Source organism: Helianthus annuus, chromosome 14 (genome assembly GCF_002127325.2).
Source record: "Helianthus annuus cultivar XRQ/B chromosome 14, HanXRQr2.0-SUNRISE, whole genome shotgun sequence".
Lineage (NCBI taxonomy): Eukaryota > Viridiplantae > Streptophyta > Magnoliopsida > Asterales > Asteraceae > Helianthus > Helianthus annuus.
Genome location: NC_035446.2, coordinates 84631003 through 84703091, shown reverse-complemented (window position 1 = coordinate 84703091; position 72089 = coordinate 84631003). Strand labels below are relative to the sequence as shown.

The window sequence follows — 72089 nt, the reverse complement described above, 5'->3', positions numbered from 1 at the left end:
ACAACCAATTTAAATTTCAATATTCGCCACGCATACTTTACCATAAACTTCACACTTATAATACACAGGTTCACTTACGAAACAATTTGTTTGGCCAAACAATCGCGGCTTTATTCCTTTAACTTTATCATCATCCCCGAAAATATTAGATCCGCTGATTCGCTTTTTTTCTTCATAGTTTAGCATTGACGCAAAGCCATTTATTACTCCATCATTAATCCACTTACTTGGTTGTAAATCCAACATTTGAAAATGGTACAACCCAACGCCACTTTCAGTTTCGAATACCAATTTTCTGCAAAAGATGAGAATATAATCAACAATATGTTCAGTTAAACGTATCTCCCGCAAATAACAAGCATACGAGTACACCTGTGTACCAAACCACATAAACATGACTACACAGGTGTACTCATGCAGTACGCGCTCACAGAAATCACAACATACACAGGGTACACATGTGTACTTCTTGTGAGTGTTTTCTAGTACACATCTGTAAACCGTAGTTCCCGACATGTTCTTCAACATAAATTGATTGTTAGTATATTTTGTGGAATATACCCTTATACACGTGTGTACATTGAATACTCATGCAGTTTTCGAAAACGAAAATCATCCTTACGCATTCATCCTCGCAACCTCGTTCAGTTCCGTTTCAACCTCATTTTTTCCCCTTTCTTTTTCCCTGTCTTTTTCTTTGGTTGGGCGACCCTAACATACAACAAAACCTTTATTAAAAATAACATAATATGTGAAAATTTTAACAATTATTCCAGATTAAAAGTATACATACTCGGTGTCGTTCGCGCAACTTGACAAATATCTCCATAAGACCTTTTCGTTTTTGTCCAACCAGGTGTTGATATTCACGGATCTGTGCAAGAACGGAGACTGCCCATATTTCGATATCTTTTTCTTCCGCTTTCCCTTCCCTTCAGCCTGCTTGACTTCCGCCTGCTTTTGTATAATTGGAATTTTATCAGTCACAGCATTTTGCGGACACGGGTTGTCCTGCATGATACCAAGACTGAACGATGGAATGTCATTCAGCTTCTGCGTATCATACGCACCTTCCATAACGTCCTCCAAAACATCCACTGATTTCATTACAATCTGCGTGAACGTTGATGCTATATGTGGCCTCCCAAGACCATCTACCTCATCATTCATGTCTACATCATTGCTTTTTACATTCGCACCTAAACAATTAGATTAAACTTAGCTTATAACATTGACTTAAACAACGTACACATAATAATTAACATAATAATAATATTAATTACCACTTTTTACACCGGTCGGACTAACAAAGCCGTCCGATTCGCCTTTCTCACCAACTGCAGATCTGTTGAATATGCTTTTGTATCGTGCAAGAATATCAATGACAGCATCACTTTTTGGATAATCAGTAATAAACTGGTTTATCGCAACCTCCATTTTACCTTTAACATCTTCTGCATCATCACACATTGCAAGAATGCTTGAAATATATCCCTTCACATTTAAACAAAATATTAAGACTGTACGATAACAAGTGTACACTAATGTACTTTCTCGAGTAAAAAATATTCACCCACGTCTAACTCATACCTCAACTGAACATGTATCGAAGGATCCATGTCCCTTTTCAACTTCATCCTTCGATAAATCAACCGCTTCTTCTTCGACATGTACATCACCATCTACATGGAACTCTTGGAGTTCTCTAAGTTCACCCAAACCAAACCCACCGTTCTTTATCTCCTGCTCTTTACGCATACTCATCCTATCTTTGATCAAAAAATGTAGAGGAGACTCTTTGTGTGTATCTTCAAAACCCGGACAAGTTGTGGCCTCAAGATATAACAACTATATTTAAAGCATTGAAAAGAAACAAAGTTAGTTAAGTACATATGTGTATACTACAATAAAAATACACATGTGTACATTATCAAAATATAGAACATACCACCAAATAAGTGAGCGGTCCCCTAAAATAATCGTCTGGGTCGCATCTGTCCCAGTCATCCTTACAAGACTTAACAGCATCCATCATAAGTTGACACCAGTCATGATCTTTGAATTCCTTCTCCGGAGAAAACCAATCTAAAATGTTATACATCACGCTCCCGTTTTTTGTACTAACGATCATAGTAGATAACATCAACATAACAAAGTCTATATTGAACATAGTCCTATCCTCATAAGGATCTACTCTGATCTTATCTACTATGTTCTTAAAACTAATCGGAAGCTTGGAAAACCTACCATACCATTTTTTTCAAAGGATGACCAGGTTCATCCTTCTTTTTCTTAGCAACCCTTGTGTCACCAAGTGGTAAACCTAATATTTTCCTCACTGATTCTTTCTCTACGCTTATATACCTATCCCCAATTTTTATTTTCATACTCTCAGTGTCTAACATATCTACCACATAATGACCAAGGTTTGCATTTACTTCGCTGAGATTGAATCCCAAAAACTATCCAAAACCCATTTCCATGACGACTTCACGTTGCCATTTATTCATAACACGAACAGCTTCAAAAAGCTTATTAGGTGATGTCCTAGTTCGTATACTTGGTAGATCGTCCTCTGCCTTCACTTTTTTTTCAGCTTTCTGGGCGATTTTTTGTTTTTCCTCTTTTTCAGGTTGAACATCACACTAACTACGTTATCCTTGTCATCATCTTCTTCAACTATTTTCAACAAAATTTAAAAAAAAATTACAATCTGCCTGATACAATACCATACAAAATACAAAAAAAAATTTAAAAGAATGTTACCTTTGTTTTCTTCATCCTTTTCATCTTTATCATCCGAAGACGACCCAAACGACATTCCAATATCACCTTTCTTTCGCGAAGCTAAATAATAAGATAACAAAAATTCTTATACAACATACAGTACACATGTGTACATTCACAATCAACATCATACCTAAACTTTCCTTTCCTAATACAACACCAGTCGGTTTACTATTTAAACTTGCCGGTTGTGTACTCTGACTTTCTTTTATAACAACTGTAGACAATCATAACAAACTCATTTAAATGCAATCACACTAGCACTATAGATTCTGTTACTTTAAATTGAAATACAATTAATTTACCTTCTGGTACATCAGCAAACGGAACACTAACGGGTTTCATTTTTTGTCTTTTCCCTTTTTTCATTGACAACCTTTTCGCTCTCTGCCACCCATTTAAACTTTTCAATCTCTGCTGACTATCGCCGGTTGAACCTACATTAACCGCTACATCGATTTTGCATTACAATTTCTTCAAATATTATCATGCTATTTTGTAACTAAAGTTTTATATTTTTGTTACTTGCCTTTTCCGTTAATCACCCCCGCTTCGCACGGTTGTTCCCTCTTTTTCCCCGGCTTCCTTTCACATATACCATGGACAGTTTTTCCATGATCAACACCTACGGACACCATTACAAAAACAAGCCATACAAAACCTTAATTTAAAACTATAAAATTATAAAACACATTTTTTCACACTTACCATCATCTTTCTTAACCCGTACGTCCAAATCCTTTGCATCATCCATCGGTTTCGCACAGTCCCTTGTTTCTTTTAACATTTTTGGAACTTTTTTCAAAAACAATAAATTTAATCACTTATACAAAACATACAAAACACAGCATAAAATCAATTTAGATAAAACATTTATATTAAATTATAGACTATTAACTTTAAAACATTTTCACCTATATTGTCCATTTCTTCATCCTCCGAACATTCAAAGGGGTAATCTATTGTGTTACTAAATCTACTTGCCAAAATACAAGCTATCCTCTCGCTTTTTCCACCTACAAAATTAAGTTACATACGTTCCTATTAAATTTATTACCACCTATATTCAATCAATTTATTCTTGAGATCTTTCAAAAAATTAAAACTTACGTCTTCTCATTGTTACGTTTCGAACCTATAATGTAAACACAAATGAAATTACTCATAAGTAAAACTTTATTCGTTGCAGTAACATTACGATATTGTACACAAATGTGATATCATTATTCAAGCAAAAAATAACACTTACTAAGGAAGCCACCCACATAATAGGCAGTGGAGGGTAGGGTTCCAACGTGAACAACCTCCCAAGAGTGAACTGCGTGAACAGATATGGACCCTTGATTTCCTTTTTAGTTGTTAAGGGTAGGATTGTAATTATATAAAAAATTAGATTTAAATAATTATTTTAATAATTGAATTAAGTTACATCTTTCCTAATTTAAATTCATTATCCACATTATGTTTATTTATTAATAAGATAATTATCTAAACAAACAACAAATCATCATATTTCAATTTTAATTTTTATTTCAGATTTAACCACCAAATTCAAATTTTGATTTTTAAGATCCACGTAATCTTCATATTTCAACGGTATACACATGTGTACTTGGATATAAATATAACAGTACACATGTGTACTCAGCATCGTACATATGTGTACAGTAATTCACAGGTGTACATCAACATTCAAAACAAAAAAAAATTCTGAGATATCACAAAAACAGACGATATACACATGTGTACATCGCATTAAAAAGAGGGCAAAATCAGAATACACATGTGTACATCGCATTTAAACAAATAATTATTTTAATAATTGAATTAAGTTATATCTTTCCTAATCCTTGATTTGATTTGTGAGAGATTTATGCAATCAATTTAATAGGATAATTGATTACTTGATTTGTGAGAGATTTATGCAATCAATTTAAGATTGAAATTACACATATACCCTTTTTGTATTTAATTAAATGAAAAAAATTAACCAAATAATTACCATCATGCCACTCACTTTAATCTCAAGATCATAAAAATCAAGGACCCATATCAGTTCACGCAGTTCACTCTTGTGATTTTGTTCACGTTTGAACCTATATATATATATATATATATATATATATATATATATATATATATATATAGGAAAATTGGTTTCTAATAAACCAACCTTTGTCCCGTTGGTAAATAATAATCTTACCTACGTAATTGGTATACAATAATCCTACCTATCAACATGTTGATACTCAATGAACTTTCGTTAATTTTTTTTAACTGAAGTTAGTTTTTAAGTTTTATTTTTTACACAAACAGTCCCTGTAGTTGTAATTTACTAGTTTTAACTATTAAAACTAGTAAATTACACCCCCTTGAGGTTTTTTTTTTGTTTTATAAAATAGTTAAAACTAGTAGATTACAACTACAGGGACTTTTTGTGTAATAAATAAAACTTAAAAATTAACTTCAGTTAAAAAAATTAACGGAAGTTCATTGAGTACCAACATGTTGATAGGTAGGATTATTGTATACCAATTACGTAGGTAAGATTATTATTTACCAACGGGACAAAGGTTGGTTTATTAAAAACCAATTTTCCTATATATATATATATATAGGATTAAGTTCATTTGTGAACCTTTTTATATTTGTGAACAAAACGAACTCATCCTGGCCATTGATCTTCTTTTAAAGTTATATGGGTATGATGGTCATTAGACATATAAAGACTATTTTTTATTTAAATTTATTACACATAATCACATTCAGTTAATAGATAAATCTCTAACCACCCTACTTTCTTGATCAAAAACCAAATTCGATTTTTTGATTAATCGTTCCAAAAAAAAATTCCTTGTTGCTCCATAATCAATACAATATACTAATTTGTCTTAATTATATGAACAAATATATTTGTCTGTTACTTTATGTTAAAAGGCAACATTAGCACATTATAGACATACAAATTAACGGTATATGTATTTTATATGCAAACACTGTGTACACAAGTGTAAATGCACATACATGATATCGATTTTTTAATGACAACAACTGAAATTAACATCATCCAATTAAAATATTATCATATAACTCATTCAAAACGACATCCACCAACATAATCAAAATAAACCATAACTACTAGTTTCACCAAAACAAGTAAAATAAACCATAACCAGTATTGAAACACCAGACCAAACACTACACAAAATAAACCACTAGCAACTTCACATCTATTTCTTTTTATTGATACCGGCAAACTGATTAGCTTCATTCGTAATTCGTTCGTGAGGTATGTTCGCATGCGATATTATCAGTTTCACAACAAACTTCTACCTAAGTTGTGCTATTTTGTTTTTCTCTTTTGAGATTTCAGTTGGAAACCCAGCGTCCCAACGCCCTTCAACGATCCCTATCCATGTTTCCATGTGACGCATCACATATACACCGCAGTCTTCATAGTTTCCTATAGTCGCCCAACTAATCTTTAAACGAACAGGCTGGACATCTTCAATCTCATAGCAACGGGGATGACCAACATGCTTTTACAACATTTTCTACACACAAATAATATGACGTATTATTTGTAAAAGTACACTTATGTACATGACATCTATATAAGGACTTTTATGAATCATATCACGATAAGCACTTACCACTTTCATTGGAGTTGACTTCAAGAAAAAAATCGTTACCGTAAAAAACTTGTATCGGACTCTCACAAGGATGCATATTATCTATGACCGTGGAGTCCAATTTTTTTAAATTAAATCAAACTAAATAAAAGTGCGAGCATATTATCTACTCCCATCCATTTCCATATGTCGTATGGCGAACACACCACAGTCAACACCGTTGTTAGTGGTCGCCCAATCACTATCCAACATCTATGAATTTGCCCCTTCAAACTCCACTCTTTCGAATTGCTGAACTTCCCTAAAAATACAATAACAAAAACAAAACACTAAGCATTAGATTTCAGACAGTTTTCACCGATAACCCAGTTCTAAAACAGATGTGTATCCGACATACGATTGTCTTTATACATATATGTATAATGACATCTTTTCCACTATAAAACAACACACAAAACTAGTAGCACATAACCAATCTCTTACAACACAAGGTGTTTATACACATATGAACAACAAAACATAATACATATGTGTATAATCGAATAAACCTAAAAAAACAGAGTATACATATGTGTATAATCGAGCAAACCCATAATACTGAGTATACATATGTGTATAATCGAATAAACCCAAAAAAAATAGAGTATACATATGTGTATAATCGAATAAACCCAAAAAACAAAGTATACTGTATAATCGAATAAACCCAAAAACAGAGTATACATGTGTGTATAAGCCCTAGCATAAACTCATCGTCTTCGTATAATCTGTATAATCTGAACAAATCAACTGCTAAACGAACAATTTATTTCTATATATTATTCTTGAATAATCGAGTGAACCCTAACATATACACATCCCCTTCACAAAATCAGAACAAATTAACCACAAACCCACAAATTAAATGAAAATCCAGCAACTAAAATGAACTTTATTGACCCAAAAAAACATATTTTGATGAACAATTAACTAAAACCCTAGCTTTTACAAGAACAAATGGGTAAGAACACTATAATCTACACATGCAGATAGAAAACAAGAGGAAAAACATACCAACACTAAGCTTAATACCTTCAATTAGTCGCTGGAATTTTGAATCGCCGTTTGATATGTAATCACTGTGAAATACGGTATAGGGAAGACGTAATCGTCATCACTTGAAGGGGGCTGTGAAAGAAATTGGTGTAGAGAGAGAACAAGATTAGGTTTTTATTTTGATTTGTGATTTGATATCCTAGTAACTGATATTTGCAATGGAAATTACTAATTAGCCCTCATATCATTTAATTAAAAACCAAGTAACATAAAAGAATTACAAAAATGCCATTAATACAAAATCTCATCATCTTGCATAATCAATGGACAAGATTTGTTCATTTTTGTTCACAAATACACCATTGTTCACTCATGAACCTTACCCTATATATATATATATATATATATATATATATATATATATATATATATATATATATAGGGAGAGGCTCATGCGAGAACAACCCTTATTATGAGAACCGCGAGAACCAATGTGAACACAACCTAAAATAGCTACATAAACCTAAAAAAAACTAACCCCCACCCCCCCCCCAAAAAAAAAAAAACCTAAACCCCCCCCCCCCACCCTCCTCTCCAAAAAAAAACCTAACCCCCCCCCCAAGCTAAATGCTAAAAACTAAAACTTCCAAAAAACCTAAAAAAAAACCTAACTCCCACCCTCCCCCCCCCCCAAAAAAAAAAAAAAAAAAAACCTAAACCCCCCTCCCCCACCCCCCAAAAATCTAACCCCCCCCCACCCAAATTAAAATGCTAAAAACTAAACCCCTAAAAACCGAAAAAAATCTAAAAAAATAAAAAAAATCTAAAATTTTTTTTAATATTTTTTATGCTCAAATCGCTACTTTTAGTGGCAAAAAAAAAAAAATTTAAATTTTAATTTTTTTTTTTTGCTTCGAAAAGTAACGATTTTTATATAAAAAATATTAAAAAAAATCTTTTTGTGTGATTTTTAGCTATTTTTAGACATTTTTGGTTGTGTTCACATTGGTTCTCGCAATAAGAGGTGGTTCTCGCATGATCTTTTCCATATATATATATATATATATAGTGGAAGGTTCAAATGAGAAGAATTTTTTTGTAAGAAGAAAAAAGAAGAAGTTTCAACCAATAAGAATGTTTCATTTTACTTCATTTAATATTTGTATTTAATTTTAATATAAGGGTATATTGGTAAACTTACATAAATCATTAATTTGTATTTTTTCACTTTAATAACTAGCTAAATTAAATTTGTAACTCCTTTTCAAAATATATACGTTTTCCAAATTAAAAAAAAAAACAACTTAATTTAAAGTGTAGAATAAATTACTAGTTGTGTAGGATAAATTACGAGTTGTGTAGGATATATTTCGAGGTGTGTAGGATAAATTTCGATTGTGTAGTATAAAATTCTATAATGTGTAGAGTATATGTAGGAAAATTTTGATATGTGTAGGTTTTGTAGATTACATGTAGGATAATTAATGATTAGTTGACTAATTAATTAAAGAGAGAAAAATTAATGATATGAGTTATAAATCAAATAGCATTTTACTAATATGTCGTTACTTTTTTTTCTTCTCACATTAAATTTCTTCTCAAATAAACCTTCCCATATATATATATATATATATATATATATATATATATATATATATATATATATATGTATAGGGGATGGTTCAAATGAAAACCACTTTTATTGTGAAAACTCGAAAACTAACTAAAAAAGCCTAAAAAACCTAAAAAACATACAAAAAAAATTTTATTTTTTTTTACAATTTTTTTTAGAAAAATCGCTACTTTTTATATATGGAAATAAAATTCAAAAAAAAAAATTTTTTTTGGTTTTACTGCACATGTGCACTAATACGGAAAGCCTAAACCACTTAACCCACCCCCCACCGACACCCCCCAAAAACCTAAACCCCCCACCCCCCCCCCCCAAAAAAAAACCTAAATTCACCCTCCCACCAAAAGCCTAACCCCCCCCCCCCCAAAAAAAAAAAAAAACCTAAACCCCCCACCCCCCACCCTCACAAAAACCTAAAACTAAACCCTAAACATAAACCCGAAAAAAACCTAACCCCCCCCCCCCACCCCCCAAAAACCTAAACCCCCCTCCCCCCCACACCCAAAAACCTAATCCTAATCCTAAACCTCCAAAAAAACTAACCCTAAAAGCTAAACTAGAATCAAAAAGCTAATTTTAAGCATGTAATGCACATTGTAGTACATGTTATATTGCACATGTGCACTACTATAATAATAGTATTGAAAACAAGACGACACCATAAATCTTTTTTTATGTCATAAAAAATATGCTCGAATATACTTGAATGAAAGATAAGAAATTTTGTGATCTTATGGTGCCATTTTTGTTTTAAAATGATAACGTATGGAGAAATGGGAAATGTTTGAAAAGTTATATATTTTTTGTTCCAATTTTACCCCTCCTTCATTAAAAGTCTTCCCCCCCCCCCCCTCCTTTTTAGTGGGTTTTAGTTAGTTTTCTAGTTTTCACAATAACTAGTGGTTTTCATTTGAACCTTCCCCTATATGTATATATATATATATATATATGCAAAATCTTATATTTCGCCCTTAGATTATAAAGTAGAATTTCCAGAACCATCGAGAGCTTCAACTTCTCAAATGAAAGTTAATAGAGTAGAAAATTTAAATATTAACAACGATAATTTAGTCTCAGGTGTTTACCACCAAGTAAGAGAGGATGATACAGTCTCTCAAATGAGTTTTAATTTATAAATGAATAGCAAATCCTTTGATTTTAGTCCAGGATCTGCTGCTAGGAAGCAGATATGCGAAAAATATAGAAATGAGAAATGGGAACCTTTTAAAAATTGGTTTATGGAATCTTTTCATAGAGAAGAAAGATTTCGAATTGGGAAGGAATTTTATAAGGATCTTGATAATATCCAACAAATTATAGAATTCCCTGTCTGGTTCATTAATAAATATTCACATAAATATATTTCTGTAATAGAAAAAAATTACAAATTAGCCACAGGAACTATTGTAATATCAGTATTTCCTCCTACACAAGATTTTGAACTAAAAAGAGAAAATGAAGAAATTTACTTTTCTGCTTTTAAAAAATTAATAAGCAATGATTCTCTTCAAGCAACTATTCTTCATATAAATCAAATAATAAAACAAAACAATTATACAAACTTGTGCCTCACAAATATTTCAGATCTCCTCCATGAAACAAATAACAAACTTGAGAAATATATAGAAAATCAAAATTATGAAAAAGGAGAAACAAGTAATACAAAAGAAGACAACTTTATAAAGGTTCAGCCAACTATTCAACCGCCTCCAGAAATAGAAGATTATAAGGTAAAACCTTTAGATCAACTAATAGAGACTATCAGAGAAAAACTTTCTAAAACAGAATTAAATGCTTTAGAAGAAGAAGAAGAATTTAGTGATGATATTAATTCTATTAAAAGGTTAGACAACAGAGGTAAATCTGGATCATATAATACAAAATTTGTAGATAAACCAAGGCAAAGAATGTTTTACTATCCTAGGCCAACCCCTCAAGATGTACTCCATGAGGAGCAAGAATATGAGATCACTAACTCCTATAATGGAAAATCCATTTATGAATGAAATCTAGACGGATACACCGATAGACAAATATATATGATGACACATCGAATGATGATGTATGCAACGATAGCAAAAAATAACCAAAACACTGATAGTACCGTTTGTAAAATGATAACTGCAGGATTTACAGGTCAATTAAAAGGATGGTGGGATAATTATATAAAACCAGAAAATCAAGCTCAAATTTATAGTCATATTAAAAAGGAAAATGAAAGAGATATCTCTGATGCTGTCTACACTTTAATAGTCACAATTATAGAGCATTTTACTGGAAGATGGTCAGATAATTCTGAAACAATAAGAACATTATTAAATGGTCTAAGATGTAATACTTTAACATCATTTAGATGGTATAAGGATGTTTTCTTAAGCAGAGTTTATGAGCTCCCAGAAAATAATAGTTCTCATTGGAAATCAAAATTTATTGATGGTCTTCCTCTTCTATTCGCGGAAAGAGTTAGAAAATCTCTTAGAGGAGATAATGTTCAGATTTTATATGACAATTATACCTATGGCAGACTTATAGGAGTCTGTGTACAAGAAGGATTAGCTCTATGCAATGAATTAAAACTAAACCACCAAATTAAAAAAACATAATTTAACAGAAAAAAGACAATTAGGACAATTTTGTGAACAATTTGGTATGGAATGTACTAAAGAAACAAAAGGAAGAGAAAATTATATATATCATAAGAAATCTTCTAGGGATAAATATTTCCAGAAAAGAAGAGAAAAACGTTATAAGAGAAAGCAGACCAAAAAAGAAAATTGGACACCAACATGTTATATATGTAAAAAGAAAGGCCATATGGCAAATAAATGCTACCAAAGAAGGAATATAAAAAAGAAAATTAATAATCTAAATATTGAAGAAGAAACTAAAAACGAATTATATAAAATCTTTGAATCAGAAGAATCTACCGATTATGATTCCGATCCAACTTCAAATTCTGAGGATTGTGAAAATTGTTGTAAAGAAGAAAACCCAGATGACATGATTTATAGAATCATATCTCAATTTCAAGATAATGAGATTAATACAAAAGAAAGTAGTGAGATTAATGTCTTGAATAGCAAGACTCTGGAAGATGTTCTTAAAAGAATAAAAAATCCGGAAGAAAAAATCAAAATCCTTGATATGATATACCAAGAAAATAAAAAAGAAGAAAATAATATTGAAGAACCAGAAGGTCCTTATTCGATGAAATATGTTCATAACATGTTAAATAATAAAAAAGAAAAATCCTCTTCAACCCCTGAGGATTTGAAAGTTGAGATTATAAAATTAAAAGGAGAAATGATAAATTTAAAAAAACAAAATTTCGATTTTGAGAAAAGAATATTAAATCTGGAAAAACATGCTGAGATATCAAATATAGGAGAAACCTTGTCAAAACCTTCTACATGGGCACAATTATTTAAAAAGGATGATAATAAAGAAGGAAGGGAAACTAATACAAATGAGGAATATTTGCAAGCTATGGAGACTATTATTTCTCAAAAATGGTTAGTAAAAATAACATTGCTAATCAAAAACAGTTTCCAAAAGGATTTTATTGCTCTTATAGACTCGGGAGCAGATTTAAATTGCTTAAGAGAGGGACTTATCCCTACAAAATATTTCAAAAAAACTACTCAAGTCTTAAAGGCAGCCAATAAAAAGGATATGGGAGTAAAGTATAAACTTCCCAATGTAAAAATTTGTAATAACGGAGAATGTGTTCCCACTTCATTTGTTCTTGTTAAAAACATTTCAAATGAAGCTATTTTAGGAACCCCTTTTTTAAACAAGATATTTCCTTTAAAAAAAGTTGACCACAAAGGGTTTTCAGCAACTTATAAGAGGAAAAACCTTCATTTTGAGTTTATAACTCAACCAATTGAAAAAATGATAAATGAAATCTTAATACAGGCAAAGATAAACCAAATAAATTTTCTTAAAGAAGAAATCAGTATTCATACAATAGAAGATAATTTAAAAAATCCAAAACTCATATAAAAAATTGAATTAATAAAGAACCAATTTAATAATGAAATATGTAATGATCATCCAAATGCTTTTTGGAATAGAAAACAACATATAGCCTCTCTTCCTTATGAAAAAGATTTTCAGGAGAGTAATGTTCCAACTAAGGCGAGACCTTGTCAAATGAATTCTGAATATTTAGAATTATGCAAGAAGGAAATAGCCTCTCTTCAACAAAAGGGATTAATAAATCCTTCAAAGTCACCTTGGTCATGTACTACTTTTTATGTAAACAAACATTCGAAACAAGAAAGAGGTGTTCCAAGACTAGTTATAAACTATAAACCTTTAAACAAAGTTTTAAAGTGGATAAGATATCCAATTCCAAATAAGAAAGACTTACTGGATAGGTTATATGACGCTCTAATATTTTCAAAATTTGATTTAAAATCAGGATATTGGCAAATTCAAATAGATCAAAAGGATAGATATAAGACAGCCTTTAATATTCCTTTCGGACAATATGAATCGAATGTTATGCCTTTCGGTCTCAAAAATGCCCCTTCAGAATTTCAAAAGATTATGAATGATATATTCATACATTTCTCAAACTTTATAATAGTTTATATAGATGATATTCTAGTATTTTCAAAAGACATTGAAACCCATTTTAAACATTTAAATATATTTAAAGATATTATTATAAGAAATGGGTTGGTTATCTCTAGTCCCAAAATGATGTTATTTCAAACAAATGTCAGATTTTTAGGGCATATTATAGAAAAAGGAAAGATAATTCCTATTAATAGAAGTATCGAATTTGCTAATAGGTTTCCAGACAAAATTATAGATAAAAACCAGCTTCAAAGATTCCTAGGGAGTTTAAATTATATAGCTCCTTATTATGAAAACTTGGCTAGAGACTCGTCTATATTATATGATAGATTAAAAAAGAGTCCTAAACCTTGGAATGAAAATCATACCAAGGCAGTTATTAAAATAAAACAAAAGGTCTCTAATCTTCCTTGTTTGTCCATTGCAAATCCAAATTGGGAAAAGATAGTTGAAACAGATGCCTCAGACATAGGATACGGAGGCATATTGAAACAGATTTCTCCTCATAATAAACAAGAATATCTTGTAAGATTTCATTCAGGAAAATGGATAGAAAGGCAAAAGAACTACGCTACTATAGCGAAAGAGATACTAGCTATTTTAAAATGCGTGTTAAAATTTCAAGATGATTTATATAATCAAAAATTTCTAATAAAAACAGATTGCCAAGCAGCTAAGTTTATGTTCAATAAGGACTTCAAACATGATGTATCTAAGCAAATGTTTGCTAGATGGCAATCCCAATTAGCCCCATTTGATTTTGAAATATCATATAAAAAAGGGAGTGATAATAGTCTTCCTGATTTTCTTTCCAGGGAATATCTAGATGAAAATTAAAGGCCCTCTGAAAATCTCAATTCATAAATTATGGGATGACATGAATATTCAGGATTTAATTATAAGAGATCAAATGATCAGAATCAATAACATCAGACATGATTTTACTCAACATCCTCTTCATAAAGAAATGAGTATCAGGTCTTATTATAAAACAATTTATGAAGCACAGGGCAGAATAAAAGCCTTGTATGATAAGGAAATTATACTTTCCTGCGGATAACTTTTATGATTTTGTTTTTCAGCTATGATTCCAAGGGGAAGAGGAAAATCCTCCTCTTATGGAAGAAGCCAGACTCCTTATAGGGGGAGAGGTCACAATTCTGCTAGTAATAACAGGCAGGATATAGTTTTAGCCCAAATAGGAAACAGAAGACTCATAGCTTCAAATATCGCTTCTAGCTCAAATGAGGTCATAAGCAGCACAGATACAGGAGATATCCAAATTAATCAAAATGATCCCTTATATGAAAAGATCATGGACCTTATAAAGGCCCAAAAGGAGAAAGAGATCACAAAAACTCCTACCTATGCTACAACAGTACAAGACAATGATGAAGATGACTCTTGGTTCATAACTGAGAGGCAAAAGAAAATAATAATTCTAAACCAAGAAGACATAAAACTTCTTGATGACCCTTGGGTCCTCATGCAAAAATATTTAGACCCCGCATCCTATGATGCAACTTCTTATAAAACTCGTCAGTATTTTGAAAATATTTTCCAATTAACGGAAACAGCTGAAATTAGACATTTTTATCCTAGTGATAGGGAAAAACATATGTATAATTTCAGCAAAATCTTTATAAAGGGTATCATACCTCCACAAAAATGGGGGCTAAGTACTCTAAAAGAGAGGGAATTTATATATCCAGAAACAAATAATTGACAAACTTATAAATATAATTACTGGGATTATATCCAGAGTTTTGAAAAATGTCTGTTTTACGAAAACTCAAAGAAGAAACATTCATGGTTTATAAAGGTTAGTGATAATGTGTTCAAACAAGGAATACCTTGCTGGTTTCAAAAATGGTTCCTATTATATGGACCAACAGTTCAAATTTTGCCTGAACCATTCAAAAGTTTATATACAGAATGGGTTCGTGTATCTCCAGATCTTATAGAAGCAAATTATAACAACACTTGGTTTGAAGGTATAGCTTCGATGTACTTTTTTATAGAATTTTCTATTCCATGGATCTGGAAGTGGAAGCCAACCACAGGTTATACCCTAAGAGATAATTTTCCATGTCTCAAAAGAACTTGTTATACAAAGTTCTGGAACAAGATGATTCAAACAAAGGAATCCACCAAGCTTATAGAAGCTCAAGAAACTGTAAATTTGATTAATACCAAGATTGAACAATATAAGCTGCAGATCGCAAAGAAGCAACAAAGGCAGCTTCCTAGTCCATGGGAGCAAATTTCTAGAAGGCTCATCACGGAAAAGCAGGATGTTTCAAAAGAAGAAATTATGAAGTCTTATATGGAAGAGATGAAAAGGGAAATTAAAAGACATTTCTCAACAGAAAATTCGTCTAAAGCCATGTCCATATCATCAAACAGTCAAGAAGATTATAATCAATTCTCATGTCTAGCAGGAGAAGGGCAAGAAACTGAAGAACTTGATGACAAAAATCTTGATACTCAAATAAATGAATATTTGGAAAAAATGAAAGAAGAGTTTGGGGAATTACAAGAAGACCCACAAGAACAGTCTTCTCAAATAAAGACTGACAAAGAGAAAGAAGACAAGAAGAAAAAGAAGATATAATGTCCCTCCATTATATGAAGGAATCTCTGCATTTTAGACCTGATTAGGGTCATAGGTGCCATTATATAGCATCGAATAATTACTATAACAATAATGAAAGCAGAAGACAAGAGCTAATGGTGGGCTATACCCACTAACATAGTATCTTATTCTACTTTCAAAAAATGTATGGTGTGTATCAAAAGAAAAGAAAAATTGATTGAAGATAGCTGTCTATGGGGCCCAATGTGTACCCGAGTATCTTATCAATTATCTTTTCTTTTAGTATAAATAGGGGATTTGTGTAATATGGGAGACACGCCAATTTTGGGCATCTCTCTCTTTTCCTTATTTCTGTACTTGTAAAATAATAAATAAATAAAATCTTCAAGCATTGAAGACTCTCCGTTGTTCAAGTAATCTCTCTTCGATCTCAAGTAAGATAATTTCAAACTTTATTTTGTTCATAAAAAATTATGATGAGCTAAGCTCATCAAGTATTGAATCATGGCATAAATAACATCCGCTTACCCTCTTTTACAAATGGTCCTAATATTATGAGTAATTTTGGTATAAAGTTAAGATAACAAGTCAATAGTTAAGTGATTTAAGGGAACCTTGTCTATGTTTCTCCAACAATCAAATTTAAAGGAGTTTGAAAATATGACCGGTTTTAATTTGCCTTATAAGCTAAACTATATGATTTGCTAATCTTGTAAAAAGGTCGTCACCCATCTCGATACTATTACTAATATATATATATATATATATATATATATATATATATGTATATATATATATAGGGGATCGCTAAAATGAAAACCACCTCTAGTTGTAAAAACCATGAGAACCACTTTATGGCCCTTAGATCAACTAGATGGATGGATGTGATTAAAAGTAGTTAATATTAATATTAAAAGCTTTTTGTCTTATTATGTCTTTAATATTATAATCCAAAAGGGTATTTAAGTAAAATATCTCTATTTTGTCTTTTTATATATATTAATTTTAAATTACCTTTTTTGTCCTATTCATTAATTACTTTTTATTACTTTTATTTTTTAAACATAATTTCTTATTAAAAACATTTTTAAATTCAGATTTTTTTAAAAAGATTTTTATACTTTTTACAATTTAAGTTTTACGTTAAACATTTTACGTTTTTTTGACGCGCCGTTTTTAACGCCGTTTTTTAACGCGTCGTTTTTCAAGCGTAGCGCCGTTTTAACGCTGTTTTTTAACGCCGTTTTTTACGCGTCGTTTTTTACGCGCCGTTTTTTTAAGGCGTCGTTTTTCTCAATCGACGTTTTTTTAACACGCCGTTTCTAACGCGCCGTTTTTTAACGCCGTTTTTAACGCGCTGTTTTTTAACGCCGTTTTTTTAACGCGGTTTTTTAACGCGCCGTTTTTAACGTGCCGTTTTTTAACGCGCCGTTCTCAATCGGCGTTTTTAACGCGCCGTTTTTTAACTCCGTTTTTACGCGCCGTTTTTCACGCGCCGTTTTAACGCGCCGTTTTTTAAAGGCGTCGTTTTTCTCAATCGGCGTTTTTTAACGCGCCGTTTTTAACGCCGTTTTTTACGCGCCGTTATATTAAGTCGTCGTTTTTCTCAATCGGCGTTTTTTTAACGCGCAGTTTTTCCGAAGTTTTTTAACGCGCCGTTTTTTTCAAGCGTCGTTTTTTTAAACGCGCCGTTTTTCCACGTTTTTTAACGCGCCAAATTTTTTACACGCTTTTTACACGCCGTTTTAACGCGCCGTTTTTCCGAAGTTTTTTAAGGCGCCGTTTTTTTGAAGTTTTTTAACGCGCCGTTTTTCCGAAGTTTTTTAACGCGCCGTTTTTTTACGCGTTTTTAAGCGCCGTTTTTTCAAGCGTCGTTTTTTTAAAACGCGCCGTTTCTCCACGTTTTTTAATGCGTCGTTTTTTTACACGCCGTTTTAAACGCGCCGTTTTTTCACTTTTTTTAACGCGCCCCTTTTTGTACAACTTTTACGTTTGCGTTAAAAATTTAAACTTTTTACGTTTTACGTAAAAGTTTTTACGTTTTACGTAAAACTTTTTACGTTTTACGTAAAACTTTTTACGTTTTACGTAAAACTTTTTACGTTTTACGTAAAACTTTTTACGTTTTACGTAAAACTTTTTACATTTTACGTTAAAAATTTAAACTTTTTACGTTTTACGTAAAAGTTTTTACGTTATACGTTAAAATTTTCACGTTTTACGTTAAACTTTTTATGTTTTACGTAAAACTTTTTACGTTTTACGAAAAACTTACGAAAAAGTTTACGTAAAACTTACGAAAAACTTTTTACGTTTTACGTTTTACGTAAAACTTACGAAAAAATTTACGTAACACTTTTTACGCTTCACGTTTTCACGTTTTACGATAAAAAGTTTACGGTTTACGTTAACAAGTTTACGGTTTAATTTTTTTTTACAAAAACGTTTTTACGCAAAACCGAACGCAACAGAAAATTGCCGTTTTTTTACGTTAAATTTTTTACGTTTTAACGCGCCGTTTTTTTACGTTTTACGTTAAAATTTTTACGTTTTAACGCGCCGTTTTTTTTACGTTTTACGTCAAAAAGTTTACGTTTTACGATAAAAAAGTTTACGGTTTACGTTTTATGTAAACTTTTTACGTTTTACGTTTCACGTAAAACTTTTTACGTTTCATGTTAAACTTTTTACGTTTCACGTTAAACTTTTTACGTTTTACGTTCTACGTAAAACGTTTAACGTTCTACGTAAAAACGAACGCATCCAGAAAATCGCTACTCGGTAGGTGTCTCAGATAGATTGCTATCATCATCGACGCCTCAAAAAAAAAATAAAAAACTCAACAAACATAAAAAACAAAGGGTATCTCGAAAAAAAATGGGGTTTGGCTCAGATTATCCGATAATCAAGAGGCTGCAAAAGTGGGGTTGCAGGATCAAAAACCCTATCCTCCGCCGTCCTTGCCGCGCCATCGTCATCAAAATCTACGTTGTTTTTTTTTTCTTTTTTTTTACATCATCGTCACCCTATCGATCGTATCAAAAGCCCACAGATTTAAATATCACAAATCAAAACCCACAGTTCAAAATCCCCAACATACTAAACTCAGAATCAAACCAAATATCCAGATTAAGATCAAAAAGCACCAACAACCATATCACCGGCAAACATCAATAAATCACCGTCAAACATCAAATAAATCACCGGCAAAACATCAAAATCACCGGCAAAAATCACCTGTTTTTTTTTTAATCATCGGCCGTAAAACATCAAAATCACCGGCAAAAGACGGGGACACAAAGATCAAACATTCAAACAAATAGAGACACGAAAGATCAAAGATTCAAACACATCAAACATTCAAACCTGTATCCAGATTCAAACATATTCAAAAATATTCAAAAGGAACAAAGAAAATCATTCAAAACAGATTCAATACTTTATCCAGATTCAAACCTGTATTCAAGGAACCTGTATCCATATATTCAAACAACCCGCCCAAAACAGTGAACCCCTCCTCACCCCACCCCCACCCCTCCACCCATCATTCACCTCCGCCGCGCCGCCGACACACCGCCCCCTAACCCCACCACAACAATCCCCCCTCTCGATCTATACTCCAAACACACAACCAAACAACCACCTCTGCTCTCCTCCCGCCTCTCTTCTCCGGCTCCGGCGACTTTTGAGCTCGACATGACAAACAGCCGGTGAGTTTAGTTAGAGAGAGAGAGATTTGGGGGTGAAGAAACAACACTCAAATAATGACCCCCCTGATTGTGCCAACATGACAAAAATCGAGCAAGTGGGGGGTGGCTGGTTGTGGATCCGGACGGGGGTGGCAAATCGGTGGAGGTTGACGGTCGGTTGGTGGTGGATCCGGCGAAGGAGTTTGGATTATGGATTTTTTGGAGGTGAAGGAGATGAAGTTTCAGAATAGGTGAAGGAGTTTGGATTTTGGAGTTTTTGGAGGTGAAGAAGATGAACTTTTAGAAGAGGTGATTGAGGTTGGAGATGAACTTTCATTTTTGAGTTACAGTGACTTAAATGAGCTTTAAAGGAGAGAGGAGAGAGGAGAGAGGAAATTAATAATTCAGTGATTTAAATGAAGAGAGAGTGGATGGATTTGACAATTGGGGTAAATAACCAAATTATCCTTTTTGTTGGCATAATATGATTGGTGGATAGTGGTTCTTACGGTTCTTACAACTGGGGGTGGTTTTTATTTTAGCGGCTCCCTATATATATATATATATATATATATATATATATATATATATATATATATATATATATGGGGCTGCTAGAATGAAAACCACCCCGAGTTGTAAGAACCACGAGAACTACACCCCACGGAGCACCGTTCGCCATGATTTTTTTTACAAGTAGATGTGTGTATTATAAACACAGCCGTAAAAAATCATGGCGAACGGCGCTCCGTGGGGTTACACCACAAGTTTGGTGTTTTTTAATTTTTTTTCTTTTTTCTTTTTTTTTTTCACCAAACTTGTGGTGTAAAAAACTACACCCCACGGAGCGCCGTTCGCCTTGATTTTTTATGGCTGTGTTTATAATATACACATCTACTTGTAAAAAAAATCATGGCGAACGGCGCTCCGTGGGGTGTAGTTCTCGCGGTTCTTACAACGCGAGGTGGTTTTCATTCTAGCGGCTCCCTATATATATATATATATATATATATATATATATATATATATATATATATATATATATATATATATATATATATATATATATATATATATATATATATATATATATATATATATATATATATAGGGGACCGCTAGAATGAGAACCACCTCGAGTTGTAAGAACCGCGAGAACTACACCCCACGGAGGGGCGTTCGGCGCGATTTTTTTTTTACAAGTAGATGTGTGCATTATAAACACGACCGTAAAAAATCACGGCGAACGCCCCTCCGTGGGGTGTAGTTTTTTACACCTCAAGTTTGGTGTTTTTTAATTTTTTTTTCTTTTTTCTTTTTTTTTTCACCAAACTTGAGGTGTAAAAAAGTACACCCCACGGAGGGGCGTTCGCCGTGATTTTTTACGGCCGTGTTTATAATGCACACATCTACTTGTAAAAAAAAAATCGCGGCGAACGCCCCTCCGTGGGGTGTAGTTCTCGCGGTTCTTACAACTCGAGGTGGTTCTCATTCTAGCGGCTCCCTATATATATATATATATATGTATATATATATATATATGTATATATATATATATATGTATATATATATATATATATGTATATATATATGGAGGGGCTCAGGCGAGAACCACCCTTATTGTGAGAACCGCGAGAAACAATGTGAACACAAACTAAAATAGCTAAAAAAACCTAACCCCCACCCCCCCCCCTCCCAAGCTAAATGCTAAAAACTAAAACCCCCAAAAAACCTAAAAAAACCTACCCCCCCCAAAAAAAAAAAAAAAAAAAAAAAAAAACCTCAACCCCCCTCCCCCACCCCCCAAAAACCTAACCCCCCCCCACAAGCTAAAATGCTAAAAACTAAACCCCCAAAAAAACCTAAAAAAATCTAATTTTTTTTTGTTATATTTTTTATGCTTAAATCGCTACTTTTAGTGGCAAAAAAAGAAATTTCTTTTTTTAAAAAAAATATTTTTTTATTTTTAATTTTTTTTGGATTCGAAAATTAGCGATTTTTATATAAAAATATTAAAAAAAAATTTGTGTGATTTTTAGCTATTTTTAGGCATTTTTGGTTGTGTTCACATTTGTTCTCGCGGTTCTCGCAATAAGAGGTGATTCTCGCATGTTCTTCTCCCTATATATATATAATTTAAGATTTAATAATACTATTGTTATTATAATTAATTAATTGTTTTATTTAATCATTTATGTTTAAAGTTGCTAAATGTGTAAGTTAATGTTACATACTTCGCATTTCATCGGCTTTCAACCAAAGTTTCTATCTTTGAACCTTTCGATAACTTTGGATTTAATTTATTATAAATAGTAAATTTGGATGTGCTTTAAGTTTAAGGGGGTGCCTAACTTTTATTTTTTTGACTTATGCTTATATTTTAAAGTAGCTTATGTTTATTTTTTTTCATTTGATAAGCTATTTTTAAGTGTTTGGATTTGCTTATATTCTACAAGTTGATAATTAATAATTAATCTTTAGTTGTTTGTTAAGTTATTTTGTATTATGGGAAGGTGTATAATATCATTGTGTGTAATGAGTAAAAAACCATCTTCTTCAAATAAGCTTATTCAAATAAGCTAGAAAACCATGTTCCCATAAGCTTCTTGGAATTAGCTTATATAAGCTAATAAGCATAAGCTTAAAAAGCTAAACCAAACACCCATTAGTACTTATTTTGTAGAAATAAGCTAAAAAAGCTATAAACTTAGATAAAAAAGCTACGCCAAACACCCCCTAATTTGATTATGTGAATTTACGGTATTGGTTGTCTGTTGTGTTACATACATAACAATTGTTGTCGGTTTTAAAACCGAAGCTTCCATTTTTTTTAAACGGCAAATTTGGATCACTGACAGACTACCGAAGTATTATCGTGCCACTAGTGGAACCACCCGATCATATCCAACTCCACTAGGCAATAATGCCTCACCAATTCAGGAGGAAACCCAATATATATGGGAAAACCCCCTTGTGGGAATCGAACCCAGAACCTATTGGTCTCAAAGCTTTATCCCACCACGAAGATGCCACTAGGCTATAAAGCCATGCACCCGAAGCTTCCATTTAATTAAAATTTCGTTAGTTTTGAAAGTAATTAACCATAATTTCCATCACACGTGTGTCTGTTGTGTTACATACATAACACGTGTTGTCTGTTGTGTTACATACATAACATAATTTTCATGTTTTAAATAATATTGGTCATAATTTCCATATTTGGACAATTACCTCATTAATTTTTAAACACCTTTTTATAGGTATTTGTGTTGTCGAACTCATCGATAATTACTGGCATATCCCAAGCGTCAATATTGTTTCTTTGAGTATAGTCAATTTTCTAGTAGTAATTCAATAAATGATGAGTGTTTGATACAATTAACCAGATACTATAACAAGAAAATAAACAGGTTATGAATCCACAAACAAGATTTGTTTATGAAACAAGTCAACCTAAGTACAACTTATTTAATAAATAGGTTGATATGTTAACCCATTTAAAGTTTTTTTTTTTGTCTTTTAAGCTCTTTTTAAATTTTAGAGATGAAAGGAACTGACAATTAAGGTTGAATTCCAGAACTCCTCATTTTTTTTCAATAGTTATAAGAATGATTTATATACGGCCCCTATAATCTCAAGCTAAACATATATATAAACATGTTTCTTGTTTGGGGATAAGATTTAAGAAGACATAAGTAATTAAGAAGACACTACTTACAAAATTATATATTTTAGTTAGATTTATTGAGTGATAAAATTGTTACCAAGTCACTAAACATCAATTCATATTCATAAATGAACATTAAACAAGTTGACATTGATAATGATACGAACACCATTTATAAGAGTGTTCGACACACACATAAGATAAAATATAAGTCGTGTTTATGTTCACCAATGTTATAAGATTGAATCCTGTAAGTTTCTTCTATTTTATAATAACTTTAATTAATTAGCAATTTTGTGTTGCATTATGGGTTGTATCTTTGGCATCATAGATTGTATTCACCGTTGAATCTTTTTTTTTTATTTTTAGTACTTTTTACTTTCAACCCAATACTTATATATCTTTTTAATTTAATCTTAACACATTTTTACTTTCAACTTTAGTCTCATATATTTTTCATCTTTTACAAATTTTTCGTTTTATGTTTCAGTCTAGATCTTGTGAGTTAACACGCCAAAACGCGGTTGTGTGGTTCAATATTCTACACCTATTTTTTCACTAATGGCCATGTCACATTACGGGGATCATAAATCAACTTAGTTATTGTTTTCTTTGTTTTACGTTTCGTTTGCATGATTCAACATTTTTACGTCTACTTTTTATTCATTTTAGTTTCTTCATCTTTTACTTATTTTTTATATGAGTTTTTCCAATGTTGATGGTTGCTGATAGTGACGTTACACTAGTATTATTTGTTATTGTTTTACGTTATTGTTTTATGCCGCCTACTACAACACAATGCCTTAATACTAGTTTAAATAAAATTATATGTAGATCCATTTGCTATTTTGAGTTTGTAGCCTCGATACCTGATTGGCTCCAAGGTTGGCCGCCACTGGCCAACTGGATCAATGATTCAATTGGCATAACCTATCGGTTATGTTTGGATGGCTCGAAAACTTGGTGCATGGCCTATTTTTGACTTTTTTCGTTAGTAATTTAATTCTGTTTTAGTGCACATAAAAAGCACCACCACCACCACCCATTAAGTTCTATCTATCTTCATTACGTCAGCAAAAATGTCACTCTCTTTGTTTCCACACCATATAAACCCTATCACAACTATTTCTCTTCACTTAATCAAACTTTAAGTCTTACAAACCCATAGTCGACTGAGCTGTGATTTAACCATACAAAGATTATGGCTCAAACTCAGCCTCACTTCCTCTTGATAACCTATCCAGCCCAAGGACACATCAACCCGGCTCTCCAGTTCGCTAAACAACTCACCCGGTTAGATGTCAAACTCACCTTCGCCACCACCGTCAATGCCTACCGTCGCATGGGCAAAGCTAGCAAGGTTCCCGAGAACATCAACTTTGTGGTTTATTCAGACGGCTATGATGATGGTTTCAAGCCCGGTTCTGATGATGCCAACCTCTTCTTGGCTCAGTTTAGGAGTGAAGGAGCCCGGTGCTTGAAAGAAACCATACTTTCTTGTGCTGAAAATGGCACCCCGGTCAATTGTTTGGTGTACACCTTCCTCCTCCCTTGGGCTGCAGAGGTGGCGACTGATTGTAACGTGCCATCAGCCCTTCTTTGGATCCAACCAGCATCGGTGTTTCGGGTGTATTATTATTATTATTCCAAAGGGTATGAAAAACTCATTGGAGAAGATTGCAATAAGCCATCATGGTCCGTTGAAATACCAGGGTTACCATTGCTAAAAAGTTGTGACCTCCCATCATTTTGTCTCCCTTCAAACACTTACGATAACATAGTATCTTTATTTAAGGAACTCCTACATAGGCTGAATTTGATAGGAAACCCTAAAATACTAGTGAATACTTTTGATGCATTGGAAGAAGAAGCCATCAAAGAGATTGATGGCAAGATAAATATGGTCGGTGTAGGGCCGTTGATTCCGTCCGCTTTCTTGGATGGAATGGATCCTTTGGACCGATCTTTTGGTGGAGATTTGTTTGAACCATCACATTCACATAACTATTTGGAATGGATGAACACAAAACCAGAAGGGTCTATTGTTTACATATCTTTTGGTACCCTCGTAGTGTGGTCAAAGAAACAAAAGGAGGCAATGGCTCATGGTTTGTTGGAGAGCAAAAAGCCATTTCTATGGGTGATCAAGGATAAAGAAGGAGAAGATGCAGAAGAGGAAATAAGTTGCATGAAAGAATTGAAACAGTTAGGGTTAATGGTTCCTTGGTGCAGTCAACTAGAGGTGCTTTCACACCCTTCTTTAGGTTGTTTTGTGACACATTGTGGGTGGAATTCGACACTCGAGAGTATGGCTTGTGGGGTTCCGGTGGTGGCAGTTCCGAACTGGTCTGATCAGTCGACGAATGCGAAGCTTCTTGAAGACGTATGGGGGACAGGAGTCAGGGTGATTAGAGATGAAGATGGAGTTGTTGAAGGAGAAGAGATTAGAAGGTGCATTGAAATGGTTCTGGGAGGACATGAAAGAGGAGAAACAATGAGAATGAATGCTAAGAAGTGGAAGGAATTTGCAAGAGCGGCTATGAAAGAAGGTGGATCTTCTTATATGAATCTCAAGGCTTTTGTTGAAGAAGTTGGAAGTTATACTCAAGCAGGGGCGGATGTAGCATGAATTACCGGATTTTCAGGATCCACTCCGTTTGAAAATTTTAATGAAAACCTAAATAGAATTTTAAGTAAAAATCTATATAGAAACCCACTGAAAAAAATTATTGGATCCGTCGCTGTATCAAAACACTGTGAAAAGTGGTGATTCCTACTATAGAATCCGAATCATAATTAATTTGGTTATGCTATTTGATTGTTTTAATGTAATTCACTTAAAATTCTGCAGTTAATGAATGCCAACAAAGCAGTCATTAATATACCACTGTACAATACTGATCACAATAAATGTTTTCAAATGAAAATTAAGTTTTTTTTTTTTTTAACGGAAAAGAGGATCATCTCATTACTTCAACAAAAAACGGTTACAAATATAATTTCTAGCCAGGAGCTAGAAAATACATACAAGTAACGGACATCTATCGCCTAATTATAATTCCTTTCACGCCCAAACTAAACCAAAGATCCCTCGCAATATCCTTCCTTTGGGCTCTATGTTTAAGCCAAAGAAGAGAACATTCTTTGATATCTTCTACAATTGTTGAGTATGACTTATAAGCGTTATTGAAGATCCTCTCGTTCCTTTGAATCCATATGTTCCATAAAGCCGCCAAGATCACACAATAAAAAGCCTTCTTTTGTACGGTCGGTAAGTTAATCTCCCATGCCACAGCGAGAATGTCTTTGACCGTCACGCAAGCGGATAAACCCATGTTTTCCAGCCAAACTCCGACGAGCCACCATATGGTTTTAGCCGTTATGCATGTGACAAAGATATGATCCGCCGTTTCCTCCGAATAGCCACAAAAAGGACACATCACGGACCCGACCTGTACTCCTCTTTTTGCTAGTTCTACACGCGTGGGGATCCTACCCTGTGACACTTCGGACCTTCCCGGGGAAACTTTCTTGATGCAACGTTTCATGTACGTATTTTATTAAATGAAAACGATGAATTATTTGTTATTATGTGTTATATGCCGATTTACTTTTGTGTGTATATGTATATATATATATATATATATATATAAACCCGACTCGAGACCTCAACCCGACTCGAGACCATGGTCTCGAGTGAACATTAGTATTGGGCCGGCTAGGCCTTGGCCTTGTAGGAATTAAACCCAACCCGGAACCCTTAGCCCAACTCGGAACATTATATAAACCCAACCCCACCTCCCTTAATCATTTTACACACCCTCTTCTCACACTCTCCTCTCATCTTCTTCACTAAACCCCAAAACCCTAAAGCTCTAGCAACCAAGACCACTCTTCTCATCCTTCTCCTTCTTCTCGGGTCAACCAACATCAAGAACCTACTCGGTTTTAGCTCGGAACCGCCAACCGGAAGCTCATTCATCGATCCATCATACCCGCACACCTTGAATCTATAACCGGTTAGTGGTTTTAGCTCTTTCTAGATGTTCATGTGTTAGTAAGGTCACTATGTGTTACCATGAGTCTTGCTTGTATTAATATAGGATGATGGTATAAATTTCGGATAAAAGATTTGATGCTTGATTATGTTTGAAAAGCATGCCTAGATAACTTAGGGTGAATGTTTATGAAAGTATGTGAGTATTCGGTTTTGTGGGGAGATAGTTTTGTTTCCGGTTAACAAGGGTTTGGTTAAAGGGGATTTGGACATGATGTTGGATTGAGTGTTCATGACTTTCATGATTTGAGATTGTGGTTAAATATTGCTTGAATAACCTGATTTTGGTTAATTGTCATTTGGATACTTGTGATTGAATATGTTGAATGTGTGAAGAACAATTTGAATGTGTTATGAACATGATAAATATTTGAAATTGTGCTTGTTTGATCTGTTTTGGTTTGTAATCAGACAAGAAAACATGTTTTAGTGGAAATGGTACATATTGGTTTCATGAAAATGCATTTCCATTGGTTCGTACATATGACAGGTTCTAGAAGGTCTTCATGCACACGTAACTACGGTTGCGAGTCGCAACCTTTGGTTGCTACTCGAGACCGCACCAAGATTTGTCGAGACCTCCCGGTTGCGAGTCGTAATCAACGCGTATCGATCTGATTGCGAGTCGTAACCACAGCTGCTTTGTCGGAATCGCCGGTTGCGAGTCGGAATCTCTGATTGCGAGTCGCAACCAAAGCATGACGAACCGAGACCTCGGTTGCGAGTCGCAACCTTGGTTGCGAGTCACCTCCGTCTCGACTGGGCTGATATTGGGCCAAGGTACTTGTTGGATTGTCTGTTAACTGGATTGCTTGTGTAACTGCTTAGGCCCAATAGCCCCACTGTTTGTATGTTGGACTTCCTGTTGACTGGGCTGCATGTCTACCTGCTACTGTGGTTATCTGCATTTACGTTAAGTGTGTCTTATACGTGTTTACTTGTACCCGACTTGACCCATATTTGGTAACCATGTTAGGACGTGGTGACCAACATACTTAACCAAGTAACGTATCATACCGAGCAACCCAAGGTGAGTTCACAACTTAAAAGCATGCGTCCCGGTGGTTTGGGACACGAGACTAAAACAACCCTATCCCCTTGTAAAGGGGATACCGTCTACACTCCCTCCCTAGTTATTGGGAAACAAACTTACTTTATCTTCCCTTGTATTGGGAAACCTTTTTAGTTAATTACTGTTTATACGGATTGCAACTAACGGCACTAAACGCAACTCTATCACTCAAGTCCCTACTACATAATACCGATTAGTCGCCGGTGCCAGGCGAACGGGTTATTAGTTGATAGCGCTATTTAGGTTTTACCAGCCTCACACCGTGCCATGGTATGGGATCGGTCGTGAACTAATGTACTCAGGCATCCGTCAATGATGATAGAACATTGACATCGGGGCATCCTGCGGAAACGCATTCGGTTACCTAGTGTTCGGTATTGGAAAAACAGTTTAGTCGCTAAACTTTTGGGGTAGCTCCCCATGGCATGTATAAACGGATAAATTAACTGGTGAAACGAGTTTTTGGAATTTAAAACTGGACAACTAGTGAACTCACTCAGCATTATTGTTGACCCCTTTACTGCATGCTTTGCAGGTGGCCAGTGACTGGAGCAGCTACTTGGGATGTGTAGTGGTCGTCTGCCCGTGTGTTGGGCATTTATTATGCTTACCTTATGAACACTGTTTAAAAACTATTTAATTATGCTTCCGCTACTTGTTACTGTTTAAACTTTAAAACCTTTAACTCTGAACTTGATATTTGCTAATTTTTATGGTTAGCAAGTATTACTTTAATATTAACCAATGCTTAGTATAATTGGTGGCTGGATCCTGGTCAGTCACGCCCCCGAAGCGGGTGTTATCCGCGGGTGGATTTTGGGGGTGTGACAGATTGGTATCAGAGCCATTGGTTATAGTGAACTTGGTTTTAAAAAGGGGAAAAATCTTTTTGAGAAAAACCAGACTATAACCCGTGACTCGTGACGACACTACACTCCAAGTACAAGGCTCGACTTATCTGACCTCATAGCTCGGACCCATAGTTACTTGCTTACTTGTCTTATGCTTTCTGCTTTACTATACGTACTAGTTGCCTGATTAGATAGATACATCTTCTCTCTTCTATCTTATTCTCGCTATCACGCACTCATACTATGTTTTCTGGTTATGAAGACAATGAGTGGACGCGGACGAGGAAACGTCAACATGACCCCGGCTCAGTTCACTAGCCTGCTCAACACCGTGGCCGCAGCTTTCGCAGCTCACCCGATAGGTCAGCCTGCACCTGTGCAACCACGTGTTTGTACCTTCAAGACCTTTATGGATTGCAAGCCTCTTCCTTTCAATGGCACGGAGGGTGCCATAGGCCTTCTGCACTGGATCGAGAAGGTCGAAGCTGTTTTTGCTGTCTGTGAATGCCCAACTGCTAATTGGGTGAAGTTTGCTACTGGTACTCTAGAGGGAAGCGCACTTTCATGGTGGAAAGCGCAAATTCAAATGCTTGGTCTAGAGACTGCTAACGCTACTGCGTGGGAAGATTTCAAGGATATGATCAAGGAAGAGTACTGTCACAGGGATGACATCCACAAGCTTGAGAATGAGTACTATGAACTCAAGATGGTTGGGTCGGAGATTGAGACCTACACCAAGCTGTCCAACGACTATGCTGCTCTTTGTCCAAACATGTCTCGACCTATGTACCGAAGGATCGAACTGTACATCAAGGGTCTGGCTCCAGAAATCCGAAGCCATGTAACTTCAGCCAACCACACTACCATTCAGCCGATCGTTCGACTTGCTCACAAACTCACCGATCAGGCTGTGGAAGAGGGCAGGTTGCCCAAAAGGATCAGTGCTGCGGAAGGAAGTCCTAGTGACAACAAACGGAAGTGGGATGGAAATCAGGGCAAGGATGCTAACCCTACTCAAGCCCCAGCTCAGCAAAGGAAAACTGACAACAGCAAAGGCACTCAGCAACAGGGCGGCTACCGGGGAAACTACCCTAAGTGCAACAAGTGTAACAGGCACCACAATGGGGCATGTAACAAGGGTCAGTGTCAGCGATGCCACAAGATGGGGCACGAAGCCAAGGATTGCAGAAGTCAGTTCCCAGCAAGGCAGAATCAGCAACAACCCCAACAGCAACAGCAGCAGGGAAACAACAGAGCATGTTTTAAATGTGGGGCAACAGGGCACATGCGAAAGGATTGCCCTGAACTGAATCAGAATCGCAACAACAATCAGGGGGCTGGGAACAATGAGCAAAACAACAATGCTGGGAATGCAAGGGGCAGAGCTTTCGTGATTGGAGCTGGAGAAGCGAGGAACGATCCCAACGTCGTGGCGGGTAAGTTCCTACTTGATGATCGTTATGTTTCTGTGTTATTTGATTCCGGTGCCGATGCCAGTTATGTATCCCTTCGCATTAGTAAGAAACTTAAGCATTCGCCCGCATTATTAAGTTCTAAGCATACCGTCGAGATAGCTAATGGTAAGAACATCGAGGCCACGCACGTGATCCACGACTGCACCCTAGAATTGTCTGGCCATACGTTTAGTATCGATCTCTTCCCTGTCAAACTCGGAAGCTTCGACGTCGTCATTGGTATGGATTGGTTATCCAAACATCGTGCTGAGATCCTCTGTCAAGAGAAAGCAGTTCGCATACCTCGCCATTCTGGTCAACCCCTCATCGTCAAAGGCAACAAAGGTGGAGAAGTCACAGGCATTATCTCGCTTCTAAAAGCCCAGAAGTGTTTACAGAAAGGGCACACCGCTATCCTAGCACTCGTCACCAATACTCGCGAAAAGGAAAAGAGGATTGAAGATTTTCCTGTAGTACGCGATTATCCCGAGGTATTTCCTGAGGAATTACCTGGACTCCCTCCCCATCGTCAGGTCGAATTTCAAATCGAGCTAGCTCCTGGAGCAGCACCCATAGCTCGTGCACCGTACCGTCTAGCCCCTGCAGAACTGAAGGAACTCTCTACGCAACTACAAGAACTTTTGGATAAAGGATTTATCCGTCCTAGCTCATCACCCTGGGGAGCCCCAGTACTCTTTGTTAAAAAGAAGGATGGCACATTCCGAATGTGCATCGACTACCGTGAGTTGAACAAGGTTACCATCAAGAATCGTTACCCTCTCCCGCGCATCGACGACCTATTCGATCAGCTGCAAGGATCGAGCTACTATTCTAAGATCGACCTGCGATCAGGTTATCATCAGCTGAGAGTTCGTAATAAAGACATCTCCAAGACTGCATTCAGGACTCGTTATGGTCATTACGAGTTCCTCGTTATGCCTTTTGGAATGACTAACGCACCTGCAGTGTTCATGGATCTTATGAACCGCGTATGTAAGCCTTACCTCGACAAATTCGTGATTGTGTTTATCGACGACATCTTGATTTATTCAAAAAGTCAAGAAGAGCATGAACAGCACCTACGCCTTATCCTCGAACTCCTTCGCAACGAGCAACTGTATGCCAAATTCTCTAAATGTGACTTTTGGCTTCGAGAAGTCCATTTCCTCGGCCATGTAGTTAATAAGAACGGAATTCATGTCGACCCAGCTAAGATCGAATCGATAAAGAACTGGCCTACGCCTAAGACTCCCACTGAAGTTCGCCAATTCTTGGGTTTGGCGGGCTACTACCGCAGATTCATTCAGGGATTCTCAAAGATTGCACAACCTCTCACAACACTCACTCAGAAAGGCGTCGCCTACAAGTGGAATGCAGCGCAGGAATCTGCTTTTCAGAGGCTTAAGGATAACCTCTGTAGCGCTCCTATTCTCTCATTGCCCGACGGTACTGACGACTTTGTGGTTTACTGCGATGCGTCTATTCATGGACTCGGTTGCGTGTTAATGCAACGCGAGAAAGTTATTGCCTACGCCTCACGACAACTCAAGACGCATGAAAAGAACTACACGACGCATGACTTGGAACTGGGAGCAGTGATCTTTGCTCTTAAGATATGGAGACATTACCTGTACGGTACCAAGTGCACTATTTACACCGATCACAGGAGTCTCGAGCATATCTTTAGGCAAAAGGAGTTGAACATGAGACAACGTCGATGGGTCGAACTCTTGAACGACTACGAATGCGCCATCAAGTATCATCCGGGCAAGGCCAATGTCGTGGCAGACGCCCTCAGTCGAAAGGACACCGTACCAAAGCGCGTGCGAGCACTGCAACTTACCATCCAGTCTAACCTCCCTACCCAGATTCGAAATGCTCAAGTTGAAGCATTGAAGCCGGAAAACATCAGGGCTGAGTCTCTGCGTGGATCGAGACAGCAAATGGAACAGAAAGAAGATGGTGCTTACTATGTGACAGGGCGTATCTGGGTTCCACTCTTTGGAGATTTACGCGAACTCGTGATGGACGAAGCCCACAAGTCCCGCTACTCAGTACATCCTGGTTCGGACAAGATGTACCATGATTTAAAGACTACCTACTGGTGGCCTGGTATGAAGGCCCACATAGCAACATACGTTAGCAAATGTTTGACTTGCGCGAGAGTCAAGACAGAATACCAGAAGCCAGCAGGTCTACTCCAACAACCAGAAATCCCGAAATGGAAATGGGAGCAAATTTCCATGGATTTTGTTACAGGGTTACCTAGATCTCAACGAGGAAATGATGCTATTTGGGTAATCGTAGATCGATTGACCAAGTCCGCGCACTTTCTGGCTATTAAGGAAACAGACAAGTTTTCTACCTTGGCAGAGATTTACTTAAAGGAAGTAGTTTCGAGGCACGGAGTGCCAACCTCGATTATTTCCGACCGAGACGCTCGATTTACTTCGGAATTGTGGCAAGCTATGCACAAATGCTTTGGCTCACGTTTGGATATGAGCACTGCTTATCACCCGCAAACGGATGGACAGTCCGAACGTACCATCCAAACTCTAGAAGACATGCTTAGAGCGTGTGTGATCGACTTTGGCAAGAACTGGGAGAAGCATCTACCGTTAGTAGAGTTCTCATACAACAACAGCTACCACACTAGCATTCAGGCAGCACCTTTTGAGGCATTGTACGGTCGTAAATGCCGGTCACCTCTCTGCTGGGCGGAAATCGGTGATAGTCAAATCACGGGCCCAGAGATGGTGGTAGATACAACGGAAAAGATTGCCCAGATCAGACAACGCATGGCGGCAGCTCGTGACCGTCAGAAGAGCTACGCTGATAAGCGTAGGAAACCATTGGAATTCCAGGTCGGTGACCGGGTTCTACTTAAAGTCTCACCCTGGAAGGGTGTGGTTCGCTTTGGCAAACGAGGCAAGCTCAATCCGCGATATATCGGACCATTCGAAATTACCGAGAAGATCGGTAAGGTTGCTTATAGATTGAGCCTGCCTGAAGAACTGAGTGCGGTACACAACGTTTTTCACGTATCCAACCTGAAGAAGTGTTTGTCGGATGAAACACTTGTGATTCCTTTTAAGGAACTAACGATTGACGAACAGCTACACTTTACTGAGGAACCGATTGAGATCACTGATCGAGAGATCAAAATCCTCAAACGTAGCCAGATACCTCTTGTACGAGTTCGTTGGAACTCGCGACGTGGCCCAGAGTATACCTGGGAGCGGGAAGACCAGATGAAGCACAAGTATCCCCAGTTGTTCCCAAACGAAAACCCCAGCACTGAAGCTACGAACGAATTTCGGGACGAAATTCCAAACTAACGGGGGGATGATGTGACACCCCGTTGAAACGCTTTTACTCACACTAGCTTGACAGTGGCTGCCTTAACTTTCGGGACGAAAGTACCTAAAACGTGGGGATAATGTGACACTTCGGACCTTCCCGGGGAAACTTTCTTGATGCAACGTTTCATGTACGTATTTTATTAAATGAAAACGATGAATTATTTGTTATTATGTGTTATATGCCGATTTACTTTTGTGTGTATATGTATATATATATATATATATATATATATATAAACCCGACTCGAGACCTCAACCCGACTCGAGACCATGGTCTCGAGTGAACATTAGTATTGGGCCGGCTAGGCCTTGGCCTTGTAGGAATTAAACCCAACCCGGAACCCTTAGCCCAACTCGGAACATTATATAAACCCAACCCCACCTCCCTTAATCATTTTACACACCCTCTTCTCACACTCTCCTCTCATCTTCTTCACTAAACCCCAAAACCCTAAAGCTCTAGCAACCAAGACCACTCTTCTCATCCTTCTCCTTCTTCTCGGGTCAACCAACATCAAGAACCTACTCGGTTTTAGCTCGGAACCGCCAACCGGAAGCTCATTCATCGATCCATCATACCCGCACACCTTGAATCTATAACCGGTTAGTGGTTTTAGCTCTTTCTAGATGTTCATGTGTTAGTAAGGTCACTATGTGTTACCATGAGTCTTGCTTGTATTAATATAGGATGATGGTATAAATTTCGGATAAAAGATTTGATGCTTGATTATGTTTGAAAAGCATGCCTAGATAACTTAGGGTGAATGTTTATGAAAGTATGTGAGTATTCGGTTTTGTGGGGAGATAGTTTTGTTTCCGGTTAACAAGGGTTTGGTTAAAGGGGATTTGGACATGATGTTGGATTGAGTGTTCATGACTTTCATGATTTGAGATTGTGGTTAAATATTGCTTGAATAACCTGATTTTGGTTAATTGTCATTTGGATACTTGTGATTGAATATGTTGAATGTGTGAAGAACAATTTGAATGTGTTATGAACATGATAAATATTTGAAATTGTGCTTGTTTGATCTGTTTTGGTTTGTAATCAGACAAGAAAACATGTTTTAGTGGAAATGGTACATATTGGTTTCATGAAAATGCATTTCCATTGGTTCGTACATATGACAGGTTCTAGAAGGTCTTCATGCACACGTAACTACGGTTGCGAGTCGCAACCTTTGGTTGCTACTCGAGACCGCACCAAGATTTGTCGAGACCTCCCGGTTGCGAGTCGTAATCAACGCGTATCGATCTGATTGCGAGTCGTAACCACAGCTGCTTTGTCGGAATCGCCGGTTGCGAGTCGGAATCTCTGATTGCGAGTCGCAACCAAAGCATGACGAACCGAGACCTCGGTTGCGAGTCGCAACCTTGGTTGCGAGTCACCTCCGTCTCGACTGGGCTGATATTGGGCCAAGGTACTTGTTGGATTGTCTGTTAACTGGATTGCTTGTGTAACTGCTTAGGCCCAATAGCCCCACTGTTTGTATGTTGGACTTCCTGTTGACTGGGCTGCATGTCTACCTGCTACTGTGGTTATCTGCATTTACGTTAAGTGTGTCTTATACGTGTTTACTTGTACCCGACTTGACCCATATTTGGTAACCATGTTAGGACGTGGTGACCAACATACTTAACCAAGTAACGTATCATACCGAGCAACCCAAGGTGAGTTCACAACTTAAAAGCATGCGTCCCGGTGGTTTGGGACACGAGACTAAAACAACCCTATCCCCTTGTAAAGGGGATACCGTCTACACTCCCTCCCTAGTTATTGGGAAACAAACTTACTTTATCTTCCCTTGTATTGGGAAACCTTTTTAGTTAATTACTGTTTATACGGATTGCAACTAACGGCACTAAACGCAACTCTATCACTCAAGTCCCTACTACATAATACCGATTAGTCGCCGGTGCCAGGCGAACGGGTTATTAGTTGATAGCGCTATTTAGGTTTTACCAGCCTCACACCGTGCCATGGTATGGGATCGGTCGTGAACTAATGTACTCAGGCATCCGTCAATGATGATAGAACATTGACATCGGGGCATCCTGCGGAAACGCATTCGGTTACCTAGTGTTCGGTATTGGAAAAACAGTTTAGTCGCTAAACTTTTGGGGTAGCTCCCCATGGCATGTATAAACGGATAAATTAACTGGTGAAACGAGTTTTTGGAATTTAAAACTGGACAACTAGTGAACTCACTCAGCATTATTGTTGACCCCTTTACTGCATGCTTTGCAGGTGGCCAGTGACTGGAGCAGCTACTTGGGATGTGTAGTGGTCGTCTGCCCGTGTGTTGGGCATTTATTATGCTTACCTTATGAACACTGTTTAAAAACTATTTAATTATGCTTCCGCTACTTGTTACTGTTTAAACTTTAAAACCTTTAACTCTGAACTTGATATTTGCTAATTTTTATGGTTAGCAAGTATTACTTTAATATTAACCAATGCTTAGTATAATTGGTGGCTGGATCCTGGTCAGTCACGCCCCCGAAGCGGGTGTTATCCGCGGGTGGATTTTGGGGGTGTGACATACCCGATATACTCCTCCAGGCCAATGTGTTCGCTTTTGCCGTTGCCCATCCGCACCACTTCATAATCGGTTCTCCGTCGCTTTGATAAGTAGAGCCCATGAATTAGATATATATCGCTTTCCCTCCCTCCATGTGCATGCATCGACTATATCAAAGATAGAATGTATGGTATGGAATGAACGGTTGTTTTGTCAAAGTCATTGGTAGAAACAAGTCAACATGAATCAGAGAATAGTCATGCTATTCGTTAAAACTGATGATAAATGCTAAGGCTATGTGGTATGGTGATGATCCTCCCTTAGAGGATGATCCGTCACGTAGATGCCACATCATAGTCCCTTAGAGGATGATCCGCCATGATTGATGAGGATACGTCCCTAACCGGACCGAATCATTGCTACAAACAGATCGGACCGGGCCTAGCACCACGAAACGAACCGAACGCTAGAATGGTCCGGTGTAACTAACTAGGCCCCACCTCCATAACCGTCATGATAGCGACTGGTCCGACCTTAACTAACTCGCCACGTCAGCACACCCAAAAGCTATAAATACCCCGCCAAAGCTTCCAGCAAGGGGTAATCGCGACTCTCTCTCTCCCTGACTTATTTCCTCCTCACAAATACTTATTCTCACGCCCGAGCTTGGTCACAGAGAGGCCCCCCTCCCTGTGACGAGGCTAACGGCGTGCTTGTCTCTTGTGATCTTGCAGGTCTCCTGTCGGATCATCTGAAGTTCTACTCTGGCCAGTCTGTATCAACTGGTTTCTGAGTCTTCAGTGGCGCCATCCCCTCGAATTCACATAATTCGTTTCGTTGTTCTCATTTTTTCGAAGTAATGGCAGAATTACCAGCAGTAGTCTCCACCAGTCCTTTCCCATCTTACAGTGATATATGGGAAGGAAACGCTAATTCCACAATCGCTCCAGCAGCAGTTATCGCTTCAGCAGCTTCGATAGGCTCCGCATCGGCTCCTCCAGCCGCAAATGTTGTGGGTGGAAGTTCTGTCACCACACTGTCCGTTACCGCTCCAGTTGTCACGCCACTACCGAGTTTCGACAACGCTTTCCTCTTACGGAACGCTGATCTGTTGCGACAGTTACAACAGCAACAGCAGAGAGATGAGATGCTGCAAAGTCTCCGAACAAACTTGTTTACCAGCGCCTACTCAGGGGGAAACCCTGTCTCCGTCGGTCCTTTTGCTTCTGGATCTCTGGTAAGTTCTATGATCTCCACTTCTATACCACATGTTACACAATTCTCATCCGTAACAAGTGCTCCGATGAATAACGGTCTAAACGACCTGTTTCTCCAGGGATCTCTGGGTTTAAACCCCCAAGACCAAGAGCTACTCATGCCATATCATCCCACGTCTATGACTTCGCAGTCAAAGTTCACGCTACGGATTGTCAATGCTCCACTCCCAGCTAAGCTGAAGATGCCTCCCACGTTAAAATTTTACGACGGTACGTCCGACCCGGACGACCACATGTTCGCGTTTGCCGGAGCAGCTAAGGTCGAGCAATGGCCAATGCCGGCTTGGTGTCTTATGTTCGCCCAAACTCTCACAGGATCGGCTAGAGTTTGGTTCGATGGGTTGCCAGAGGGGTCGATCGATCACTTCGAGGACTTCCGACGTATATTCTTGCAAAACTTTTGTCAGCAGCGTCGCTGCAAAAAAGATATTACTGAGGTACACCACATCAAGCGCCGCGACGGAGAATCCGTAGAAGATTTTATAGACCGTTTCAACCGAGAAAGTATGCAGATAAGTGGAGCAGTAGATCAGCTCCGAGTATCGGGTTTCTGTCATGGTGTACGGAACAATCAATTGGTGGAAAAACTTCACGAAGATCTCCCAAAGACCATGGAGACGCTCATGGAACGGGCTCGAGCTTTTGTTCGAGGGAAGAGTGCTTGCGGCCAACCGAACGAAGCGATTGCCAGGAGCTCCAAAGCTCGAACCACGTCATGGAGACGGAACACATCGCCACCAAAAGATAGGAGCAATAACTGGAATAGAAACCGTGGTCCGTATCAAAAATCCGATCGAAGCAGTTTCCGAACAGGAAACGTACGATTCAACAGTTTCTCTGAATTATCAAAATCGCCGAGCGAAATCCTCAGCACGGAAAACACTCGATTCCCCACGCCATCAAAGCAACGGCCTACCTCAGATAAGCACTCCAAGAAATATTGTGAATATCACCGCGACAAAGGCCATACAACTGATGAATGTTGGGCTTTAAAGCAAGAAATCGAAAAGGCCGTTCGATCCGGTAAACTCTCACATCTTGTAAAGGAAGTAAAAGATGGAAAGAAGCCAGCAACAGTAGTTGACAATCCGAACACCGAACCGGGAATCAATATGATCCGGTCAGCAGAACCGAGAGGAGTTAAACGATCGAACCAGCATATGGCAGCATGGATGCGTCAGCCGACGTATTTTCCTCCGGTCGATCCCGAAGACGCTCGGGACGGACCGATCATAATTTCAGCTGTTGTCGCCGGACACCTGGTTCGACGTATTTACGTAGATGGAGGAAGCGCCTTTGAGATCATGTATATCCAGTGTTTCCAACAGCTGAATCCCCAAACAAAAAGGAAGCTAATCGAAGTATCTACCCCATTGATAAGCTCCTCAGGAGAAGTAGTCCGTCCGATAGGACAGATTACTCTTCCAACCACATTCAAAGACGGTAGCAAAAGCAGGACGGTGCCACTAACTTTCCTTGTTGTTCGAACTCATTCTTCGCACAACATAATACTTGGACGCCCCGGATTACGAGCTCTTGGAGCAATCAGTTCGACAATACACGGAGCTATTAAGTTCCCTACCGAAGCCGGAGTTGCAACCATCTGTTCAGAGTCGAATTCATTAGTCGCCGAAGTAAGACATACGGCCGAAACAAGCTCTAAGAAGTCTGAAGTACCTACGGAGCTATGGGCAATCAACCCAGATTTCCCCGAACAACAAGTGGCTATTGGTGCTCAACTCCCAAAACGAACGAAGAAACTTTTATGGGAATTATTAAGCAACTCGATAGATGTCTTTGCGTGGCAGCACTCTGATATGCAGGGAGTCCCCAGATCGATGGCACAACATCACCTGAATGTAAAAGATTCAGTCAAACCAATAGCACAAAGAAAGAGACACATGGCACCGGATCGAGCCAAAGCCATAGCAAAAGATGTTAAAAGCCTCTTAGACGCGGGGATCATTCGGGAGGTTCGGTATCAAACATGGGTATCAAACCCCGTGATGGTACGAAAAAAAGATAACTCCTGGAGAATGTGCATCGATTTCACCGATCTAAACAATGCGTGCCCAAAAGATTGTTTCCCCCTCCCAGAGATCGATGAGAAGATTGACTCCGTTGCAACATTCAGGCTAAAATGTTTTTTGGACGCTTACAAAGGCTATCACCAAATACAAATGGCGGTCGAGGACGAGGATAAGACGGCCTTCGTCACCAATGAAGGAGTGTTTTGTTTTAAAAAGATGCCGTTCGGTTTGAAAAACGCCGGTGCTACGTACCAGCGTCTGATGAACAAAGCCTTTAAGGACCAGATCGAACGAAACGTGGAGGTGTACGTCGATGACATCGTGATAAAAAGTCATGATGAGGCCGCCATGCTAAAAGATATACTCGAAACATTTACTCGGCTCCGAAGCATTAACATGAAGTTGAATCCGAAAAAATGTACATTCGGGGTGGAAGAAGGCAAGTTTCTCGGGGTCATGGTCGGGTCAAAAGGCTTACGAGCCAACCCCGACAAAATTGACGCTGTCCTTACAATGAAGCCCCCGAGATCGGTTAAAGAAATTCAGTCCTTAAATGGACAATTAGCTGCTCTCCATCGGTTTTTGTCAAAAGCTGCAGACCGATCGCTCCCCTTCATGGACGTTCTCAGAAAGAGCTTTAGATCGGAGTTTAAATGGACGGGGGAGGCCGCGCGAGCTTTCGAAGAACTTAAAGAATGTTTGGGCACCCTGCCAACCCTCACCGTACCGGAAGAAGACGAGGTATTAACGGTGTATTTAGCTGCATCATTCGGAGCCATCAGCGCGGTATTAGTCGCCCACCGAACTGGAAAACAAATCCCCATTTATTATGTAAGCCGAACGTTAAAGGACTACGAAACAAGATATTCAAATTTGGAAAAATTAGCCTTGGCCCTAGTCCATGCTTCAAGAAGGCTTCGCCGATATTTTCAGGCCCATCCAATCGAGGTACGAACGGACCAAAGAATCCAACACGTTCTCCGACGACCCGAGGTCTCAGGCCGAATGGCGAAATGGGCGATTGAGTTGGGCGCGTTCAACATTACCTTCCGAACTAAAGGTCCGTTGAAAGGACAGGTGATAGCTGATTTTTTGGTTGAAATACCGGAAGAAAAAGAAACTGAAGAGGCAGGTAAAGCTCCGGAGAAGCCATGGTCTTTATATACCGACGGTGCCTCTAGTGCCGAAGGATCAGGAGCGGGCCTAATTCTCACAGATCCAGACGGAACGGATGTGACGTATGCGCTCCGACTGGAATTCAAAAGTTCCAACAACGAGGCTGAGTATGAAGCTCTCCTGGCCGGCCTACGCCTAGCACAGAAAGTCGGAGCCAAGAATGTCATAGCCCATGTAGACTCGTTGCTCGTAGCAAATCAGGTAAATGGAGAATACGAGGCGAGGGAAGCAAACATGATCGAGTATCTCGAGCAAGTAAGGCAGGCAATGGCTCAGTTCGAAGCATGCAGAGTCGAGCACATCCCCCGTAGCAAAAACAAAAAGGCAGACGCATTGAGCAAGTTGGCATCAGTGTCATTCAGTCACTTGGCTAAAGAAGTAAGAGTGGAAGTTTTAGCTACACCGTCAATCGCAGCTCCGCAAGTAATGCAAGTTGAAGTTCCACCACAAACATGGATGACGCCGATAATTAATTATTTGGTGCATGATGTTCTGCCAACTGACAAAGCGGAAGCAAGAAAAGTCCAGATCAATTCCCTCCAGTATCAGATGCAGGAAGGAGGATTATACCGAAAGACCTTTCTCGGACCATTGCTAAAATGCCTGGATCCGGAGCAAGCTAGTTACATCATACGGGAAATACACTACGGCATCTGCGGTATCCACGCCGGGCCTAAAATGATCGTAACAAAGGTAAAAAACGCAGGGTACTACTGGCCCGGAATGCATGAAAGCGCCGTAAAAGAGCTCCAGCAATGTGACGAATGTCAAAGGCACGCACCAACCAGCCTCCGAGCTAAAAATGAAATGATACCAGTAACCGCCGCATGGCCTTTTCAAAAATGGGGAGTTGATATCGTCGGACCTTTTCCGAGATCAAGCGGAAGCGCACAATATCTGTTGGTCGCGGTAGATTATTTCACCAAGTGGGTAGAAGCTCGTCCGTTTACAACCATCTCCGGCTACAATGTGACGCGATTTTTCTGGGAGCAAATAGTGTGCCGATTCGGCCTACCGCTCTACATCATAAGCGATAATGCAAAACAGTTTGCAGAAAACCCCTTCAAGCGATGGTGTGAAAGGTTAAAAATCAATCAAGTTTTTTCCTCGGTTGCCCACCCTCAGGGCAACGGGCAGGTCGAACAGATCAATCGACGCATCGTCAACGGCATAAAAAGAAGGCTAGGTCAGGAAGGAAAAGGTTGGGCGGACGAACTGCCAAACGTCCTATGGGCACACCGAACCCTGCACAAGACCAGCAACGGTGAGACACCGTTCAGCTTGACCTACGGTACCGAAGCAGTAATTCCGGCCGAAATCGGGCTCCCGAATCAAAGATGCAAGAATTGGGAAGAAAACGAATGTGAACTCCGGTCCAACCTTGACCTGCTGGAGGAACGCCGAAACATAGCGGCAATCAAAGAGGCTCGGTATAAGAAAAAAATCGAAAAGTATTACAATGCTCGGGCTAAAATTTACAAGTTCAAAGTCGGAGATTATGTGCTCCGAAACAACGACGCAAGTCGCACCGAAACCCCCGGCAAACTTACCCCAAAGTGGGAGGGGCCATACCGAGTCAAGGAAGCCAGTGAGAAGGGCTCGTATGTGCTGGAGAAGCTTGACGGAACCCCAGTGCCGCGAACATGGAATGGGGTACACTTAAAAAAGTGCTTCATGTAAACAACCAGCTACGGCTGAGGAAGATCGCTAATTTACATTTTTAGTATTTCCAGATCTTAATATGTAAATCGGGAGGGTATTACCCCGATAACTTGTTATTTCCTTTGTAATCGGGATGTTTTTTCCCCGAACTAATGAATAAAGCGATCTACATCTTTATAAACATAAAGATAGCATACATATAAGTTCGAACAAAATTTCTAAACGTGCACGAACGGGCCACGACCCATGCCTCGCGCTGATCAAGAAGGCTTAAATAGTTCAAAAAGAAATTAAAATCTATTGAGCAGGCGAAGCATTTCATCCGATGCGATCGCCAAGTTAAAAGTATACGGCTAAGGTTTGGACGCAAACCAAGGCTAAGTAACTAAGTTAAAATAAAAATGACTTAACACAGAAACAGTCATTCGCTGTGCAATTCAAGTTGTTTCAAGCAAAGCATACCAACGAAACATATTGTACGATTACAAAGAAACAAAAAACATTAAACTTGAACTATATTGTCATCGTCCCCAACAATGGGAAGTTTGCTTCTTTGTTGGATAACAGGTAGGGGCTCGTCTATCAAATCAGCTACTTTGTCAAGAACGGAGATATCAAGCTCATCAAAAGCTTTCACCGCAGCGTCCAGGGCACTCTGAGCTCCGGCATCGTAACCTGGAACCTCCTCCGCAGAGCCAACCAGATCCTTCGCGGCCTTAAAACCCTGTTTTATCCCTTCATTCGCCCCAACCGCGTTGACACTGTTGACCAGGTCAGCAACCACCTTCTCCAATTCAGGGCTTTGATGCACCAACTTCACAACCCATGCAACCCCCTCGGTCAAAAACCACTGCTTAGTAAGTTTGAGCTCCGATAATTGCGCATATGCCTCAATCATATCACGCTCGCACCGAATCAACATCCCTCTTGCTTCATCAATCGTCGTCTTGTGCGACTCGATCTCCCTGTCACGAGATCTCTCTATTTCATCTTTAGCTGCAAAGAGACAATGCTCCAAAGGATCAATAACAATAATATATAAAAAAAAGGGGGACGATGAGAAGATTGTAAACGTACCATCAACCAAGCGATGGTAATCAGCCAGAAGCTGATCATGGGACGTCTGCATCTTTTTCAGTTCGGCGGCATGCTTCATCTCCGCTCCGGTTAATTTTTTCTCCAAATCAGCAAGTTTTGACTTAGAAGTCTCCAAATCTTGAAGAGCTTTGTCACGAGCCTCATGGGCCGCAGCGGCCGAAGCTTGAGAAGACTTGGTAACTTCCTTGGCTTCCGATACCTGCCCTTTCAGTCGGTCAACTTGAGATCGCAGGGAAACTAGCTCCTGTTTCGTTTTGGATCGAACGTCACCCTCACCTTTCAAATGAGCAATCTCACGCTTAAGCTTGTGGCACAACGACTCCGACTCGACCCAACGTTTGTACGTCTCCACCACCAGAGAGTTCGACTGAGCTTGATTCGACATCAAGGTGTTTCCAAGCTCCGGACCGCTCATCTTGCGGTAATAGGAATGTTCTGCAGGAGTTCCCAAATGAAACAAAGACATCTTGGCCGAAAGGGCATCCACGATCCGATCTTTGTTCACCAGCGACCATTCCGGCACATACTTCTCCAAAGCATGAGCCGCATCCGCACCTTCAAAATCGCCCGAACCTAATTCCCGAGACAAGAACACAGCCTCAGTGTCATACCATAGAGGGGACGAAGAAGCACTGTCCCCACCATCAAGCGGCGAAGAGCTTGGCCTAGACACGTTAGATGCAACTCCTGTAGTAAACTTACCCGAAGGAGAAAGCACAGTTTTCTTGGGGTCGGACGTGCGCAAGTCCGTGACAACCTTAACACCCCCCTTACCAAAAGACAACGGGCTTACAGGAGTTTGCAGCGGGTGATCCCGCGGGGTGCGGCCCTCATGGAGATGAGCATCCAAGTTTGCTAGTACACCTCCAGCAGTAGAGAATTCGGTAACTTGGTCGTCGTCGTCGAGTGTAATTGTTTTGAAACCTGCCTTCGTCCTTTTCGGCTGCTTAGCTTTTGGGTTAGTTTTAGTGGGAGCAGCCCGTTTCCTCTTCAAAGCAATCTGAGGCTGATCACCTTCGCCTTCACCATCTCCTCCGACGTCCTCATCTTCGTTCTGATCATTATCTCCTTTCTCCCCACTAGCACGCGTCTCAGAATCTCCGACCGAAAGATGGACCCCCTCATCCTCGATAATAATTTTAGAACCGGAACCCTTCGTCATCGACGAACCAGCTTTCCGACCCCCAGCATCATCTACCGTAACCATCGCCTGAACTTGAGCAGCTGGCGACATAATAGGGGCCGAACCGGAAGCACCTTGACCACCAGGAGCCTCCGGCTCACGAATTGGATAAAGATTTTGTTGCACGAGCTGCAAATACGGCGTATCACTCTTCGGGGTCTTGGTAGCACGAACATCCAGCTCCTTCGAATCGAAGGACTTCAACCGCAGCGCCTCCTTCAAACCCATAACTGCACAAGAAGGCAAATGATAAGTAATATCTACCAACCTAAAAAAAGAAAAGGAAAGGGGCTCGAATATAAATAAGTAACACATAAATGAATAAGAGACTCTATACAACTAACCCTCTTTGTTCCACCGAAGGGTAGGATACCACTCTGGCTCGGCCCACATCGTACTGATCCGACCCATGACGAGGATGTGTTCCGGATATTTCTGTATACGTCCGGCCTCCTTTATCAAATCGGCGTATAGTTTTTCGTTATACGAAAAATCTTCAGGAAGAGGAGGCGGGAGTTTCGACTTTTTTATCCTCCACACCATGAATTCCGGAACGCACCGATCATCAACTAGAAAAAAGTGATCTTTCCAGTCCTTTATGCTCGTGGTGATCCATGTATAGCAGCAAGAACTCTTGTCCCTAACTTCAAAAGTATACCAATTTCCGGACCGGTTCAACTTGTAGAAAGCCCGGAACACATCCAAATCCGGCTCGGACCCTAAGCTACGACAAGCCAACTCAAAGTGACTGATCTTGGCAAGGCCAAAAGGATTCACTTGAGTCAAGTGTACCTCATGAAAAAGTAGAACCTCAACCAAGAACTTCGTCAGAGGCAGACGGCAGTTACAATAGTAAAAAAAACGGGTATAAATCCCGATCTTCCCCGGGACAAAAGGGTAGATAGGCGTATCTTTTTCTGGAAGAATAGGGTTTAGCGATTTAGGGATCGCATAACTCTCCACATACCAATCTAACCCCTTTTGAGTCAAGACATTAAAGCAACCAGAAAGATTGCTTTTATTCGCCATAACAGAAAACAAGAACTTACTAACCTGAATAAGTAGATCGATGTTTTTTCTCGCCACAAAGATGAAGAAAGGAAGAGAGGAAGGTGAAGGATAAAAGTATAAAGTAAAAAGTAAAATCAGAAATCACCTCTTCCCTTTTTATAGGGATATGAAACCGCCTCAAAGGCCCCAATCAGACGACGACACGTCAGGATAACTGACGCACACCAACCGTCACATCGGGCGAAAAATTTAAAACGACTGACAGTCACCAATCTTAGATCACCGCCCAAATTTCAAAATCTTAAAACCGCCAAGCAAAAGACCGTGGACTCCAGAACACTTCGACAAATAGTTCGATATTTTTGCTAAACAAACACTACGAACTAGGGGGACTTGATGAGGATACGTCCCTAACCGGACCGAATCATTGCTACAAACAGATCGGACCGGGCCTAGCACCACGAAACGAACCGAACGCTACAATGGTCCGGTGTAACTAACTAGGCCCCACCTCCATAACCGTCATGATAGCGACTGGTCCGACCTTAACTAACTCGCCACGTCAGCACACCCAAAAGCTATAAATACCCCGCCAAAGCTTCCAGCAAGGGGTAATCGCGACTCTCTCTCTCCCTGACTTATTTCCTCCTCACAAATACTTATTCTCACGCCCGAGCTTGGTCACAGAGAGGCCCCCCTCCCTGTGACGAGGCTAACGGCGTGCTTGTCTCTTGTGATCTTGCAGGTCTCCTGTCGGATCATCTGAAGTTCTACTCTGGCCAGTCTGTATCAACTGGTTTCTGAGTCTTCAGTGGCGCCATCCCCTCGAATTCACATAATTCGTTTCGTTGTTCTCATTTTTTCGAAGTAATGGCAGAATTACCAGCAGTAGTCTCCACCAGTCCTTTCCCATCTTACAGTGATATATGGGAAGGAAACGCTAATTCCACAATCGCTCCAGCAGCAGTTATCGCTTCAGCAGCTTCGATAGGCTCCGCATCGGCTCCTCCAGCCGCAAATGTTGTGGGTGGAAGTTCTGTCACCACACTGTCCGTTACCGCTCCAGTTGTCACGCCACTACCGAGTTTAGACAACGCTTTCCTCTTACGGAACGCTGATCTGTTGCGACAGTTACAACAGCAACAGCAGAGAGATGAGATGCTGCAAAGTCTCCGAACAAACTTGTTTACCAGCGCCTACTCAGGGGGAAACCCTGTCTCCGTCGGTCCTTTTGCTTCTGGATCTCTGGTAAGTTCTATGATCTCCACTTCTATACCACATGTTACACAATTCTCATCCGTAACAAGTGCTCCGATGAATAACGGTCTAAACGACCTGTTTCTCCAGGGATCTCTGGGTTTAAACCCCCAAGACCAAGAGCTACTCATGCCATATCATCCCACGTCTATGACTTCGCAGTCAAAGTTCACGCTACGGATTGTCAATGCTCCACTCCCAGCTAAGCTGAAGATGCCTCCCACGTTAAAATTTTACGACGGTACGTCCGACCCGGACGACCACATGTTCGCGTTTGCCGGAGCAGCTAAGGTCGAGCAATGGCCAATGCCGGCTTGGTGTCTTATGTTCGCCCAAACTCTCACAGGATCGGCTAGAGTTTGGTTCGATGGGTTGCCAGAGGGGTCGATCGATCACTTCGAGGACTTCCGACGTATATTCTTGCAAAACTTTTGTCAGCAGCGTCGCTGCAAAAAAGATATTACTGAGGTACACCACATCAAGCGCCGCGACGGAGAATCCGTAGAAGATTTTATAGACCGTTTCAACCGAGAAAGTATGCAGATAAGTGGAGCAGTAGATCAGCTCCGAGTATCGGGTTTCTGTCATGGTGTACGGAACAATCAATTGGTGGAAAAACTTCACGAAGATCTCCCAAAGACCATGGAGACGCTCATGGAACGGGCTCGAGCTTTTGTTCGAGGGAAGAGTGCTTGCGGCCAACCGAACGAAGCGATTGCCAGGAGCTCCAAAGCTCGAACCACGTCATGGAGACGGAACACATCGCCACCAAAAGATAGGAGCAATAACTGGAATAGAAACCGTGGTCCGTATCAAAAATCCGATCGAAGCAGTTTCCGAACAGGAAACGTACGATTCAACAGTTTCTCTGAATTATCAAAATCGCCGAGCGAAATCCTCAGCACGGAAAACACTCGATTCCCCACGCCATCAAAGCAACGGCCTACCTCAGATAAGCACTCCAAGAAATATTGTGAATATCACCGCGACAAAGGCCATACAACTGATGAATGTTGGGCTTTAAAGCAAGAAATCGAAAAGGCCGTTCGATCCGGTAAACTCTCACATCTTGTAAAGGAAGTAAAAGATGGAAAGAAGCCAGCAACAGTAGTTGACAATCCGAACACCGAACCGGGAATCAATATGATCCGGTCAGCAGAACCGAGAGGAATTAAACGATCGAACCAGCATATGGCAGCATGGATGCGTCAGCCGACGTATTTTCCTCCGGTCGATCCCGAAGACGCTCGGGACGGACCGATCATAATTTCAGCTGTTGTCGCCGGACACCTGGTTCGACGTATTTACGTAGATGGAGGAAGCGCCTTTGAGATCATGTATATCCAGTGTTTCCAACAGCTGAATCCCCAAACAAAAAGGAAGCTAATCGAAGTATCTACCCCATTGATAAGCTTCTCAGGAGAAGTAGTCCGTCCGATAGGACAGATTACTCTTCCAACCACATTCAAAGACGGTAGCAAAAGCAGGACGGTGCCACTAACTTTCCTTGTTGTTCGAACTCATTCTTCGCACAACATAATACTTGGACGCCCCGGATTACGAGCTCTTGGAGCAATCAGTTCGACAATACACGGAGCTATTAAGTTCCCTACCGAAGCCGGAGTTGCAACCATCTGTTCAGAGTCGAATTCATTAGTCGCCGAAGTAAGACATACGGCCGAAACAAGCTCTAAGAAGTCTGAAGTACCTACGGAGCTATGGGCAATCAACCCAGATTTCCCCGAACAACAAGTGGCTATTGGTGCTCAACTCCCAAAACGAACGAAGAAACTTTTATGGGAATTATTAAGCAACTCGATAGATGTCTTTGCGTGGCAGCACTCTGATATGCAGGGAGTCCCCAGATCGATGGCACAACATCACCTGAATGTAAAAGATTCAGTCAAACCAATAGCACAAAGAAAGAGACACATGGCACCGGATCGAGCCAAAGCCATAGCAAAAGATGTTAAAAGCCTCTTAGACGCGGGGATCATTCGGGAGGTTCGGTATCAAACATGGGTATCAAACCCCGTGATGGTACGAAAAAAAGATAACTCCTGGAGAATGTGCATCGATTTCACCGATCTAAACAATGCGTGCCCAAAAGATTGTTTCCCCCTCCCAGAGATCGATGAGAAGATTGACTCCGTTGCAACATTCAGGCTAAAATGTTTTTTGGACGCTTACAAAGGCTATCACCAAATACAAATGGCGGTCGAGGACGAGGATAAGACGGCCTTCGTCACCAATGAAGGAGTGTTTTGTTTTAAAAAGATGCCGTTCGGTTTGAAAAACGCCGGTGCTACGTACCAGCGTCTGATGAACAAAGCCTTTAAGGACCAGATCGAACGAAACGTGGAGGTGTACGTCGATGACATCGTGATAAAAAGTCATGATGAGGCCGCCATGCTAAAAGATATACTCGAAACATTTACTCGGCTCCGAAGCATTAACATGAAGTTGAATCCGAAAAAATGTACATTCGGGGTGGAAGAAGGCAAGTTTCTCGGGGTCATGGTCGGGTCAAAAGGCTTACGAGCCAACCCCGACAAAATTGACGCTGTCCTTACAATGAAGCCCCCGACATCGGTTAAAGAAATTCAGTCCTTAAATGGACGATTAGCTGCTCTCCATCGGTTTTTGTCAAAAGCTGCAGACCGATCGCTCCCCTTCATGGACGTTCTCAGAAAGAGCTTTAGATCGGAGTTTAAATGGACGGGGGAGGCCGCGCGAGCTTTCGAAGAACTTAAAGAATGTTTGGGCACCCTGCCAACCCTCACCGTACCGGAAGAAGACGAGGTATTAACGGTGTATTTAGCTGCATCATTCGGAGCCATCAGCGCGGTATTAGTCGCCCACCGAACTGGAAAACAAATCCCCATTTATTATGTAAGCCGAACGTTAAAGGACTACGAAACAAGATATTCAAATTTGGAAAAATTAGCCTTGGCCCTAGTCCATGCTTCAAGAAGGCTTCGCCGATATTTTCAGGCCCATCCAATCGAGGTACGAACGGACCAAAGAATCCAACACGTTCTCCGACGACCCGAGGTCTCAGGCCGAATGGCGAAATGGGCGATTGAGTTGGGCGCGTTCAACATTACCTTCCGAACTAAAGGTCCGTTGAAAGGACAGGTGATAGCTGATTTTTTGGTTGAAATACCGGAAGAAAAAGAAACTGAAGAGGCAGGTAAAGCTCCGGAGAAGCCATGGTCTTTATATACCGACGGTGCCTCTAGTGCCGAAGGATCAGGAGCGGGCCTAATTCTCACAGATCCAGACGGAACGGATGTGACGTATGCGCTCCGACTGGAATTCAAAAGTTCCAACAACGAGGCTGAGTATGAAGCTCTCCTGGCCGGCCTACGCCTAGCACAGAAAGTCGGAGCCAAGAATGTCATAGCCCATGTAGACTCGTTGCTCGTAGCAAATCAGGTAAATGGAGAATACGAGGCGAGGGAAGCAAACATGATCGAGTATCTCGAGCAAGTAAGGCAGGCAATGGCTCAGTTCGAAGCATGCAGAGTCGAGCACATCCCCCGTAGCAAAAACAAAAAGGCAGACGCATTGAGCAAGTTGGCATCAGTGTCATTCAGTCACTTGGCTAAAGAAGTAAGAGTGGAAGTTTTAGCTACACCGTCAATCGCAGCTCCGCAAGTAATGCAAGTTGAAGTTCCACCACAAACATGGATGACGCCGATAATTAATTATTTGGTGCATGATGTTCTGCCAACTGACAAAGCGGAAGCAAGAAAAGTCCAGATCAATTCCCTCCAGTATCAGATGCAGGAAGGAGGATTATACCGAAAGACCTTTCTCGGACCATTGCTAAAATGCCTGGATCCGGAGCAAGCTAGTTACATCATACGGGAAATACACTACGGCATCTGCGGTATCCACGCCGGGCCTAAAATGATCGTAACAAAGGTAAAAAACGCAGGGTACTACTGGCCCGGAATGCATGAAAGCGCCGTAAAAGAGCTCCAGCAATGTGACGAATGTCAAAGGCACGCACCAACCAGCCTCCGAGCTAAAAATGAAATGATACCAGTAACCGCCGCATGGCCTTTTCAAAAATGGGGAGTTGATATCGTCGGACCTTTTCCGAGATCAAGCGGAAGCGCACAATATCTGTTGGTCGCGGTAGATTATTTCACCAAGTGGGTAGAAGCTCGTCCGTTTACAACCATCTCCGGCTACAATGTGACACGATTTTTCTGGGAGCAAATAGTGTGCCGATTCGGCCTACCGCTCTACATCATAAGCGATAATGCAAAACAGTTTGCAGAAAACCCCTTCAAGCGATGGTGTGAAAGGTTAAAAATCAATCAAGTTTTTTCCTCGGTTGCCCACCCTCAGGGCAACGGGCAGGTCGAACAGATCAATCGACGCATCGTCAACGGCATAAAAAGAAGGCTAGGTCAGGAAGGAAAAGGTTGGGCGGACGAACTGCCAAACGTCCTATGGGCACACCGAACCCTGCACAAGACCAGCAACGGTGAGACACCGTTCAGCTTGACCTACGGTACCGAAGCAGTAATTCCGGCCGAAATCGGGCTCCCGAATCAAAGATGCAAGAATTGGGAAGAAAACGAATGTGAACTCCGGTCCAACCTTGACCTGCTGGAGGAACGCCGAAACATAGCGGCAATCAAAGAGGCTCGATATAAGAAAAAAATCGAAAAGTATTACAATGCTCGGGCTAAAATTTACAAGTTCAAAGTCGGAGATTATGTGATCCGAAACAACGACGCAAGTCGCACCGAAACCCCCGGCAAACTTACCCCAAAGTGGGAGGGGCCATACCGAGTCAAGGAAGCCAGTGAGAAGGGCTCGTATGTGCTGGAGAAGCTTGACGGAACCCCAGTGCCGCGAACATGGAATGGGGTACACTTAAAAAAGTGCTTCATGTAAACAACCAGCTACGGCTGAGGAAGATCGCTAATTTACATTTTTAGTATTTCCAGATCTTAATATGTAAATCGGGAGGGTATTACCCCGATAACTTGTTATTTCCTTTGTAATCGGGATGTTTTTTCCCCGAACTAATGAATAAAGCGATCTACATCTTTATAAACATAAAGATAGCATACATATAAGTTCGAACAAAATTTCTAAACGTGCACGAACGGGCCACGACCCATGCCTCGCGCTGATCGAGAAGGCTTAAATAGTTCAAAAAGAAATTAAAATCTATTGAGCAGGCGAAGCATGTCATCCGATGCGATCGCCAAGTTAAAAGTATACGGCTAAGGTTTGGACGCAAACCAAGGCTAAGTAACTAAGTTAAAATAAAAATGACTTAACACAGAAACAGTCATTCGCTGTGCAATTCAAGTTGTTTCAAGCAAAGCATACCAACGAAACATATTGTACGATTACAAAGAAACAAAAAACATTAAACTTGAACTATATTGTCATCGTCCCCAACAATGGGAAGTTTGCTTCTTTGTTGGATAACAGGTAGGGGCTCGTCTATCAAATCAGCTACTTTGTCAAGAACGGAGATATCAAGCTCATCAAAAGCTTTCACCGCAGCGTCCAGGGCACTCTGAGCTCCGGCATCGTAACCTGGAACCTCCTCCGCAGAGCCAACCAGATCCTTCGCGGCCTTAAAACCCTGTTTTATCCCTTCATTCGCCCCAACCGCGTTGACACTGTTGACCAGGTCAGCAACCACCTTCTCCAATTCAGGGCTTTGATGCACCAACTTCACAACCCATGCAACCCCCTCGGTCAAAAACCACTGCTTAGTAAGTTTGAGCTCCGATAATTGCGCATATGCCTCAATCATATCACGCTCGCACCGAATCAACATCCCTCTTGCTTCATCAATCGTCGTCTTGTGCGACTCGATCTCCCTGTCACGAGATCTCTCTATTTCATCTTTAGCTGCAAAGAGACAATGCTCCAAAGGATCAATAACAATAATATATAAAAAAAAGGGGGACGATGAGAAGATTGTAAACGTACCATCAACCAAGCGATGGTAATCAGCCAGAAGCTGATCATGGGACGTCTGCATCTTTTTCAGTTCGGCGGCATGCTTCATCTCCGCTCCGGTTAATTTTTTCTCCAAATCAGCAAGTTTTGACTTAGAAGTCTCCAAATCTTGAAGAGCTTTGTCACGAGCCTCATGGGCCGCAGCGGCCGAAGCTTGAGAAGACTTGGTAACTTCCTTGGCTTCCGATACCTGCCCTTTCAGTCGGTCAACTTGAGATCGCAGGGAAACTAGCTCCTGTTTCGTTTTGGATCGAACGTCACCCTCACCTTTCAAATGAGCAATCTCACGCTTAAGCTTGTGGCACAACGACTCCGACTCGACCCAACGTTTGTACGTCTCCACCACCAGAGAGTTCGACTGAGCTTGATTCGACATCAAGGTGTTTCCAAGCTCCGGACCGCTCATCTTGCGGTAATAGGAATGTTCTGCAGGAGTTCCCAAATGAAACAAAGACATCTTGGCCGAAAGGGCATCCACGATCCGATCTTTGTTCACCAGCGACCATTCCGGCACATACTTCTCCAAAGCATGAGCCGCATCCGCACCTTCAAAATCGCCCGAACCTAATTCCCGAGACAAGAACACAGCCTCAGTGTCATACCATAGAGGGGACGAAGAAGCACTGTCCCCACCATCAAGCGGCGAAGAGCTTGGCCTAGACACGTTAGATGCAACTCCTGTAGTAAACTTACCCGAAGGAGAAAGCACAGTTTTCTTGGGGTCGGACGTGCGCAAGTCCGTGACAACCTTAACACCCCCCTTACCAAAAGACAACGGGCTTACAGGAGTTTGCAGCGGGTGATCCCGCGGGGTGCGGCCCTCATGGAGATGAGCATCCAAGTTTGCTAGTACACCTCCAGCAGTAGAGAATTCGGTAACTTGGTCGTCGTCGTCGAGTGTAATTGTTTTGAAACCTGCCTTCGTCCTTTTCGGCTGCTTAGCTTTTGGGTTAGTTTTAGTGGGAGCAGCCCGTTTCCTCTTCAAAGCAATCTGAGGCTGATCACCTTCGCCTTCACCATCTCCTCCGACGTCCTCATCTTCGTTCTGATCATTATCTCCTTTCTCCCCACTAGCACGCGTCTCAGAATCTCCGACCGAAAGATGGACCCCCTCATCCTCGATAATAATTTTAGAACCGGAACCCTTCGTCATCGACGAACCAGCTTTCCGACCCCCAGCATCATCTACCGTAACCATCGCCTGAACTTGAGCAGCTGGCGACATAATAGGGGCCGAACCGGAAGCACCTTGACCACCAGGAGCCTCCGGCTCACGAATTGGATAAAGATTTTGTTGCACGAGCTGCAAATACGGCGTATCACTCTTCGGGGTCTTGGTAGCACGAACATCCAGCTCCTTCGAATCGAAGGACTTCAACCGCAGCGCCTCCTTCAAACCCATAACTGCACAAGAAGGCAAATGATAAGTAATATCTACCAACCTAAAAAAAGAAAAGGAAAGGGGCTCGAATATAAATAAGTAACACATAAATGAATAAGAGACTCTATACAACTAACCCTCTTTGTTCCACCGAAGGGTAGGATACCACTCTGGCTCGGCCCACATCGTACTGATCCGACCCATGACGAGGATGTGTTCCGGATATTTCTGTATACGTCCGGCCTCCTTTATCAAATCGGCGTATAGTTTTTCGTTATACGAAAAATCTTCAGGAAGAGGAGGCGGGAGTTTCGACTTTTTTATCCTCCACACCATGAATTCCGGAACGCACCGATCATCAACTAGAAAAAAGTGATCTTTCCAGTCCTTTATGCTCGTGGTGATCCATGTATAGCAGCAAGAACTCTTGTCCCTAACTTCAAAAGTATACCAATTTCCGGACCGGTTCAACTTGTAGAAAGCCCGGAACACATCCAAATCCGGCTCGGACCCTAAGCTACGACAAGCCAACTCAAAGTGACTGATCTTGGCAAGGCCAAAAGGATTCACTTGAGTCAAGTGTACCTCATGAAAAAGTAGAACCTCAACCAAGAACTTCGTCAGAGGCAGACGGCAGTTACAATAGTAAAAAAAACGGGTATAAATCCCGATCTTCCCCGGGACAAAAGGGTAGATAGGCGTATCTTTTTCTGGAAGAATAGGGTTTAGCGATTTAGGGATCGCATAACTCTCCACATACCAATCTAACCCCTTTTGAGTCAAGACATTAAAGCAACCAGAAAGATTGCTTTTATTCGCCATAACAGAAAACAAGAACTTACTAACCTGAATAAGTAGATCGATGTTTTTTCTCGCCACAAAGATGAAGAAAGGAAGAGAGGAAGGTGAAGGATAAAAGTATAAAGTAAAAAGTAAAATCAGAAATCACCTCTTCCCTTTTTATAGGGATATGAAACCGCCTCAAAGGCCCCAATCAGACGACGACACGTCAGGATAACTGACGCACACCAACCGTCACATCGGGCGAAAAATTTAAAACGACTGACAGTCACCAATCTTAGATCACCGCCCAAATTTCAAAATCTTAAAACCGCCAAGCAAAAGACCGTGGACTCCAGAACACTTCGACAAATAGTTCGATATTTTTGCTAAACAAACACTACGAACTAGGGGGACTTGATGAGGATACGTCCCTAACCGGACCGAATCATTGCTACAAACAGATCGGACCGGGCCTAGCACCACGAAACGAACCGAACGCTACAATGGTCCGGTGTAACTAACTAGGCCCCACCTCCATAACCGTCATGATAGCGACTGGTCCGACCTTAACTAACTCGCCACGTCAGCACACCCAAAAGCTATAAATACCCCGCCAAAGCTTCCAGCAAGGGGTAATCGCGACTCTCTCTCTCCCTGACTTATTTCCTCCTCACAAATACTTATTCTCACGCCCGAGCTTGGTCACAGAGAGGCCCCCCTCCCTGTGACGAGGCTAACGGCGTGCTTGTCTCTTGTGATCTTGCAGGTCTCCTGTCGGATCATCTGAAGTTCTACTCTGGCCAGTCTGTATCAACTGGTTTCTGAGTCTTCAATGATAAAACACTGAAAATGGGAGAATGATCCAATCCCACCATCTTAACCAAACAACACAATCACAATCACAATCACTTAGAATAAACTACCGAATTTTGTTAATTTCAAATCATCCTTTATAAAATTCCACTAACCTGAGGGTTTTAACCTCATCAAAACCTCCGCCTCTTTACTCCTTTCACTCTCGCAGCCATGAACACTACCACCTCCGTCAAGTTAGACACAAACCCTATCACATCGCCGCCGTTCAGGTCCACCACTGCCACCGGCCGTACCTACACCACCACCGCCTTCCATCGCACCTTTCTTCACCGAAGAAATGTTTCAATTACATGCTCAGCTTCACCGAGTGTGGCTCTGGAAGAAGGGAGGATGATTTTGTATTTGAGGGTTTATTAGTGTGTGAGAGGGGGAGGACCGTCCTAAACGTCGAGACCCCGACGTTGGTGACGAAGCTGGACCGGCGACGAAGGGCATGAAATGGATAGGGGGCGGCGCCGTACCGGGACACGGCGGGGACGAACCCCGTACCACATAGCCTAAGAAACTTTTATTTCCACTTAACCTAACTTTTATAGGAGGTAATTTAGTCACAATAAAATTTATTTATATAGAACATGTATTACGAGTTTACAAAACCTGACAATATCATGTATTCATGCATGATTAATTTTGTTGTGTATACATTTTCTTTCAACTTTTGATCTTACTTATTGACCTAATACTATGTTGATGACGAGATAAGATATGTAGTCTCTCTTTTTCGTGTCATATGCATTGTATGGTAAGGCTACTCGGTGTGGGGCTTGTCCCGGATCATCATGGGGCGGCGACGAGCCTCAACACCTTTTCCACTAAGCTGGCGTCGTCCAAATCGTCAATACCCAGACGTCGAGGACGTTCGCTAGAAGACAAAAAAAGGTGAACGTTGTGTGGGGCAAGCCGTTAGGATAAAAAAAATCAATTTCCTTTTAAAATCTCAAAAAGCAACTGTCAGATTTTTTAAAAATTAAAAATATTATTAACTTTACCTATAAATACATACAAAACACCCCATTTTTTACCCACTTCAAACAATTCTCTCTCAACTTTTCTTCAATTTTTTATAAAACTCTTCTATTTTTTATAAACATTCTTTTACTTTTGCCATGGATCCATACAACCCGAACAACCCGAACCCAAACCCAAACCCAAACACGAACCCGAACCAAAACGTTTTTACGATGCCCAGCTAACATCTTTCAATGGAACCGAGTTGGTCATCCTCGCAATTATCTCTCAACGCTTTCGCGGGTTTTCAACAATCACCCAACGCTTTCTCGCAAATGCAAGAAATGCAATCGTTACAACAAATGATGATGCGAAACCCGTTTAACATGCAACTTCAATCTCAAGAACCACAACTCGTTGAATCTTCTAAACAACCACAACCCGTTGAAGACGACATTGAAATTGTTCCGGAAACGCAACCGCAATCATCGAAACGTAAATAAGGAAAACAAGTGTCGGTTGACAAAGATCAACCTTCGAAAGCCAAGGCAAAACCGTGGACAAGGATCGAGGAGGAGGCCTTAAGGAAGGCGTGGATTAGCACATCCAAACACCCCATTGTCGATATGTAAAGTTATATATATTTTACACTAAAAATATGTAAATTTTAAATTTTTTTAATATATACTATTGTTACATTCTAAAAATATAGGTACCAACCAAACAAACGATGGGTTTTGGAAAGCGGCATTGGCAAAGTTCTTTGCAATCATGTAACAAGGCCATTATCGCGATGTCGACTCGATCTCTTCAAAGTGGCGAAAGATGCAACCGGTTGTGAACCAGTTTGCGTCGATATATAATAATTTATATACAAGTAATCGTCGTAGTGGGATGAGTGACGAAGATGTTTTCAAAGCGGCGATGGGTTAATACGAAACTACGCATGGGTCCATTTTCCCACACGTACGGGCTTGGGATGTTTTACGAACCAATAGCAAGTGTACGCCGGTTCCAAATGCGGTTGCAATGGCTAAACGACAAAAAACCTCGGAGACCGGTAGTTTTAGTGCGGGGGGCTTGGACGCACGATGTCAAATTAATATAAACGACGAGCCCGAATTTGACGAAGAAGAGTACGCGGTTCGAGAAGAGGAACGTCTCCCGGGCAGGGACAAATCAAAAAAGGAGGCGGCTGCAAAAAAAAAAAAAAAAAACAAGCCGCAACGGGGGGCGGTTCCAAAATGGACGAGTTTATGGCCCAGTTCAAAGCGTACACCGAGGTCACGGCCTAAAAGGTAAAAACGAAGGAACATGTGGTGGAAGAACGGGTTCGGTTGAAGCAAGAAAAGAACGAACTAAAAGAATGAGAGATAATGACAACCAATATAGACAATTATCCAGAAGAAAAGCTAGTTGTTTAAAAAAATGCAAGAAAAGATCACGAAAAAGTGGGGTACTTCTTAGGATTTTTATTTTTTTAGGTTATGTTTATTTTAACTTATGTAATGTTTAGTTTTTAATATTATGCAATGCTTGGTTTTAATATTAATGATTTTATTTTTATATCTTATTTAATAAATGTTAAAAAAGTAGAATTTAAAAAAATAAATTAATTAATTTGGTGTGGTAGGCTCATTCTCCGTTTTCTTGGTTTCATCCTTTGTGGGGCATCCTCTAAGGACTATGACGTGGCGCTCAGATGAAGGGTACCGAGTAGCCTAATACTCTACCATAGAATGTGCGTAAACCGGAGCTGCTGGGTGCGTCTGAATATTAAGAATGGTCCAGTCATTATGTTAGGAGGTGTATGTGAGTGTGATTAAAAGAGCGAATGTGATATATGCACGCCAAGAAAGACAAACAATTTAATTTGTGGGGTAAGTGACATGTGATAAATAAACACACACTCACATAACGGTTAGGTGTTGAATTGATATATAAGTTTGAGTAAAATATAATTTCAGTCCCTAGAGTTAATATCCAATCACACTTTCAGCCTTTTGTCACACTCTCATATTTTCACATATTACCGGTGGGCCCGGTGGGGAGTATCGTGACGTAGTTGATATCATCATGGTCAAACATACACATAATAGCACAGCGGAAGTCTTGGAATATAAAATATTATTACAAACTCAAATGTCTGAAAATATCAAAGTATTTATTATAGACGAGCCTGTAATATCACATCCACAGGTGGATCTTTACAGAGTGTATAAAATGAAGTTTAGCAGACTTTAAGGCATCTTTAAGGATTTCCAAGATCCTCTATTTCGACACCGAGCAATCCCCCAGCCTATTACGAGTAGTACCTGCCACTTAGTCTTTGGAAAAAACGTCAGTTTTCACTGGTAAATACAATTAACCGACTCATTTGAAAAGAGTTTATGAAAATTGATTTAAGTGCACAAGGCACAAATCTTTTATAACTTGGGACAATTATTTGAGGATAATCTTGTATACAGATTTACATGTTTGTCATACAATTGGGGCCAGTTCGGAAGCCGGTCATGATTAACCGACTCACCACTTATAGAACCCACAAAGGAGTTATCCCCAACATGTGGGTTTATATTTTATCATTTGCATCTGTCAGGTGTATGCCTACACCCCGTGCATAGGTCGTGGCCATTTTCAAATGAAATGAGTCGACGATATCCAGGACACGGTCGTATTAACCCCCAATGTTCATGTTATCAAACAAGACAGATTAAAACGGGTTATGTAAATTTATTAATCACAATCCGATTAAATGATTTCATAACCGACCAAGTGGTATTATTATAATACCATATCCCAAGCCCGTATAAGGGAAAATAAGTTAAAAGTATTTACCTGAGCTAATACTTGATTCACAGCAAAATAACTCAGTCGTATCCAATCTATCTAAATGCAGGTAGCTTTTACCGGGTGGCTCTAGTTTGGAGTGATGGTAATATATAACCAACTCAGAATGCTAACAGTCTTATTTAAGTCGTAGACTTAGACCGGCTAGCTTAAAGTTTCTAAAACGATACGATACGCTAGATTAAGCGATGACCAGAATAGAATGTTATTTAGACCCAACAAGTACGAAGACTTGTATAATATGGGTAAACTAAACGCATTCTGGATTTTGAGATAAAAAACGATAAGGTTAAACCCGTTTCGGTAAACTTACGTAAACTAGTTACATAAACCGACCCGAACGCGTAAATGCGTAACGGGCAACCAAATAAACCATATACAAGTCCATATGTTATTATGCTTAGAATATGTTAATACATCAGTAGAATGTTAACATATATGCCCAAAAAGTAATTAAAACCAAATTAAGTCCCGTATGGGGCATTTTGGTCATTTTACCCTTTATAAAAGAGGTTTTAAAGCAAACTGAGGTTCTGGTCTTTGGTAATCAGTAAAAATATTTATTTTATCACATTACATCAGTAAGATATTATTTATATGTGAGATTTATCAATTATGGCCAAACTATGCCCCGAAAGGGCATTTTGGTTATTTCACATATACTTTTAGGGACATTTTTGGAAGTCTGAGTTCATGACTTGTACCTACTATAAAAATATTAAAATTTATTTAAAAATTCAGTAGGTAATAAGTCTTAGGTGTTAAATATGGTTTTAAACCAAATTATGCACCTTAATTAGCGTAAAATCGCTAATTGACGATAATTAAGAATGTTTATGTAAATCTGAGATTTTGATCAGTCTTATATGCTCAAAATAATTTATTTAATATGTGGAATCAGTAGGAAAAGGTTTGGCATTCAAATCATTTGTAAATCTCATTTTATGCATGAAAAGGGTATTATCGTCATTTACCGAATTATACAAGAACTCCTTGATATGATCAGATTATAATCTGATCAAAAATTCCAAAAATCCCTAAAACTAATATATTAATAGTAGGTAATGAGTTTTGGATCAAAATTCAAGTTTAAACATGCCTTATGCATGATATCGCAATTTAATTAATAAGAAGCTTCTATTTACGATATCGAGCATAACTCCTGCTTGAGACCAAGAACTGATGTGAAATTTTCGGGACATACTTATATATCAGTAATAAAGGTTTTTGTCCTCTCACATATACTACAACACAAAACGGTCCTAATGGAAGCTTAAAATATAAAGGATTTAAGCTAGATTGGGTCAGAACTGAAAGTCAAGCTTTTGCGACTTTCGATTGGGAACCGACCCAAAACTCAGAATTGCCGGGTTGAAAATGCTTAGACATGTTCTAATAATAATTACCAAGTTATTAGAGTGTTAAAATATAATTTACAACCTCTGCATCATTGGTTTTAATTATTATTTATAATTCTGCCAAGTTTGACTTTTTAACTAAATGGTTTGACCCGACAATTAACTAAGCAAACGAAGGAATTAGGAGGTGCCCTTTTAAGGGTTAATCACCTACCTAACTATGGTCACATAACCACATTCATCTCGACCCGTGGCTGAACCAATTGAGTTTAAACCGAAAGTCAAAGTTAATTTACGGTAACTTGACTTTTCGGTTTTTAAAATATAAAACTGAACTATAGAGAGGGCTAAGACACTTACAAAGGGTCCTAGCTATCTTTTCTACTAAGAAAAAGTTCCATTTCAGATTGGGAAGTTCCAGATTGAGATATTAGATGAAAGGATGAAAATGAGTAATTGAAATGGATGAACTTTCATCCTATTTATAGGTTTTGGGTATTGTTTGGATTATGACAAGTTTTTGGGAGGGATTATCAGATGTTTACAGGTGTTAAACCAGGTTACAAAACCATCCAATAGTCCCTAGGATCGTATAAAATGGTTTGGATTGATGAACAAGCAAGAAACAAATGAAGAAATTAAAAATCTGCAGATATGGGCCACGCGGCCCGCGTAAACAGTTGGCCCAGGCCTACGCAACCCACCAGGGCGTCTGGCCCAGCTCCAGCTTTTGCAACTTGTCAAGTTTGGTCCATGTTCTATGCCTTTCTTCGAAACAACACATATATGTTGCTGTTTGTTTAAACGGCCCACGAAAAGGCATCCCATTGGGCCCATGGCTCGAGACTAGACCCATATCAGCCATAACATGTTTCAGGTTTAGGCGTTTTTGGTCCCTGATACTTTTAATTGCCCTTTTTAAACTTTCTTTCTTGTCACTTTTGGTACCAAAACTCCATATAAACATATATATTGTTATTATACGGTAAAATATCATTAGTGATCGGTCTTAGGCATACCAGGGAGTACGGTTAAGCATTGCGGACTTCCTGGTTCCTTTAAAAGACCTTTCAACACGTAGTTTCACCCGTTCATGCATTTAATCCTTTTAACGCGTAAAGTGACGCGTAATATCATTTATCGATATCAAAGCCTTCCAAGGCCCATACTAGGCATTCCGAAGCGTGTGACCGAACATTACAATGCTCCAGTTCGCTTAGATAGTCACTCAAAGGTGTAGATTTAGACGTTGATGCTTTTGGTCCCTTTAACGCGAAAACTTACGCGTATTATCATTTAATAGCATTAAAGCCTTATGTAGCTCATATGACCTAGTACATTTGAAGGACATTTTGGTCATTTCGTTGTTTATAACCTTCAATGACAAATGTCATGATGCGTGTTAGTGTATATATGTTTTTAGATATATATTTAAGCCCTTTTTACACTTTTAGCCAAGTTTTAAATTTATAAAACACGATATTTACTAACACTAAACACACATATGGGCAAGTGCACCCATCGTGGACGTAGTATAGTGTTGGTAAGATACCGAGGTCGCCCAAGGACACAAGAGCTTTTAATACCGGTTTATCCTCAACGTCTAATCAAATCAAAAAGGTTAGAAAAATGTTTTAAACTAAGAAAAATAAAAACTAACTAAAATGCTGAAAATAAAAATAAAATAAAAACAGATAGACAAGATGAATCACTTGGATCCGACACGTGTATTAGTATAACCTTTGATTATTTTCGCACTTTTGCACTTGTTTAAGAGATTATCTTAGTTATTGTAGTAGGCCCCTCTTTTGAAGGCGACGTTACCCTCAACCCAGTAGTTTGAGTCAGCAAGGATACAATCCTAAAGGGTCGGATTATTGAAAGATAATGAATTAAGTTATTAATGCAAATTATGGTAGGCCCCGCTTTTGGCGGCGACGTTACCCTCGGCTAAGTAGTCTGAGTCAGCAGGGATACAGTCCTAAATAGCCGGGTTATAGTATTAATAGTAGTTAACTTATGAGGGGGTCAAAGAGTTTGGATCCCCGCCATCCAATACCTATGGGCATTGAAGGAGATCCTACTAAATTTGACCCAGGTCCCAAGCAGGACCTCTAAACGCTGAACAAGGGCAAGACCCTTACCAAACCGTTCCCTTAACCCCCGACCAGGTAGCCAACATACCTCCATATAGACCGTGGAGATATGAATGGTGAAAATCTTTTATTTTATATAGACAGTAAAATAACGCCAAGACACCACGGACAAACGATAAGGAAAGATCACCTTCAACATAAGTAACTAGTTATTAAAGTCATTAATACAAAACCAAATAAAAAGTGCAAAAGATTAAAAATAAAAAGTATTATACTAAACACTTGTCTTCACCAAGTGATGTAAGAGACTTAGGCAAACATGGCCTTGATTGTCAAGAACTCTTACGATCAATCTTGGATCCCGAGACGACTCACACACTCTACGATGGACAATGGATGATGGTGGTGGATGATGGTGTTATGGTGGTGGTGGGTGGTGGATGAAGTGTGAGAGAGGTGGTGTGCCAAGGGATGAGAGAGAATGAAGCCAAGCTCCTCTATTTATAGGCTGAACAGAAGGCTGGACACGGCCCCGTGTCCGCTGGACACGGCCCCGTGCCCGCCTGACACTCTCTCTCTTCATTAATTGTAATTGCGAATTACAATTAATGCGCCTGCTGTACTTTCACCACGCCCCCGTGCTCGCTGGACACGGCCCCGTGGTGGGCAATGGAAGCTTCTACTGGTTTGTCTTTTCTGCTGCTTCCTGGGCACGCCCCCGTGTTCGCTGGACACGGGGCGTGTTCAGACTCTGTTTCCTTCTTTTTGCCTTGGGAGGTGCCGTTGAGGGTCCGGGCAGTCCACTTTTGTTCCTTTTCTTGTATTTATGGTAGAATTAGTGGTCTTTTTGCTTCTTTTGTGATTTTGAGCTCATTTCATCCTGAAAATACAAAAGGAAGACAAAAACACTCTTTTTCCAACATTAGTACTTAAAAAGGGTTAGTTTTATGCCTTAATTGATGTGTTTTATATGTTGCATTTTACACACATCAAATACCCCCACACTTGAACTTTTGCTTGTCCTCAAGCAAAACTCTTTAAATGTGGCTTACACTCCCAAATGGAATAGGTAGAAGAGAAGTTTTTTAGCTTGTCCTAGAGTGTCGGGAATCCAAGGTTTTTATAGGTTTTATTTTTAGTTATTTACAATCTTATTCGTTATGATTTATTTTGAACTTTTCACAAGATAAATTACTTATTCGGGCATAACATGTTTTATTAAAATTCCATTTATATACAAGTTCACATACCTCACAGGAGATCACTCAACACTCGGCCGAAGGTGTATATTTTAGTGAATCACTCGAGAGCGGCACGGAACTTACGTCTTTCCATAGGCTTGCCAAGCAATCAATCCTCCTCCTTTTTAACTTTTTACCTTTCTAAATATCAAGAGGACTTTTTGGGTGAAGGCTTGGGTTAAAAGGTGGGTGATTGGTTAGTGGTTAGTAAAAAGGGCGAAAATCGTAACAAGTGTCGGTTTTCGTAAAATACCTTGTTTTTAGTGACTTATTATTTTTGAAGTATTTCTCCAAACAAGCTTTTTATAGCTTTTGTTTGTTTTTTGACTTCATCATCATTATTATTATTATTATTTTTTTTTTGATGTCACATGAAAGGGTAAGTTGACGAAAAACCGAGCTTGTTACTAAAATAAAGGGTGAAAAAAATGAAAAAGGTTTTTGGTGGGTAAAAATGGTTTTTGGGGTAATGAAATGAAAGGTTTAGGCTCAAAGGGGCTATCTAGGGGGATTTTGGGTAGGTTAAAAAAATGAAAAATAATGGTTTTGAAAGAAAAATAGTTAGTCCTAATGCCTCCATCATTTACTTACTTGGGTTTAAGTTGGTAAGGACCGGGAATGTATCGTCGTGGCAAGTTCTAGATTTGTAAGGACCGAGCGGCTATTCACACAAGAAACGAAAAATGAGCATTTAATCTAAATATGTGTATTTTTATGCTCAATAAAGGCTCAAAACTCACTTTTGTGGGAATGGGTTTTTAATGTGACCAAGCATATATAATCGAATTTTAAACTAGACTTGTTATGCCGTTTCATAATTTTCATATGTTGGTTCCTTTTTTTATCACGACGCTATCGGTTGTAAACTTGTAAAAATATAACCTTTTTAGACTTGTTCTTCCCAACTTAAACTAAGACAAGTAAATAAAAAAAATGAAAAAGTTTTTGAAAAAAATTTGGGGTGTTTAGCGGTTCCAATAGAGTTTTGTGTAAGGCTTGTGTTTAGGATTTTGCAAAATTTCAAGGTTTTAGCATCCCCCCCACACTTAAATTACACATTGTCCTCAATGTGTCCAAAAACAATATTTTTGGTTGATTAAAATGTATAAAAGTGTGTTAGAAAGCAAATATTTATGTTACTGGCACTCTGGACACGGCCCCGTGTTTACCGGGCACGGCCCCGTGGTCAAGTGCCAGTAACAAAAATTTTAGAATTGAAACAGAAGCCTGGACACGGGGGCGTGTCCGCTGAACACGGCCCGTGTCCAGTTACCTGAACTGGGTGATTTTTCTGCAGGGGCTCAGCACGGGGCCGTGTTGGTTGGGCACGGCCCGTGTTGAGCCTTCTGTAATGGAGATTTTTGTCGGGTTGCTCTGTTCTTCATGCATGGTTCCATTTTTCTCGTTCCCTTTTTCATCCATTACCACCATGAGTGTGTTTTATTCTCAAAACAACCATCAATCATAAAAACCATCATAACATTGCAAATCATAGAGAGATATTACATAAAGATAAAAACTACAAAGATATTAAGCTTATGGAGTTCTAGCCCTATGTTTTATTTTAATTTAGCAAAATTTCCAAGAAGTTACTAGTCTTGGTTAGATAAGGCTTTGTAGAACTCCTCCTTTCGGGTACGGTTCTCCTCATATGTCGGCAAGCCACTCCTCTACCTCCCTTGGGAGGAGAAAAGAGGGCTCATTTGCATTGGTTTGAGGAGTTTCAACTTCCGCTGGGACCTCTTGTGGGTTTTCCATAGGAGGTTCTGCGGGAAAGTCTCCCCACCCGGTAGGGTTGTTAACACCGAGTGCCAAGTTCCAGTCTTGTTGTGGAAGGACTGGTTCCATAGGGGGTGCTACCAAAATGTTTAACCTTTGGTGCAAAAGGTTAATTTCTTGGAAGCTGCTTTCAAGTCCCATTGTAAGATCGTTAATACGGTCAATAAGGACCTCCTCCACTGACGTCATTTCGTCGAGAGCTTCCCTTAGCGCTATCACGTAGTGCACAAGTGTAGCTTCAACGGAGGGCCTCCTTCCCCTTCGGCTGTTTGAGGAATGAACGGATGATGTTTCGCTGTTCTCACTCGCCATTCTACGAAAAATAAACCAAAAATAGTTTATAGGACGAAACAGTTTCTGGGCACGGCCCCGTGCTCACTGAGCACGGCCCCGTGTTCATCTTTCTGCAGAATTTTGGAGCAAGGAATCTTGGGTTTTTAAGTTACTTTTTGAGTTCATGCAAGCTTTTTGACAGTAAATAACTTTAAACAATGTTAAATAACATGTTTTCACCAAGATTCTATGATCAAAACTCATTGTTCCCTACCACAAAGATTGAAAATCCAAGCTTTTCATGGTAGTTCTTGAAGAAAGATGAAGAAGAAGGAAATGTCTAGAAGAGGAAAGGACAAGATGGGTTGTTGGAAACTTCTTTTAGACTTACCTAGGATTGTTTGAGAGAAGATTCCTTCAAATCTCTGTCCCCAAGTTGGTCCAAATGTGCAGGATTTTTGACTGCATTTATAGAAAACGACAGCCTGCTGGACACGGCCCCGTGTCCGCTGGACACGGCCCCGTGTGCAGATAAAATTCTGACACAGTTTGTCCGTATTCTGACGTTCTGATCAGAAGGGAATCTTTTGGTGGACACGGGGGCGTGTTGGCCGGGCACGGCCCCGTGTCGGAAAGCTGTCTTATGAAGTTTTGTCTTTACTAAGGAGTTAATCTATATCGGGTGGCTCTTGACTTGTTGGAACAACCCCATAGTGCCTAAGATACCTTAATTGTCCTATACTAAGGCGAGAACGCAAGAGGTTGTCGGTGAGGGTAATTCCTATTTTCATTCTAGGTGGACAAGTCCAACCCTTTCCCGGGCTCTCGTTAAAGAAGGTGTATGCCGAATCGCTCAGGTCTATGTATGCACCGAACGAAGTCGATGGGGAGTCCTTCACGGCACAATCGGCACAGGGACGACTATCGTCCGCGTCTTGTCTAGGTAAGAAGGTATTTTCGGGAGCAACGAGGTTGTCGGAATGCGGTTCCAACATTTCCTCATGGTCATCATCTTGGGATGGATCTAAAAAATCCTTCCTAAGTTCTTTTGACCAATTGAGAAGTAGTTCTTCTAGTTGAAATAGCTCATCAAGGAGCATTTCTCCTAGAATATCTGGCTGGGCGCATTCGAGGGAGAAATAGTGCTTATTTTTACTTTCGCCCCTCTTAAGGTTACAAGGAATCGGTGGGTCTATATAGTGGGGCCTATAAGTGAGGAAGAAACATTTTAATTCCTCATGTTCGCCTCCACATATTCGACACCACAAACCATAAGAGTGCCGAAAGTAAAAAGAATTACTATCACTCATGTTTGTATCAGAAATTACCAACCGCCGGGATCTAACGGTTCTGTTTTCAGCAACTGAATCTTGGGCACGGGGGCGTGTTGATTGGACACGGCCCCGTGTTCAGCCTACTGTCTGACTTAAAACAGGATTGCCAGTTCCAATGATTGAGCACGGGGCGTGTTCAGCAGGCACGGCCCCGTGTTGAGCTCTGCAGAAGCTAAAAATCTAAGAAAAAATCCTAAAAAATTAAAGAAAAATAAAAATATGATTAGGCCGTTGATTCCTAACTTTCTTAAAATCCTTGTGTCCCCGGCAGCGGCGCCAAAAACTTGATGCGTGTTAGTGTATATATGTTTTTAGATATATATTTAAGCCCTTTTTACACTTTTAGCCAAGTTTTAAATTTATAAAACACGATATTTACTAACACTAAACACACATATGGGCAAGTGCACCCATCGTGGACGTAGTATAGTGTTGGTAAGATACCGAGGTCGTCCAAGGACACAAGAGCTTTTAATACCGATTTATCCTCAACGTCTAATCAAATCAAAAAGGTTAGAAAAATGTTTTAAACTAAGAAAAATAAAAACTAACTAAAATGCTGAAAATAAAAATAAAATAAAAACAGATAGACAAGATGAATCACTTGGATCCGACACGTGTATTAGTATAACCTTTGATTATTTTCGCACTTTTGCACTTGTTTAAGAGATTATCTTAGTTATTGTAGTAGGCCCCTCTTTTGAAGGCGACGTTACCCTCAACCCAGTAGTTTGAGTCAGCAAGGATACAATCCTAAAGGGTCGGATTATTGAAAGATAATGAATTAAGTTATTAATGCAAATTATGGTAGGCCCCGCTTTTGGCGGCGACGTTACCCTCGGCTAAGTAGTCTGAGTCAGCAGGGATACAGTCCTAAATAGCCGGGTTATAGTATTAATAGTAGTTAACTTATGAGGGGGTCAAAGAGTTTGGATCCCCGCCATCCAATACCTATGGGCATTGAAGGAGATCCTACTAAATTTGACCCAGGTCCCAAGCAGGACCTCTAAACGCTGAACAAGGGCAAGACCCTTACCAAACCGTTCCCTTAACCCCCGACCAGGTAGCCAACATACCTCCATATAGACCGTGGAGATATGAATGGTGAAAATCTTTTATTTTATATAGACAATAAAATAACGCCAAGACACCACGGACAAACGATAAGGAAAGATCACCTTCAACATAAGTAACTAGTTATTAAAGTCATTAATACAAAACCAAATAAAAAGTGCAAAAGATTAAAAATAAAAAGTATTATACTAAACACTTGTCTTCACCAAGTGATGTAAGAGACTTAGGCAAACATGGCCTTGATTGTCAAGAACTCTTACGATCAATCTTGGATCCCGAGACGACTCACACACTCTACGATGGACAATGGATGATGGTGGTGGATGATGGTGTTATGGTGGTGGTGGGTGGTGGATGAAGTGTGAGAGAGGTGGTGTGCCAAGGGATGAGAGAGAATGAAGCCAAGCTCCTCTATTTATAGGCTGAACAGAAGGCTGGACACGGCCCCGTGCCCGCCTGACACTCTCTCTCTTCATTAATTGTAATTGCGAATTACAATTAATGCGCCTGCTGTACTTTCACCACGCCCCCGTGCTCGCTGGACACGGCCCCGTGGTGGGCAATGGAAGCTTCTACTGGTTTGTCTTTTCTGCTGCTTCCTGGGCACGCCCCCGTGTTCGCTGGACACGGGGCGTGTTCAGACTCTGTTTCCTTCTTTTTGCCTTGGGAGGTGCCGTTGAGGGTCCGGGCAGTCCACTTTTGTTCCTTTTCTTGTATTTATGGTAGAATTAGTGGTCTTTTTGCTTCTTTTGTGATTTTGAGCTCATTTCATCCTGAAAATACAAAAGGAAGACAAAAACACTCTTTTTCCAACATTAGTACTTAAAAAGGGTTAGTTTTATGCCTTAATTGATGTGTTTTATATGTTGCATTTTACACACATCATGTCATCATCTTCAAAACCCTGTATTAAACCATTCACTCCTCCCGTTCCATCTTCTCCAAAATTAAACCCTAACTTTGTACTTTTTGCTTGTTCACAAAATTCCCTGCTTTACCCTTTTGTTTTGTGCTAACAACTGTATACTCATAATCCTCCACACATTGTTCTCTACTCTGGCCGCTTCTTTGCTAACTCTGATTCTATCAATTTTAACCTTGGTCGTTTCTTTGCTAATTCTGATTCTATCAGCTATGGACAACCCAGCTCTTCAAATATTCTGCCAGATATTTCCTTGTCTCGCCCTGGTATTCCTAATCACAGCTTCACCACCTTTTGGATTAGCAGCAGTATTGACCCCCAAGATTGGGCTAAACTGGATTGACCCATAACATTGTTCTGCACAACAGGGAACGAGATAGGCTGGATTTCCACATTACTAGAGTTTTCAATTAGCAGAAAGGATTCCTGCTCCGGAATTTCTTAATCTCCTTCAGTTGTCCAACCCCTCTCCTCCCCATTATCAACTGCATCAAAATCCTAGACCTTAGCTAGGGTCGGAACATCAGAGGACACCAGGTTTGTTGTACATGGGGATTTAGAGGGTGTAGAACAAGTATCAAACGAGAAATTACCTTTATTGGTGGCTTTCACCGCCTCATGAAACGAGTTCGGACTTCTAAAAGCAGGAGGTTGTATCGAAATAGCTTCTTCAACATCCATGGGGGCACCAACAGAAGCAAGGGATGGAGAATGGCAAGTAATTGGAACCGAAACCTTCCCATGTAGGGTGATATTCAGTTTCTCATGAACTAGGTCATTCACACTCAAGTTTGCAAGTTGTAAATGCTCTTTTTCACTCTTTAAAGGCTTGCAGATTCCTTTGCAATTACCAGTTGACAAACCAGAGGAAGAAAGAACGCGAATTTGATCTTTAGAGTTTTTGGTGTTGTAGAACCTTTTAAAGGGAGAGAGATGACTAATCCGCGTTGCAATTTTAGTCCCTAATGGGCATTTTGGTCTTTTAACAGAAACCCCAACATTCAAATAATGGACGTTAGTGAGAGGGACTTGATTGATTCCATTTGACAACCACAAGGACTAGAGTGTTCGTTTCTTTTCAAATGAGTGCTGAAAGTGTGATTGGGTGTAATCCCCAAGGACTGAAATTGTATTTTACTCTATAAGTTTTCTAATTTATTTTTGTTTTTTATTAGAAGGTTAGTTTGGTCAAATTACATGTATTTTAACAGGATAAAAGGATGGTGTTAGTGAAGTGGACAAAAGAGGAAAGATTTGTAAAGCACGGAACCTAGATGCGGAAAAAAGCCTTTTAGACGAAACTCGCAAAACTGACCAAACCATAGGGACAAAATCACACTTTACTCTAGTTTTTAATATAAGTGGACTTATAAATCAAGATCAAAGGAACTTAACTTGAGTTACAATTCAAGTTAAAAGATCTAAAGCATATTTCATATAACGTAACTGAATTCAGATCTTGCATTCCTTCGAAATATGACTAGCTAAACTTTTATCGTTGACTAAATTTTCCACAAAATGTAAAGTTCA

General features: G+C 39.8%; 1 protein-coding gene across 1 annotated transcript; it reads left to right on the top strand.

Moving 5' to 3' along the window:
* Nucleotides 1-24752: 24752 nt before the first annotated feature.
* Nucleotides 24753-26453, top strand: LOC110908627 (UDP-glycosyltransferase 75C1). The gene has a single exon (XM_022153567.2). It carries the CDS (start codon nucleotides 24828-24830, stop codon nucleotides 26253-26255), a length of 1428 nt encoding a protein of 475 aa, XP_022009259.1. The 5' UTR covers nucleotides 24753-24827; the 3' UTR covers nucleotides 26256-26453.
* The last annotated feature ends 45636 nt before the right edge of the window (nucleotides 26454-72089 follow it).

Coding starts and splice junctions, on each gene's coding strand:
- LOC110908627 (XM_022153567.2), top strand. CDS start 24,828: ATGGCTCAAACTCAGCCTCACTTCCTCTTGATAACCTATCCAGCCCAA.